The sequence below is a fragment of the Tupaia chinensis genome, unplaced genomic scaffold (genome assembly GCF_000334495.1).
Source record: "Tupaia chinensis unplaced genomic scaffold, TupChi_1.0 Scaffold000578_2, whole genome shotgun sequence".
In the NCBI taxonomy this organism is placed as follows: Eukaryota; Metazoa; Chordata; class Mammalia; order Scandentia; family Tupaiidae; genus Tupaia; species Tupaia belangeri.
In genome coordinates, this window is record NW_006160094.1 from 2,195,044 (window position 1) to 2,257,567 (window position 62,524).

Sequence of the window (62,524 nt, forward strand, 5' to 3'; positions counted from 1 at the left end):
GAAGATTTTATCGTATACTCAGGATGTATAAGAGAGCTATGTAATTATTTTATAGTAGTATATTGGGGAGCCAGAGGGGGGTCGCTTCCCAGTAAGGCTGCCACAGTTTCTGGAGCAAATAGCAAAGAGCCTTGCTGACATGCTAATTGACCCAAGCTTTGTTCCAAGGTCGGGGGGCGCACAACAGTGGTCTTGCCATCATGTTGATCCGACCGGAAACAGAGCTCAAAGGTCGGGGGGCTCAGACAGATCCTGGGGCCTCTCCGGGTCGGACTCCTCCAGCATAGCAACAAGAATGAGATAGAGAGACAGAAAGCAAGAAATCCCCTCCCACCCCCCCCCAGGGGAGATGGCCATGCTGCAATCCTTTCTCCTCCATCCCCCTCTCGGGGTTTTGGGCACATAGGCACACACACTTGGTTTGAGTTTTAAGCTACCAGGTATAGGACTTGAACCACAGTTGATTATGTGGGAGTCCAGCGACGGACATAACCATTACTCCACCTGCTGGTCCCAGCCCACTGAATTTTATAACACTAGAAATTGTTTCTCCTATCAATCTGCAATTTTACTTTTATTGATCAATTTCTCTCTGCTCCCCACCCCTCATTCTTCCTAGCTTTTAGCGATCGTTCTTCATCCTTCTGCCTCTACACAGCGCCTTTTTTTTTTTTTTTTTTTTTCCAGTTTCCACATTTGAGAGAGCACATGTGCTATTTCTCTTTCAGTGTCTGGCTTAGGAATTGAATTTCATTCAAATCATGGAATTTCATACTTTTTAATGGCTGAATAGTATTCCATTGCATATGTATACCACATTTTCTCTGCTGTTCGTCAGTTGATGGACACATAGTGGCTTCCATTTCTTGGCTATTGTGAATAGTGCTGCAGTAAACACTGGGGTTCAGATATGTCTACAGCGTATTGATTTGCTGTCCTTGGGCATCCTGGATCATATAGAAGTTCTGTGTTTATCTTAAGGACCCTCCACACTGCTTTCCATAAAGGCTGTAATAATTTGCATTCCCACAGAGTACAGTAATGCTCCTCTTGCCACATCATCACTAGCATTTGTCACTTTTCCCCTCTTTTTTGATAATACCCATTCAAACTGGGGTGCCCTAATATCTCATTGTGGTTTTGAACTGCGTTTTCTAATGATTCATGAGGTTGAGCATTTTTTCATAGGTTTTATGGTCTTGTATCTTTTTTTGAGAACTGTTTACTCAGGTCATCCACCTGCTTTTAACATGCAGTTATTCGTTCCTTTGTTATTTGCTTCTTTGAGTTCCTTGTCTATTCTGGTTATTCATCCCTTGTCAAGTGGATAGCATGAAAATATTTTCTCCCAGTCAGTGGCTTCTCTCTTTTCTCCATTGCTTTCTTTGCCGTGCAAAAGCTCTTTTTTTAGATAACCCCATTTACCTATTTTTGCTTTTGTTGCCTTTGAGACTTTTTGTTGCTCTTTGAGACTTTATTCACGAACTCTTTGCTGCTATCAATGTCCTGTTTTCCGTAAGTTTCTTCTAGTAGCTTTATAACTTCTTCCTTCTTTCCTTTCTTTTATTTCTTTATTTCTCTTGGGTCACTGGAAAAGTCCTTACTCATGTTTGCATAGAAAAACATAGAAAAACACGTCATGACTTTTCTGATGAACCAGTACTTGCCAGAGTGCATGTGTGCTTGCTGGACAGGGACAGAGAGAGGGAAAACGAGAAAGTGGGAAGAACCCCACACTCCGTCTCTCCCCACTAAGCATACATGCTCTCTAGCAAAACTAAATTTTTAAAAAAATTTTAAATATTGTATTATCTGCAAACAGGGAAAATTTAACTTCCTCCATCTTTTTTTTTTTCCTGCCTTACTGCTCTGGCTAGAATTTCTACTAGTGGGGATTAAGAACGGTTCAAATGGACATCCCTCCCTTGTTCCAGTTCTTAGAGAAAAGACTTTCAGTTCTTTTCCCAGTCAATGTTAACTCTACGTTTATCATACATGGCCTTTATTGTGCGGAGGTACATTTCTTCTCATCTAATTTGTTAAGAATTCTCATCACAAAGAGGGACCACCAGTTAGTGTAATGGCTATGTTGCTGGACTCCCATGTAGTCAACTGCGGTTCGCATACCTGCTTGCTTTGCTTCTGTAACTGGCTTTTTTGCTTTGAAGATAGAAAACCCTACCCCTATCTCTCCTGGAGCCCCTTTACTTTGTTCCTTTGACCTTGTAAAACATCTGTGCATTCTCAGCCTATATAAGCTTCTTTCTCCTTTCACTCGGGGCTGCAGGGTTTTGTGAAACAAGAGTCCCCCCGTATGCCGCCGGGGGGGACTCCAATAAATTTGGCTATGTCTGGATGTCCTCTTATTTCTCGCTGAGTAGACTATAACACTGGGAGTCCAGGACCTTAACCATAATGGCACTTGTTGGCCCCTGGCATGAATTTTAAGCCGCTGGGTCTAGGACTTGAACCACAGTCAACTATGTGGGAGTCCAGCACCATTACGCCATCTGCAGGTCCCAAGTTTAGTTATCTCTTGTTACCTGCTACCAAAGGAGACTTCAGATAGCTGTGCATGTTGTTGACCAATATATTCTGAAGGAGAAAGCATATTAAAATTCTATAATCTGGAACCAGCAGATAGTGTAATGGTTATGTTGCTGTGGTTGCCTGAAGTTTAAGTCCAGGACCCGGTGGTTTAAAAATCAAGCCGTGTGTGTGTGCATGAATGCCCAAGATCCTAGAGGAGATGGGAGAAAAAGGGATTGTGGCATGGCCATCCCTCCAAGGGGTTATTTCCCTCTCTCTGTATCTCTGTCTCTCTCCTCTCCAGCAAGTACAAGCACCCTATGGCAAAATCTCACACACAAAAAAGTGCTGGTCTGTAGAGACAAGAGGGTCCTCGGTGTAGACAGGTCTATGCACGGTGACTGTGGCAGGTGCTGAACTCGTGATAATAGGGAATCTGAACCAGCTGGACCTGGACACATGTACTCAAGCTGCAGTTGTACTGGGCCCATCATGTGGTATAGCAGGGGCCTGCTGATCCCGGGGGGCTCCCACCAAGGGTGCAGCCCTTGCTCTGGAGCTGCTGCATAGGCCACTCCCAGTACAAGTCATCCCTGGGGCCAACGCTGGAGGGCCCAGACCCAGTGCAAAGTGGGAGACAAGGGAACTGAAGCTGGAGGAGCCCCACAGGGAGCAGGGGTCATGCACTCAAACTGCCACAAGAACGGGGCTCTGGGCAAGTAGAAGACTGTGGGGCAGAGGCTGCAGGGCCCCCTGGGGCTCAGGAGCCAGGGACTGGAGTCACTGAAGGAGCCAGGCTCAGCAGAGGCTCCCATGATAGTCCACCCTTCCTCGGAGCAATTCTACTCAACTGGTGGGGTTTCACTTCAGTGGTGTCTCCGCTGTCAAACGGCCAGTTCTGTTCCTTGGAGTGTTCCTGCTCTTCCAGAATGTTTAATGCTGTGTGGGCTTAGGTGCTGGGTCCTGTCCTCCTCCTAGTCTTGCTGATGCGATGACTGTAGCTGCCCACATGTGCCTGGGGGGATTTCTGTGGATTTTCAGGGATTAAGGACACATGGGCTGTTGATCCTTGGGACAGGCCCCACTCAAGAAGGTGCTTTGTTTCCAAAATGGCACCTCTGCAGTAGCTTGTGTCTTGGTAGTTGGGGATTATCACAGCAAGATCCTGCCCCAGAGCTCTGAAGCTCCTCCTCATCCCCCAACCCCCCACACACACACTCCGTGGATCTCTGCCCCTGGCTGGGCCCAGGGACATGCGAGTAATGGTCTCCGGGACAGCTGTGCCACCCACAGTGGAATCAGAGGCTGCAGGGCTGGGGAAGAGGTTTTCCCATTTCCAGCGGACTGGGTTTCCTTCTGACTCCAGCATGCATGTCTCAGCCATCTGGGTGCTTTGGTTCCATTTCTAAGTTGTTTCAAGTCTTTATATCTCAGAAAACTTCAACTCTTGATTTTAAATTGTAGTCAAAATGTGTCTGAGGAATTGTTTTGTGCCTTGATTGAGAGATGAGTGCATGGTGCTTCCTGCTGGCCATCTTTTTCCGTCCTCACTCCTTTTTTGTGTATTGATGTTGTATTCTGAAAATGTGATTAATTAATTCAAAGAGGGCTGTGTGTATGTTTCAGTGTGTATGTGTGTAATCTTTAAGGTTTTCTCCGTATAAAATAATGTCATCTGTAAACAGATGCAATTTTACGTTTTCTCTTTCTATTTTCCCTGTCCATTTACTTATTTTCCTTGCCTTATTATTCTGGAGAGAAACAGAGAGAAGTGAGAAGTCACTCCCTAGGGAGAGGGTGGCCATACTGATGCTCCTCCTCTCAGGGTTCTGGGCGTGTAATTCAACTGCTCCCGCCTGGTGTTTAAGCCACTGGGTCTGGCCTTGACCACAGTCAGCCATGTGAGACCCGGCCACCTTAACCTCCATGAGACCTGCTGGCCCCCAGGTCTTCTCGTACTATGTAGAGTAGAAGTGGTCAACGTGGGGAACCTCTGCCTTATTCCTGACCTCTGTCTTTACCACTGAGTATATTCGTTGTGAACTTATCATATTTGAAAATTGTATTAATTATGCTAATAAAATTTTATATTTTATTGAGTTAATTTTGTTTTTCTAATAAGTTGAGCACTTTTATCATGAACAGGTGTTGAGTTCTGTGAAATGTATTTCATCAGTTGAGATAATCATACAGGGTTTCCTCCCTTCCGTCATTCTATTACTGTTCATCACACTGACTTTTACATTGGGAGCCACCTTTGCATTCCTAGAGTCAATCCCATTTGGTCACGGTGTATAATTCTGTTAATGTGCTGTTAGATTCATATCGCTAGTATTTTGATGAGAATGTTAACATCTATACTCATAAGGGATATTGCTCTAATTTTTTCCCCTGAGATATCGTTAGCTTCGGCATCAGCTTAATTTTAGCCTGAATTACAAACAATGATTTACAAAGTCTTCCCTCCACTTGTCTTTCCTGGTGAAATAGTGGAGTCAATTCTATAAATATCTGGTAAAATTCAATTACGAAACTGTTTGATCTTAGACTTTTTTTGTGGGGAAGTTTTGATTACTGATTCAATCTCTTAACTATCTGTTGAAATTTTTTTTTTGAGTCAATTTAGGTCATTGATATGTTCCTAAGAGTTTATTCATGTCATCTGGTTTATCATAAAAATGATCACAAAATTGTTCACAGTGTCCTTTATATGAATCCTTTTTATTTCTATGAGGTCAGTTCTAATGTTCCCACTTTGTGTTTTCTCTTATCCATGTAGAAGTTTTGTGGATATTTTCAGAGTATGAACTTTTGGTTTTATTGATTATATTTTTTATTGTCTTTTATTGATCTCTGCTCTAATCTTTTTTCCATCTGCTAGCTTTGGGCTTATTTTTGCTCTTATTTAGTTATTTGTTTAGTTCCCCTAAGTGTAAAGTTAGCTGATCGATTTGAGATGGTTTTTCTCATTTGATATAGGTGTTGACGGGTGTTGAACATTGTCTTTGTTGCATCCTGTAAGTTTTAGTATGTTGCTTTTTCATATTTACTAGTAGCCTGTAACTTCATCCTGTAAGTTTTAGTATGTTGCTTTTTCATTTTTATTAGTAGCTTGTAATTTTTCTTTGACTGATTGGTTATTTAAATGTCTGCTCTTTAATTTCTATGTATTTGTCAATTTCCCAGCTGTCCTTGTTTTTGATTTCTAGCTTCACTCAACTGTGGTTGGAGATGCTTTGCATGATTTCATCCTTTACATTATTGAGACTTTGCCACCTCACACACAGGGTATCTTGGATAACATTCCATGTACTCCTTTAAGAACATGTATAAGCTGCTGATATTGGGTCAAGGGTTCCATACATGTTAGCTCTGGTTGGTTTATAGTGGGAGTCCTTGATTTCCTCACTGATTTTAATGATTTTTTTCCTTTATTCATGGTAGAGTGCATGAAGAGAGTGAGCGAGCGAGAGAGACGTACTCTCCACAGGGTCTGGTCACTCTTCGACCCTTCGGCCTGTTGGGTCCTGGGCACTCCTGAATGTGCTGACTGGGCTCGGGGTTTTCCCGAGGCCGCCGTGTGGGATCCGCCTCTCTGGCCTCCCGTTACCACTGTGCCATGGAGCCGGTCCTGGTCTGTACAGACGTCCTACCTGTTGCTGAAAAGGGGGCGTTGAACGCTCCAACTGTTCCCATTGAGCTATCGTCTCTCCTTTCAGTCCTGTGGATGGCTGCTTCATGTATTTGAGGTCTGATATTCATGTCATTGCTTTGTCTTTGTGATGAATTGACTCCCTTCTTTTTTGATATGTACTGTCCTTTGTCTCTTGTAACACTTTTGTCTTTTTCTTTGCTCATCTTTTACTTACACTACTTTGTGGATATTGGTATAACCATTTCTGCCCTCTCTTGGTTGTTATTTGTATGGAATATCTGTTTCCATCCTTTCATCCAAACCTACTTGTGTCTTTGCATCTAAAGTGACTCTAGAGAGCATATTATGGATCATATAGGTATTTTGTTTTGACCCAATTTGACGATTTCTGCCTATTGACTGGGGAGCTTAATCCACTGACATCGGAATTACTGATAATGAAGGAGGCCTATCATTTTGCTTTTGGTTTCTGGACGTTTACATCTTTTAATCTTTCACTTCATGCATTACTGCCTCTTTTGTGTTTCAGTGAATCATTTTGGTTCTCTTCTCATTTCCCTTTGGAGACGATGGATAGATAGACACTGCTTCCCTGGGTATTACATTCAGCTTCTTAAATTTATTTATTTTGCACATCATTTTTATTTAATATATGAATACTGTTGACACGTACATTACCACACAGAGTGAGCAGTAGATTCAGAGAAAAGTATCTGGGTTCTAACACACAAAACCACTGGGAACCAGCAGTTAGTGTAATGGCTCTGTCACTGGACTCCCACGTAGTCGACCGCGGTTCACATCCCGGACCTGGTGGCTTAAAACTCAGGCCGGGCGAGTGTGCGTGCGTGCCCAAGATCCCGAGAGGAGAATGGAGAAGGGATTGCGGCGTGACCATCCCCTCTGGGGGGTGATTTCTCACTTTCTGTCTCTCTGTCTCTCTCTGTCTGGCGAGCGCACACGCCCTATAGTGAAAACCTCTCCAAAAAAAAAATGCCACTAACCAGGTGCGTGGGCTCAGGTAAAGCACTTACTTGAGCTCAGCTTCCTCATGTGTGAGGTGAGGCTGTTCAGGCCGTACAGACTGTACAGCACACAGGTTCCGACAGGCTCAGATGCAGAGACCTGCGACAGTGCTGTGAATACAGCCCAGAGGAATACAAATCCAACACAACACAGCAATTGAATTTCAAGTGGAGGAACACTTAGTCACGTCCTCAGATTGCACTGATGGACTGATGCAGTCAATGAGAAAGTGACAAAACAGCTCATCACAGAGAACAGCATACCATCCTTCTGAATGGGAGTTCTGCAATAGCCTGCCCTTGCAACAAATTGCTTCCCAAGCTCCATAAAGACGTCAGAGATCCACCTCGTCAGCTCTCTCACAGATGCTTAAAGGTCAGTCGTCTCATGTTGTTGACGCGCAAAATGCATTTAACAGTTACGATGGATGTAGTGCCTTAAACTACAGTCTCCCGGTGGGTGGAGTGAGCCCAGGCCACCAGAGCGCTGGGCAGCTGCATGGCAAAAGCTCCAGAACTACTCCCAGGCCCCGAGGGTGGACTCACATAGATATTGTATGTTTTTTAGGTTTTTGCCACAGGGTGTGTGCTCACTGGAGAGAGATGGAGACAGAGACAGAAAGAGGTTAAGTGAGAAACCACCCCGGGGGGAGGGCCACACCACAATCCCTTTTCCTCATTCTCCTCTCAGCATTTGGGCATGCACATACATGTGCTGGGTGTGATTTTCAGGTCACTGAGCCCAGGACTCAAACCTCGGTGAGCCATGTGGGAATCCAGTGCCTTAAAAAAATCATGCCACTTGCTGGCCCTGCTAGAGAACTCTTAGTTGAATATTTTTTTCTTATAGCACTTTACATGTGTCATCCTGGGCCAGCCAGTGGCATGTTGGTTAAAGTGGCTGGATCCTACAAGACCAACTGCATGGTTCGATTCCCAGACCTGGCAGCTTGAAAAACATGTTGGCACATGTACATGTGTGCCCCAAATCCTGAGAGAATGGAACAAAAGGGGTTGTGGGATCACCATCCCCTCAACTCTGGGTGTGTGTGTGTGTGATTTCTCACTTTCCCTCCCTATCTCTCTGGAGAGCACAGGCACCCTATAGTTAATTCTAACATTTTTTAAAAATAAGTAAATAAATAAATAGGTGGCCCCATGCCTTCTAGCCTCGGCGCTTTCTGATGCGGAACTGGCTGTGAACGTACCCAAGGGTCCCCTGCACATGAGTTACTTTCCTCTCACTGCTTTTGAGATGTTCTATCTTTTTACGGTTCAGTTATAAGGTTTCTCATTTTGAATCAGAGTTTACTTATTTGGATACTCACAAGTATTTCAGAGTCATGTATTTCATCAAATTTGGGAAGATTTTGGTTTTTACTACTTCTTTTTCAAATATGATGTCTTCCGTTTTTTTCTCTTCTTTCTGCAAATCTCATAAAGTGTATGTTGGTCCACGCATTGCATCCCATAATTCTTGTTGGCTTTGTTAGTTTTTCTTCAATCTTTTTTTTACAAAACCTCCTTCACAGACTCAATCATTTCAAGTAGAGGAGCTTCAAGTTCACTGATGCTTTTTTCTGCCTGCTCTAATCTGCTATTGGGCTCTTGTACAGAATTTTTTCATTTTAGCCATTGTCTGTTAGGTCTAGAATTTGGTTCTTTTTCATAATGTCCCTTTATTTGATATTCTCACTTTTTCACATATCATTTTCCTTAAGCCATTTGAATATTTAAAGTTGGTTTAAAGTCTTTGTATTGAGTCCAATGTCTGGACTTCCTCAGGAATGGGTTCTGTCAGTTTATTTTGCTCCTTCGATTGGCCCATAGTTTCCTGTTTCTTTGCCCTGTAATTTTTTTTTGTTAAAAACCAAACATGTGAAAATTATAATGTAACATTTGGAATGAGATTCTTCCTCTTCCCAAGGTTTCCCTGGGGTGTTTGATTGGTGAGGGCTATGTTAGTCTATTAATTTAGTGACTTTTCCAAATTATTTTGATTAAGACTGCTTTCCTTGTCATATCTGATCACTGAAGTCTTGATTGGTTTGCTTGTGTTCATGTAGTATTTTTTGTAAGATTTCCTTGAATACCAGGAGCTTAAAAAAATTTCCCCAGTCTTTGCTGACTGGCTATGCTGGGGCGTTCCTCCAGCACTTGACCAGGTTTGCACTGAGTTTACATTTCAGTGAGGCAAAGCGTGAGGGTCTTTTCAGGGCTTTCCTGAGCACGCATCTTGCCCTGGGTATGACTGTAGTTTTTTAAGTTCCCCTATTTATATGGGTGCCTCTAATTTCCCAACTTCATGAAGAACCTCTCCCCAGCTTTTGCTCCTTGTCCTCAGGTGGTCTATGTATATCAGACCGTAATTATTGACCCCAGGTGTGTGACTAGCTCAGCCATCAGTGCCCACATCCAAGCAATGCCTACTGTTTTTTCAGCTGGAGTTCCAAGTTAGGGGAACAGAAGTGAGTTCTTCAGGTAGCCCTTGGCAAGGTTAGAACGCACAAGGATAATAATTTGCAGTAAAGTTCACTCTACTCCCTTTCGAACCAAGGACCAGAGCCCTCCATTGGAAACAGGGGCAGCTGCTGCATCAAGACAGCCAGAGTGAGGAGAGAATGAGGCAGGAGCAAGCACTGCTGACACAGAGCTTCCTTACCAGGCTTATTAGCTTGACTTTTTCTTGATCAAGTTGGCTTGGGTATTGCCAGACTTTGTTTTCCAGTGTGAAAGACAGTGCTTGTTTATTGATATTTTCACGGAGAACAAGAACTTGGAGTTGTCCACTCCATTATTTTACTGATATTGCCATCTTAAATCTCACATTACTCATGCCCTTGTCTGTCCTTATAGCTGCAGCCTGCTTAGTTCTAAATGGATGCACATGGCATCATTCTTCTATGACTTGAATCTCATGCTCATCATTCTTCTTTTAGAGAGAGAGATTTTTGCTATAGGGCATATGTGCTCACTGGAGAGACAGAGATAAAGAGACAGAAAGCTAGGAATCACCCCTCGGGGGAACAGTCATGCTGCAATCCCTTCTCCATTATCCTTCTGGGATCTTGGGTATGCACACACATGCCCACACACCCAGTGTGTTTTAAGCCGCCAGGTCTGGGACTTGAATCGGGGCTGCCTGTGTGAGAATCCAGCAACATAGCCATTATGCCATCCCCTGGCCCTGCTCAGCATTGTTTCTGAGGTGCACCTATAAGGATGTGTGTAATTAAAACATTTATTATTTCACAACTTTCTACTGAACTAATATACCACAGTTCAATCATCCATTCTACTGCTGGTAGACATTTAAATGGTTTTCAGTACCTTGCTATTTTTTAAAAATGCCACTATGGGGAACCAGCAGTTAGAGTAATGGCTATGTCGCTGGTCTCCCACGTAGTCGACCGCAGTTCGTGTCCCGGACCTGGTGGCTTACAACTCACGCTGGGTGCGTGTGTGTGCGTGCCCAAGATCCCAAGAGGAGAATGGAGGAGAAGGGATTGCGGTGTCACTATCCCCCCGGGGGGTGATTTCTCGCTTTCTGTCTCTATGTCTCTCTCTGTCTGGCGAGCGCACGCGCCCTATAGCAAAAACCTCTCCAAAAAAAAAAAAAAAAATGCCACTATGAATGTTTATACATGAGCGTACTTACAACTGTATCTTTACCAATAATTAAAGTGTTAAGTTATAAGATATGCACATGTTCAGCTTTACTAGATAATCTCAAAATATTTTTCCAAAGTGGCTTTTCAAATGTTTCTAGAACACTTGGTTTTATATGGACCCGTGTTAGGGTTCTTTATTTGACACCACGGGTATATGAAGGACCTTCAAAAAGTTTATGAAAAATGAATATTATAAGAGACCTATGTATAGATTTCAAAAATTTTTACACCAAAATAAACTCATACTTAATCCTGTTTTTGCAAGAATTTTTGAGTCCCCTTGTATTGGCCTATCTCCATGCCATTACCATTGTGTCTTAATTACTGTCCCTGCATTACAAAACAATTTCTGACAGGTCAAGTATCCATGCATGGTCCCTTCTTCATCAGAAGTGTCTTGCATGCCGTGTGTCTGCACCCTACAACACGAAGGTGCGTGCGCCTGCTAGAGACAGGAGAAAGCACCCCTTGTGGTGAGTGGTCACGCTAGAATCCCCTCTCTCCTCTCTTCTCTCTCTCTCGCCTTTGGGATTTTTTTTTTTTTTTGCCTTTGGGATTTTGAGCACGCACACATGTCTGGTGTGTTTTTCTAGCCATTGTGTCTGGGACTCAAACTGTGCAGTCGGCCATGTGGGATCCGGCTGCCTTAACCATTACACCACAGAGCTGGTCTTCTTGGACATTCTTAGTCATTCCTTCCACTGTCTACTTTAGCATTGAAGATTTTATTTCAAATATCATGTTTTTAATTTCTAGAGCTTTATTTGCGTCTTGCCCAAGACTGCTTGGTTGCTTTCTATTAAACTTCTTTCAACACTATGTCCTAACCACCCTATCATTCTGACATGTGTTCTATGTTTGAAGAAGGAATATATATTTCTTCTAATAAATTTATCATACGTATTGTTGATGGATATATACTTCTGAACAGAAATAAACCAAAGCCAAATGAAAATCAAATTTCCTTATCAGAGAAGCAATAATCCCATCTATATCATAGATAAAATGATATGATTTCCAGCTATGGGTAATCGCTCTAAATCGATACTTGTAAAAAGCTAACCCTGTTTAACGTAGGGAAGAAATCGACCTTCTAGCACTGGAGAGGTGAGGATCTTTCCAATACTCCTTAGAGAGCCCAAAGATAGTCTTCCTAAGTCTGTATTTTACCACCCCACTCCCCTTATGTCCCTAGCACATCTTTTTAAAAATAAATGTTAAGAAAGTATGTTTTAGCTTCTCAAGCAAAATACCCACTAGCCAGAAAGGTTTTATCGTCAGCTTCTTTAACTTAGATTTCATGCACACAGCCGGCGAAATGTATCAGTACAGAGCCCAAGCATCCAAGGTAGGTATTTTAGGCATTTTTATTTAATAAATAACTTCAGTAAATAGCATTGTAAAAAGTGAACTGTTAAAATTAAAAGGCACTTAAAACAAGAACGTGACTAGTACAAAACAAGAGGGACAGCTCGGGAGGTGAGAAGTAAACACACAGTGGTTTGTTACGGCGCTAACCGGAAGTCAGACTTGCGTGGGCGGAGCTGCTGCAGAAGCCGAGCACAGCCTCCCGCGTTCATTAAACAGGCGCGCTTACAGCTAAAACTTCAAAGAAACAGTTCTGAGGAAAAAGAAAAGTCTGACCCCTAAACTGCAAACAACAAGACTAGGAGAGGTGATAAAAAGCACCAGGCATTAAACAAAATAAAAACAATAAGATAACATTAATTCAATCCCAAAGGTCCCCCATTCAGCAAATACTACAGAAATTAAGGCCTTTATGTAAATAGTGCTAAGTCAAGGACTTTTCAGCAAAATATTTCCCGGTTCTTTTAATCCAAGGCTTGAACTGATAGAAGGCGTAAAAGTTACTGAGATTATGTAACTCTTAGAATGGCACACAGGGTTTAAAGCTATTGGTTTTGCTTCCTAACATTCTCAATTTTCTCCATGGCCTCTGTAGACTCAATACTCTGAAGCTATTTTACACCAGCGATCCTCAACATGTTCCTCTTTCAGATATGTCATAGTCGTGTCTGACAGGCAAACTGCAAAATGACGGGCAGAAAACAATCCTAAGCTAGCTAGCAGGGCATTTACTTCGTATTCGGGATAACTGAAAACTGACATATCTGTGAAGCTAAATATCAGTCTAATACATGATTACTAGAAACTCCCGTCATGCTCACGGCTTTAACTACTGCCCTTTCCATCCCTCTAGAAATACCCCCTCATCACTGAAAGCTTGATTTCAACAGAATAGGAAGAAAAGGTCGAAAGGCACAATGTGACCTTAGCTGACAGGATCACCATCCCGTCTCAAGTCTTTTGTCAGTCCCTGGCATGGATTATAACATTATTTTCAAAATAATAAAAAAAAAAATTTTAACATTATACATATTGTACATTTACAAAGTTTGCACGAGTTGAATCATGGCGACTCTGCCCTAAGCTACCTCCTGTGACTACGGAAATGACTTCGCACTCGTTGTTGTCAAGTTGTCCCACGTGGCGATCATTTCCCCTCGTACTTCGGATTTACCACGGTTGTCACTGCACTCTTATAAATAGGATTTTCACCCTAAAAAAAAAAGTGAGAAAAATGATCAGGGACTAAAATCAGGTGAAGTCAAAACTGAGCAGTCGTTTTAAGAAGTCATTTCCTGGGGGGCCAGCAGGTGGCATGGTGGTTAAAGGCGATGGATTCCCACATGGCCGACCTCGGTCAGAGTCCTGGACCTGGCGGCTTGCTTTCTCACTTTTCCTTCCTCTCTCTTTCATTCTGATCAAACTAAAAAATGGTAATAATAATAACAAATGTAAATAAATAAATATTAAAAAAAGAAGTTATTTCCATTTCACCTGTCCAGATATCACAATATTTAAAAGGGTACTAGGAGTGGCTTATGCTCAAATGAAAACCGAGAGCTCTCTACGGGGCTGATGATGTCCCCATCACCTGGCACTGCAGCCTCGCCCTAGTCCTTCCTCCATCACAGGGCGAGGGACGCCCCCACAGCAAGGACTGCGTGGTGACCACGGGTTCTGTCCTTCGAACTGGCTGTGCCTGTCATGAGGAGGCAGTAGCGTTGCTCCTACCCCATCCTGATTCTCATCCCTTCACAGCGCGGAGGGCAAGATAATCACAACGGGAATCCTGGGCTTTCATCACAGCTTCAGGGAGGGGACGCCTGGGGCTCGCCCACGAACTTTGGGAGTCCTGAGTGAGGCGGTCAGGACGTCACTGAGGGCCCGCTGCCAACACCACGCCACACCGCCAGATATGCTCAGAATGTCCACTAAGGTAAGGGCCATTCTTCGGGAAGTCGCTGTGGTTCCTACAAAGCTTAACGGCAACCGTGCTACGCAGTCCTCACTCCAGTGAAGAGTACTGAAATTAAGCCCAGCAAGTGACACCAAGCCGAAAACTCGAGATCTTTTATGATCCCAAAATGCATGGGCACAGTGACATACTAGGTGGAAAAAGAACACAGAAGCTATAACACCATTTTTTTGGAAGTCCTTATGTTAAATGCTGTATTTAATGACCTGCTATACCACTTTTTTCTCCTGTTCTTAACAAAAGCAGGTTTGAAAGCCAATGTAAAAATGGGCAAAATAAAATAACCCTTTATCAGAGGAAAGTACAGGTACATATTAAATCAAAACATTTGTTAATGATCAGGGAAATAACCTTTTAGGCAAAAAATTAAGATTTTTAAAATACTGTTGTTTTATACATTATACAGTTACCTGCAAGTCACTTAAAAATATTTATAGAAAGCATCTAAAAGTAATTTTTGAAATTTTACTCACACATCCCTACAGAGTATATCTGGACCTCTTATTGCCCCAATTTCTGCCCTCGGTAAGGGTATGGTTTGGTGCATGACAACCATGAAAAAAAGGCGTCCTCATAGTACAAATAGAATTAAGTACACAGTATGGAAACAGCATAAGAAAAAAATCAACTTCATCTGAGATTAGGAACATTTTCACAGTGAAACTGACCACTGATAATTATTAAAAGGTAAAGAGAAATTTATGGAAGGTATAAGGAAAGTAGTGGCGTCCTTCTGAAGAAATGGAGTTCAGAAGTTGGCGAGTGTGCTGTGGGGGTGGCGTTCTGAGGTGTGGGGGAGAGAGACCAGCCGGGAAGGCAGGGCCAAGGCAGGGTGGCCTCATGTGCCCTAGGAGTCTGCATCCTGTCCCGCCAAGGGCGGGCCATGAGCCTAGCAGGGGTCCCAGCTGGGTCCTGAGAGACCCCACCACGCCCTCACCCTGTCTCCTCCAAACACAACCTGATCAGTTTTCGAGATGCATTGGGGAACTCAGGATCCCACAGACACGAGCTTCACATCGCCCGATGGTAAGATCACACAGGCACCAAACCCCGAGCTGCAGTCCCACTGGAGCTAACACGTGACTATGCAGACAGTACAGCAGACACCCTGACACAGGAGTCAGGAAAGGATTCTTGAAAAGCCACAGCCACCCCCCAAAAAGCCAGCGTGTGAGTAACTCAGACTCCTACTGCCATCCTCCTAGCTGTACGTGAGGCCAGAGCTACCCATCCCTCGAAATACGATGGGAAAATAGTCATCTAATTAAGTGTCTTTAAAATAAGGCACTAAGTAAATATAATATTTAATACTTAAGAATGTTAAGGGATGAACAAAAAATTTTAAAAAAGTCCTATATTACTGAGTCTAAAGTATAATTTATATGATAGGACTTACCTCTGCAGAAAAGTCTGCCTTGTCACACACAAAATATTTATATTTATTATTTTAAAGCCCATCCAAGTGGTTTAACATGCAATGTTAGAAGCCAAAGTAAACTCGCTATCTGTGTTAGACATCATTTTAAATGGGAGTAAATTAAATAATCCAGGTTAGTTTCCACTGTTTGCAGTGCAAAACCACTACCACCAAATCCACACCGTACTTAAACCAAGAGAACAGGGTTATCTGAAAGAAAGCCTTCTGAGCCAGTAAAATGTCCTCCTTACAGTGTCCCTGGAATGGCTAGTAGTGGTGGCTATAGAATCCATTATAGAAATAATCTACTAGAGGGACCAGAAGTTGGCGTAATGGCTATGTTGCTGGACTACCATGTAGTCGACCACAGTTCTAGTCCTGGACCTGGAGGCTTAAACTCACACCGAGTGCATGTGCCTGCGTGCCCAAGATCTTGAGAGGAGAATGGAGGAGGAGGGGTTGCACCATGGCCATATCCTTGGGGGGGTGATTTCTCGCTTTCTGTTTCTCTGTCTCTTTCTGGTGAGGGCATGAGCCCTATAGCAAAAGCCTCTCCAAAAAAAAAAAAAGAATCTATTATAGAAAAAAATTTTAAAAAAGTCCTATATTACTGAGTCTAAAGTATAATTTATATGATAGGACTTACCTCTGCAGAAAAGTCTGCCTTGTCACACACAAAATATTTATATTTATTATTTTAAAGCCCATCCAAGTGGTTTAACATGCAATGTTAGAAGCCAAAGTAAACTCGCTATCTGTGTTAGACATCATTTTAAATGGGAGTAAATTAAATAATCCAGGTTAGTTTCCACTGTTTGCAGTGCAAAACCACTACCACCAAATCCACACCGTACTTAAACCAAGAGAACAGGGTTATCTGAAAGAAAGCCTTCTGAGCCAGTAAAATGTCCTCCTTACAGTGTCCCTGGAATGGCTAGTAGTGGTGGCTATAGAATCCATTATAGAAATAATCTACTAGAGGGACCAGAAGTTGGCGTAATGGCTATGTTGCTGGACTACCATGTAGTCGACCACAGTTCTAGTCCTGGACCTGGAGGCTTAAACTCACACCGAGTGCATGTGCCTGCGTGCCCAAGATCTTGAGAGGAGAATGGAGGAGGAGGGGTTGCAACATGGCCATATCCTTGGGGGGGTGATTTCTCGCTTTCTGTTTCTCTGTCTCTTTCTGGTGAGGGCATGAGCCCTATGCAAAAGCCTCTCCAAAAAAAAAAAAAGAATCTATTATAGAATCTATTAGATATACCATGCATACCTGTGGGAAATTTAGGATCCACATTTAATTTGCATTAAAACAGGGCAAGGTAAACAAAACAATTTTTAAAACTCACTTAATAGTTATAAATGGATAGTTTGATATTTAAAAAAAATACCAACATAATAGTCTCATGTGCTGAAATAATTAGTGCCTGCCTGTTATCCAAATAAGTTAATGACATGATTGACTGGCAAATCCTGGTCCCATATCAGAAAAGTGGTTTATAATCCACTATTTGTTTAATTTCTTGATGTTCATTCATTAATTTCTAATTAAATTTTTCTCGAGAACATCTCTTAGAATAATCAGTAACTATTTGTTTGCCTGGACTTTACTAATACTAAAAAACAACTGTCCACCAATCTTTCAGTCTCTACCAGAGAGTGGAGACAGTTGGTATATTGAAGTGGAGAGATACAATGTCTTTCTTTCATAGCCTGACTTGCTTCACTCAGCAATAAATCTTCCATATTTGTCTACTTTCTATCAAATGACAGGGTCTCCTGTGGTTCTTTTTGGACACAAAAGCATTGAAAATAGTTATGAACACTGGAGACTGTGGAAGGAGAGAGGGGAAGAGAGTAGGGAAGGAAATCAGGGAGAAAAAAGAGAGAGAAGACATGGGTGGGACACAGAAATGGTTTATTACCTGTTGATGATAACGTGTATAGTATTCTCAACTGGACTGGTCTGAGGTGTATTTCTTTCATGCTGGTTAAATTCTCTTTACAAGCAAATAATGTATAGCAATTGAATGTATAAAAATAGTAATATAAACAAATAAATTGAAAAATATAAAATATTTGGGGAAAATAATAACACCTCAAATTACAATTAAAGATATCTGAAATCTTGCATGTTGATTTTTAAGTGATAAATAATTACATTGTTATAATATTGTTTTCTAAAATAAATAAAAATGATCTCTTTAACTGAAAAAAAAAAATACTTTCCTGCTGTTGCATTATGTATATATTCGGGTAAGCCAGTTCAAAAAGGACAAATGATCTGAATAGACATTTCTCAAAAGAAGACATACAAATTAGGAAAAATTAAATCGAAACCACAGTGAAGTGTCATTTCACTCCAGTTCAGATGGCTGTTATCAAAAACATCGGAAGCTGGTAAGGACGCAGAGAGAAGGGCACTCTACACTGCAGTGCAGCCATTATTGTAAACAGAACGTCAGTTCCTCCAAAACTAAAGGTGGCGCTGCCGTGAAGATCCAGCAGTCTCACCACTAAGCCACACTCAAAGGAAAGGAGATTAAGTTGTAGAGGTAACTACTCTCACGTTTACTGCGGCACCATTCACAACGCCAAGACACGGAATCAACCTGAGTGTCCGACAGCAGAAGAACAGATAAACACACGTGTGTGTGCATGCGCGCATGTGTGCGTGTTTGTGTGTGTGTACTTATTCTGGCTAAAGAAGTAACGTTTTTGTCAAAGATTAAGAGCATAAACACTGCTTCAATAATAGTTATTGATAACTGAATTCAATGCACATTTGGACTTATGGCAAAGCTAAAAATTTTACCTCTTAGTATGACAAACAGAAAATAATTCTCATAGGAGAAATAACTATATGAAATTGTCAGCATTTGACTGTTTCTGTCCTAAAGATAGGGGAAAAAAGCCCAGCAATTTCAAACATTCACTCTCTCTAAAGTACATAAAGCAGCAGCAGTATGCATCAAGTCTTGGAGTCACGCAAAATGACCTATCGGCCCATGTATGGACTTGACTGTAATTTTTTGCCATCAAACTTAACTTTAAAAAGTCTTGGGACCAGCAGTTGGCGTAATGGCTATGTTGCTGAACTCCCATGTAGATGACCGTGGTTTGAGTCCCGGACCCGGTGGCTTAAACTCATGCCAGGGGCGTGTGCGTGCGTGCCCAAGATCCCGAGAGGAGAGTGGAGGAGAAGAGATTGCGGCGTGGGTGATTTCTCGCTTTCTGTCTCTCTCTCTCTCTCTCTATCTCACTGGTGAGCACATGCACCCTATAGCCAAAAAACCTCTACAAAAAAATCTTTAAAAGTGCTTAGAAATAAAAAATTCTGGTAAGTCAAAATTTCTAACGTTACTAGGTCCCTTAACAGTGTGAAACCGTGTTGAGATTCACATTCCTCTTCGTGCTGTAAGTAAAGGAGCCTGGCCGTGGTGCGGAGCTCGGTGTAATGGAGTTCTAGTCTGACGTCTGCCCGGAGCAGCGCTGCTACTCTGAATAACCACGAATTGTGAAAAATGCTGTAGTTCTCTATGCAGGGTGACTCCCTCTTCCTAATAAGCAGGTGGTCTATGACTGCCGCTGGCACCACATGGTGGGTGAAAACTCGGACTCTGGAGCCCGAGCTCCCGGCCTCACTGTGCTCTCCCACGAAGAGCTCTCTGGACGCGGTCAAGTTACCTAACCCTTCTGCACCTCGCTTTTCTCTTATGTGAAAGAGGTGAATACAGAGTTCCCACTCTGTTCACTAAGAAAATTAAATACAGATGAGCTGCTTAGAACCACACTTGAGACACAAGTATTACAGATGTGTCCGTTGTAATTATCACCAACACTGCTGCTCTCTGCACAGTAGGTGAGAGGTGAGACAGGCTGGCCCCTCAGGTTCTGTTCTATTCAGTCACTTGGGACAGGAGGGGAGCGTTCTAGACCACCAGTGTGGAGAATGTGGTTCTCATCACAACCTTTTTATCTGAAGGTTTGAGGGATTTATCTAATTATATATTAAAATATACTAGACACATTTAATGAGAATTCAGACACTAACAGCTTGAAACCAGAAAAGGAAGAATTCTGACTATTGCTAATCAAGAGTGATAAATTTGTCATCCAGGTAAAATATACATTTGTCAAAACAAAAGAACAGGAAAAGTAAGCTTTACAACTAGAAAATTTTCTTCTTTTTTTGAGACTTTCTGCCTTAAGGTGCATATGCTCACCAGAGAGAGAGAGAGACAGAGGGAAAGTGAGAAATCACCCCTTGGAGGGGATAGCCATGCTGTAATCCCTTTTCCTCCATTCTCCTCTCAGGATATTGGGTATACACACACACGTGCCTGGCCTGAGTTTCAAGCCACTGGTTCTAGGACTTGAACTGTGGTCAGCCATGTGGGAGTCCAGCGACATGACCACTACATCATGTGCTGGCCCCACAACTATAAAATTTTCAACTAAGTTTTTATTTTAAACCAAAATAAGACTTTTATCTTTTTTTTCCACAAAGGTTTTTGCCATAGAGTACATGTACTCACTAGAGAGACAGAGACAGAGAGAGGAAAAATAAGAAATCAAGCCCCCCTGCCCTGGAAGGATGGCTTTGCTACAAACCCTTCTCCTCCATTCACCTCTCAGGATTTTAGGCATGTGCACAGACACACAGACACGCACACACTCAGGGTAACTTTTAAGCTGCTAGGTCCGGGAATCAAATGGTAGTTAGCTATGTGGGAATCCAGTGCCTTAACTACCACGCCACCTGCTGGCCCTGAGACTTTTATCTTTAAAGTTTGTTATTTTTAAAAAATTTAACCTTAGATTTAAAAACTAGAATAATTCATTAACGAAACTAACACAGGCACACACATCATCTTCCCTTACAATGTTTTCCATTTCTGTTTGGCTACCACATCATGTCATGTTTTCATTAAAAAGAAAAAAGAAAAAAGAAAAAAGAAAAAAATGGGGGGCCAGCAGGTGGCATGGTGTTTAAGGTACTGAATTCCCTCATGGCAGACTCAGAAGCTTGAAAATCACACTGGGCATGTGTGCATGTGTGCCCAAATCCTAAGAGGAGAATGGAGAAGGGATTGCAGCCTGGCCATCCCCCCTGGGGAGTAATTTCTCACTTTCCCTCTATTTTTGTCTCTCTCTGGTGAATGCACATGCCCTAAAGTAAATTAAGTAATAATAAACAAAATTAAATAAGTAATTCTTAAAAATGAAGATCCAAACTAAATAATCACTTGGCATTTTGTTTATATGTACACATATGAATCTCAAGATGGTTCTTACAATGCTAACGTAGGTGTATGCCATACAGACGTTCTATCTGCTTACATTTATTTCCCTATTCTGCAATTGGGATTTCACATTCAATTTCCACTATTCAACCTAAGAATTTACACCTAGTACTTTGTTATATAAGGACACTACCACCTAAGGCACAGGGCTGTCGTGGATTACAGCTGACGGACTGATGGCATGTACTGTAGCTGTCTTGCCTAAAAACCATCAACCCCACACAATCGGTACGGATGACCGACTCCCTGCTACAGACCTGAGAAACAGTCCCTGGGAAGTGACGGGAAGTGACTGGATGCTGCTGTGTTTACTAAGCGGAAGGGCCGGGATTCAACCCCAGGCCTGTCGAATTGCAAAGCACTGCGGTTGTTTCTATAGCATGGAATTCACTGCAAAGCCTTCTAAGCACTAACTAAATTAACACGCAGAAAGAAAAGCCTTAACAGAGCTATGTAAATAAAGCCAGACCTAAAAAAGCAACGGTGATAAGGGACACACGCAGTGCAGTCAGAAAGGAAAACTTCACATGCAGACAGAAAGTGCAAAGAGATACGAACGGCAGCTTAGAGACCAGCTTTACGTCCATAGTTTGGATTCTTGAAATTATTAATAGGACTCTTGTAAATCGGATTTTCTTGCTGAAGTAAAAGAAATAGTTTCTAATGATTTCATCAGAAAATTGACATTTATAGTGCTTAAACTCTATAAAAGAATATTTTTACTATTTCTACACTTCTGAACTTCATAGTTATTTTTAAAACCCAAGTAAACTGTAGCAAGATATAAATGACAAACATGCATTTACAATTTTAAAATACTGAAGATTGTCACAACCTCCTTGCATCAGAAGATGAATACAGGGGCTGACGTGAGCCGAAGAAGCTGCCCTTCCCTGACTTCACATTACAGGGCACCGGATACTAGCACAGACTTCTTACAAAGCAGTTTACAGAGATAGAGTTTGCATAGAGTAAAATGTATCTTTTTTAAAGTTTATTTTATTCATGATAGAGTGTGCATTTGCACAAGAAAGAGAGAAAGGAGAGAGGTGCCCTAGGTCTGCGATCTCCTTCCCCCAGCCCTCCGACCTGTCAGGGTCTGGGTCGTGTGTGCACATCTGGTGTGTTTACAAGCCAACCTGGGGACCTGAACCCGCAGTCAGCCACATGGCTTCCAGCACTGCAGTTCAGTTCGCCACTAACTTCGCCACCAGGTTGAGTCAAAATATGCCTTTTTAAAGTACAGAGTGCCCGGAGCTTTCGAATATATAAACACACCCAGAATCAGATCAGCCCAAGATCTTCCGTGCCCTCTGTGGTGGACCCTTTTCGGCTCCAGCCCCTGGCAACCACTGGTCTGATTTCTGCCCCCAGTGCTGCCTTCTGCAGATGTAACAGAAATGGAAACAGGCTGTAGAGGCCCTTGGAGGCCTTAGAGTCTAGCTGCTTTACAATGACTGTTTTTTGTTTCAAAAAAGGAGATGCTTTCTATCAAATAGCTTTCTCGCTACACAAGTAACATTATTTAGGATTCTATTTTATATTCGATGAAACAACCCAAGTGGGAGGGTCCCTGGTTCACATCCTGAGGCCTCCCTGTACATGCTAGGTATGCATGTGTGTGCATGTGTGTGCCCATGATCCTGACGGGCAGAGGCTGGAGTGGATCAGTTTTAAGACCCTGTTGAAGGTGCCTGTCTCTGTCCTTTTCCCTCTCTCATGGAAGAAATAAAAAACTATAAAAAAAAAAAAAGGGCAGAAGAACAGACTTAAGAAGTATAAGAAATAAAAATATTAGCTATAGTAACCAGAATATAGACTCTTAGGATATTTCATTTCAATGGATTATATTTAGGATGCTGTTTTTCACTAAATGCAAATTCTCCAAATAACACATTTTGGGAGAAGAGGATACTTAAAGCAATCTTAATAATCAGTTTTACAGTTAATAAGGCTCAGACGTATTCAATGACTTCACCAACCACCTCGCTCCTTAGATATTTTGCAACTTACCGTGTCCCATTTGGCGTTCATTTTCTCCTTTTCAAATTTAGCAAATTCCCTTCTGTCATGAATTATCATTAAAAGCTTCCAAATCAGCAGTAATGCAAGGCCAATGAGAACAATTCCAGCAACCACACCAGCTACAATCGGAATGATGTCTGGACCCGTGGGACAATCTGGAAAACAGGAAGGAGGTGATCAGCACGCAGGGACTAATATGGGCAAAGACCAGCCCGCCTACAAACAGCAGGGCAGCGTCTTATAGAAAACAGGCAGGAATAAAAACATAGTAAGAAATAAAAGAATAAAGAACAAAAACTTTAGTAAGAAAGTGAATGCACAAAGAACCCATAAATAGCTACTAGCACTGGGCAGCTTGGTGGCACCGAGATGGCGTGCTGCGTGGGTGATGCTGAATTCTGGTGGAAGGCCACAGGTTGGAGTCCCCGGTCAACTGGTTTATGCCAGGCACAGGCACGGGCCAGCTGGGAAGACTGGGGAGGATCACGGCAAGAGACTCTCATGCGTGCCTGTCTCTGTCTCTGATTCACATGAAAGATATAAATACACTTAAAAAATAAAAAACTACTAGAGACTAACAAGTGAGTCTGCAACATTACACGGTACGTGATCAATAAACGAAAGCCCCATGGATTTACATGTACATGAAAATTTATCTCTACATATTGGAGACTGAAGTTGAAACAACAGTATCACAATATATGTTACCAAAAATCATGAAAATAAGCATAAAGTTAACACGATATACACAAAATTTACACATTAAAAATCACTAAACACAGGCCAGCTGGTGACATGATGGCTGGGACGGCTGGATCCCACATGGCCAACCACGTGGTTTAAGTACGGATCCAGCAGTTTGAAAGTCACACCAGGTACACGTGCACATGTGCCCGAAATCCCAGGAGGATGATGGGGGCAAAGGATTTGTGGTGTGGCCATTCCCCCTTCTTCTCTGGGGGGGTACTTTTTCACTTTCCTCTTCTTTCTTCCCTCCCTCTCTCTCTCCTTCTCTCTCTCTGACAAGTACACACACCTCACAGTAAATTTTTTAAAACTAAAGTTTAATATTAAAACAAAAACAAAAACAAAAAACCCCTAACACTAGCAGCCTGGGTAGCTCAAGTGGTAGCATACTGATCTGCAGTGCTGGAAGCCACATGGCTGACTGTCGGTTTGGGTCCCAAGTCAACTTGAAACACTCAGAGTGCATGAGAATGCCTGTCACTCTCTCTCTCACGGAAGAAATAAACTTAAAAAAGAAAAACAAAAAATGGAACACTGAGAAAATAATTCAAAATAGATAAGAATAAATGGAGAGTTAGCCCATGTTTATAAACTAGAAGGCTTGACACTAAGAATATGTTAATTCTTCTCAATTTCATCCATAAACTCAATGTAATCTCAATCAAAATCCCAGTAGGACTTTTATAAAAATCAGCAAGCCAATTCTAAAATTTGCATGGGAGGCAAAAAAAACACTAGCTAAGTATTTTAAAAACATGTTTGGAAAAGAATGTTGGAAGACTCACACTACCTGCTTTTAAACCTAAGCTATGAGACAGTGTTATATCTATCAAAAGACAGGCGTGCATGTTAATGTGACGGAATATCAAGTCAGAAACACACCTGCACGTGTAAAGTCACATGATTTTCACACAAGGTAAGAAAGGACAGTCTTTTCAACAGCATAGGAACTACTGGACATTCAGATGCAAAAGAAGTGAGCTTCACTCAACATACCAAGATTAACTTGAAACACTTTATAGACAAAAATGCAAAACCAGAAACCATAAAACTTCCAGAAGAAAACATGGGAAAAAAATACAATCTTGGTTAGGAAAAAAAGAGTTCTTGATACAACCGTAAATGGGAGGCACATTAAAAACAAAAACAAAAACAAAAACAAAAAAAACAACCTTGGGGCCAGCAGGTAATATGGTGGTTAAAGGCACTGGACTCCCAACGGCCTGACCACAATTCGAGTCTCGGCCCCGGCAGCTGCTTTATCACCGCCCTCCCCCCCGCCCCCGCACTCACTATGTCCCTCTCTGGTCAAATTAAAATAAAAAAATAAGTAAAAAGAAGTAAAATAATTCTTTTTAAAAAATCTTAAATTGCAGTTCATCAGAATTAAAACTTCTGAGGCCAGCCCAGTAGCCTAATGGTTAAGGTAGCCGGATCCCACATGGCCAACCATGGTTCAAATCCCTAAAGGTTTGAAAAATGATGCCAGGTGCGTGTGTTCGCCAAATCCCGACAGGACGGAGAAATGGAGGAGGAGTTGTAGCATGACTGTGCCCCACCGGGAGGTGGTTTCTCCCTCTCCCTCCAACCAGCGCACATGCCCTCTGGCAATTAAAAAAAAAAAGAAAGAAAGCGTGGACTGAGAGGTGGCACAGTGGTTAAGGTACATGTGCCCAGGAAGAGTTACGTCACTGGGTCTGGGACTCAAACTGCAGTCAGCCATGTGGAAGGCCAGCCATGTAACTGCTATGCCATCTGCTGGCCCTTCAAATAACACTGTTAAGAATGAAAAGACAAGGAGGCACAGACTAGGAGGCAACATCTGCAAAACACCAACTGATAATGCAAAACAGTGCAGAGAATTTAAAAACATGTAGCAGCTTCCTGGAAACTCGCTTACCATATGTTCCAAAATTCCATTCTTGGTATTTACCCAAGAGCGATGAAAGTTTCTGTTCACACGGAAACCTGTACACACAGAAACCTGTACACTGACGTACAAAATTCCAAAGGATCTACACAAAGGCTACTAGAAAAAGTAGGAATGAAAAAATGTTTCTCTTCTGAGCAGCTGAACAATTCTGACACTTCATATCCTTGAACAAATTTTCTATTCCAGCCTAAATCAAGCTCAAATGGCACTATCATCTTACAACAATGATCATCCCTAAATATCAGGTATTGTATAAAGTGTCTCACATGGAATAAACTCCAGACTCCACTCAGAAAACTTAAAACTCGATATCTGTTTTCTTCATTTTTTTTTCTTTTTTGTCACAGGGCATGAACACTCACCAGAGAGAGACAGAGAGAAAGGGAGAAATCACTACTAGGGCGAATGGCCATGCCACAATCCCTTCTCCATTCTTCTCCTGGGATTTTGAACATGCCCGGACACATACCTGCAGTGAATTTCAAGCCGTGTGGCCTGGGACTCGAACCACAGTCAGCCATGTGGGAATCCTGCACCTTAACCACTTATGCTGCCCACTGGTCCTTCCCATTTTCCATACACAGTTCATTTTAATACTGTTGTACACTTTGAGAGATGAGAAACTTCCCAACTTGAATCTAAAATAATCCAGCCGGAGACAGTTTCTAGATGTTAGGGAACCCGACGATAGACCTCAACAGTAGGAAGAAGAAATAAAACAAAATGGACCAACTTTTTAAACAACCCGACGCCTACCTGGAGTCTCCACCACATGAACGATGGCCTCGTTGTTGCTGTTCACGGAGTACGTGAAATAGAACCAGCAGTCGTCCACGTCCTTCTCCTTGCAGTGGGACAGCGGGTCCACCTGGCCGGGCTGGGGCAGCTTCTCCTGCTTCTCCACCTTGGTGATGTTGAAGTGGGAGCACTCCTGGGCACACGTGTCCTTCTTTTCTCCTTTATTGAAGGCTTTGCACTGAACGCACTCTCTGTTAAGACACAAATGATCACATTGGAGATGTGTGATTTGAGGTTATTATCCATGTAAAGATGATTTTGTGGTCTAAACATTTAACAGACTTAACCTCACGTGGCCAATGAAAGAGGGTTTGGGTGAGTGGAAAGGTACATTTCTGGATGGGATTCCTAAATAAAATTATCAATGGATTATAGTTCAAATTAGAATCACAATAAAAAGAAAAGGTGGGCAAGTAAAACCAGCCTGGTCTCAAAACTGTTCAGTCTGACACAAGGACTAGCTGGAGGCACAGTGGTGACGCAGTACGTCAAACCCTGGCCCTGACAGGAAGGTGCCTCCTTGCACATGCCAGAGCACACGTGTGTGCCCATAACCTGGGCTCGCCGAGGCTGGAGGACTGTCATATGCCAGAGCACACGTGTGTGCGCCTGTGAGTCTGGGCTCGCTGAGGTTGGAGGAGGACCGCCATCCGCCAGAACACATGTGTGTGCCCGTGATCTGGGCTCACTGAGGCTGTTGGACCGCCATCCGCCAGAGCACATGTGTGTGCCCGTGACCTGGGCTTGCCGAGACTGGAGGAGGACCACCACATGCCAGAGCACACGTGTGCAGTGTGCACGCCTGACCTGGGCTCGCTGAGGCTGGAGGTGGACTGCTACTTTGCCGGGGTATCTCTCTCTCTCGTGCAAGAAATAAAAATTAACTTAATTAATATATATGTGTACATGTGTAGACATACATATTACATATTTACACACGTATACATCATAAAGCCATCATTTAAGCAGTGTGCTATGGTACAGTAATAACTTTTCAGGGGAAAAGCCTTCCATTTTGCTTACTTGAGTCTATGTCAAAAGGCAGTAATTATGCAATCAGTAATATCAATCCAGTGTTACCACAGACGTTTAATTACACAGCCGGTTCAGAGCAGAATAACAGTACACGGCTCTCCGACACACTTCATTATCATGTAACACACACTAGCTATTGAGAAAGAACTGCCAAAACTTAGAGTGGGCTTCACACCGCAGATCCTTCCAGTAATTCAGTACGCTCTGCTCTGGCCGAGTGATAGGGAACACACCCTCAGGTCAGCAGAGACTGAACTATCGGGTCATCGGAAAAGTCGCCATGCAGTTTAGCAAAGAAACACACAGAAATACGTCATGACTCTTCTGACGACCCAGTGCTTCAGGACCTACGCAACACTTACTTGTGCTCAGCACAGACGCCGAGGCAGGTCTGACACATCTCGCACGTCTGCCCTTGGAACTTGGGGTCCGTGCACTTGCAGACGCCGCACTCGCACACGCCCCGGCCGTTGCAGATCTGTCCGTTGGCAGCCATGCACGAGGAGGTATCCAGTGAGCAGTCGCACGCACTGCCCGTGTAGTTGGGGTTGCACTCACACACACGGCACTTGCAAACACCATTTCCTGTGATCAAAAAAATACCACCTCTCAAAATAATGGTGCAAATGTAAAATGACAGCGTTGATTTAAAGTAAAAGAAGGAACGACGTAAGAGAACCTCGGGGTGGATGACCCTCGGAGGTGCCCCTCACGACTCACTCAGCACATGAACGCCTCAGGCGTTTGGATGTGTACTGGGGATCACAGTTCATCACCCCTGCAGCCCTTTGCTCACCTCCGCAGATCAAGCCGTTGGACCGATCGCAGTTGAAGTTATCGCACTCGCAGAATTTGCCGGAGTAGATCTCGTTCGTGTTGTCCCTCTTCCTGCAGACGCACTGCCCGCAGACGCACTCGCCGTTGTTGCTGCAGATCTCCGAGCTGTTCTCCTTCCTGCAGTAGGCGTCCATGTCTTCGCTGTTGACCTCGTCCGTGCTGCACTCGCAGTGCCTGCCGACACGCCCCTCGTTGCACCTAGAGAGACCCCAAAACTGCCGTCAGATGCACAAACGCGATTTAGAATAACGAGCCGTGGGAGGGAGAACAAAACCACGACCAAGTTCTCCAGACTACGTTGTCACACGTGTCTGAGCGGTGCATGAGCAGCTGCGTGCACACGCTTCACGTATCCACACACAGCACACACACGGTTTTTATCCACAGAAAACTGCACAGGACTTGGGGGAAAAAACACTTTCTTCAGGAAAGTAACCATTTTTGTCCCAATGAAAATCAACTGTAGCCATAAACAGATAAACAAAACATCTGGGAAAACAAAATAAGCTTATTTTTAAAGAAAACAGCTACATTTTCAGATAACATGCTTTCACGTTTGCTATTACAAGTGAAGTACTTCTAGTTTTAAAGCACCGGTTCAATTGTTAACCTAAGAAAGTACAATAACCACACCAAAAAAGGCAAGAAAGGAGAAAAAATGTATTGAGCGCATTATTGGAAAATATAACTGACATCCTGTTTAAAAGTAATTTTACTGGGATCAGCAGATGGCAGAATGGCTATGTCACTGGTCTCCCACACAGTCAACTGCAGTTTGAGTCCCAGACCTGGTGGCTTAGAACTCACGCTAGGTGCGTGTGTGTGAGTGCCCAAGATCCTGAGAGGAGCATGGAGGACAAAGGACTACAGCGTGGCCGTCCCTGGGGGTGATTTCTGGCTTTCTGTCTCTCTGTCTCTCCAGTATGTGCCCTATTGCAAACATCTCTTTTAAGAAAAGAAAATAACTTTATCCTACGGGTGTGGACATTCCGATACGCCATATATTTTTAGAACATCTAACGCTCATGGACACTGGGCCCATCGATTCTGTATCTGCTAAATATGAAGAGTTCGGAGGAAAGGCAGAGGATTTGCAGATAGTCCTTCTGGTTAAACGACTAAACAGGACGTGTACAGCACAGAAAGTAAAAGCGTGAAGTGTTACGTGGAATAGAGAGTAACTGATGGCCATCTACAGTCATGTGTTAATAACCCTTCTAACGCAGTCATTTGGGACTGACATTCAGATCACCATGCTCCCCCCGCCCCATTCTTTTAAGGAGAAAGCTGCCATCAGAGGATATTCTATTTTTATTTTTAATTCAAAAACTAACAACGCTGAGACAATAAAATTAAAATAACTTGACTAGAGTTTTGTTACTATGGTTGAGTATCCTGAATCCAAATATCCAAAATCCAAAATGCTCCAAAATTCAGAACCTGTTCGAGCACTGACATGATGCCACAAGTGGAAAATTCCACACCAGACCTCATCTATGATGGGTAGCAGTCAAATTCTGCACTACAAAAGTACTAAATTAAATTACCTAAGGCTGTGTGTATGTGTATGAAACAAATTTCATGTTTAGACTTGGGTCCCATCCCCAAGACAGCTCATTATGTACACGAAAATATTCCAAAATCCAAAAAGATCTAAAATCCAAAACACTTCCAACCCTAAGCATTTTGAATAAAGGATATGCAGCCTGTAGAGTTAATAGGTTCTATGCTCTAAAAATACCATTTTATTTTTTTAATTTTATAACACATGATTATTTGTTAAAAATTATTACAACAATGGGGACCAGCAGTTAGTGTAATGGCTATGTCGCTGAGCACCCATGTGGTTGACCGCAGTTCGAGTCCTGGACCCAGTGGCTTAAACTCACACCGGGCGCGTGTGCATATGTGCCCAAGATCCCGAGAGGAGAATGGAGGAGAAGGGATTGCGGCACGGCTATCCCCCCTGGGGGGGGATTTCTCACTTTCTGTCTCTGTCTTTCTGGCAAGCACACGCGCCCTATAGCAAAAACCTCTCAAAAAAAAAAAATTATTATAACAATGCAAAAACAAAAGGTGAATATCCTTTATTGCTTCCTAATTCCATTTTCTAGATAAAAATCATTATTATCAATTTCATATTTTTCTAACACATTACAGACTGAGTCAGCCAGGTGGCATGGTGGTTAAGGTAGCTGGGTCCCACATGGCCAGTTGTGCAGTTGGGGTTCTAAACCCGGCAGCCTGAAACACACCAGGCTCACGTGCGTGCGTGCCCAACACCCAAAGAGAAAATGGAGATGGGACTATGATGTGGCCAGACCACCCCACCAGGGGTGATTTGTCACTTTCTCTCTCCAGCCAGTACACACACCGCTAGAGCAAAACTAAAGAAACAAACAAACAAAAATCAGATTGCTAACAGTCTGCTGAATGTTTTCTTACATGGCTGTAAGGCTTTCTTTCCTTAGCAAGGACAGAGCCTTGTGAAGGAAGAAAGGCAGGAAACACTATAAATAACACACACAAGATCATGAAACTGCTCTGGTGGGGAACAATGGTGGTTGGGAAAAGTAAGTTATTTGATAAAAGGCACAAAGTTATTTGGTGGAGATTCTCTAGATTTCCCAAAATACAGCCTGCCTGTAACTGTCTAAACCAATGGTGCCTATCCCACCCTGGCCCAGGAGTCCCACGTACCTGCAAGCTCCACACTCAAATGTCCCGTTCCCTTCGTGACACTTCGGACTTTCGGGGATGCCTTCACTCTGGCACTCACACTCACAGATGAACTGAAGGACAATTTCCACTTCTTCAGTGAAGCCCAGAGGCTTAATTTTAATGGTTTCAGAATTCTTATTTGGACATTTATTTGAAGTTATGCTAATTTCAAATTGAACCTTGAAATGCAAAAACAAGATTAAGTTAACAACTAACTAAGCAATTCAAATCTACTAAAAAAATGCATTTCAAAAAGCAGTGCCAGCCCTGGGAACCAGCAGTTAGCATAATGGCTATGTCGCTGGACTCCCATGTAGTCAACCGCGGTTTGCGTCCCGGACCCGGTAGCTTAAAACTCATGCCGGGAGCGTGTGCGTGCGTGCCCAGGATCCTAAGAGGAGAATGGAGGAGAAGGGATTGTGGCGTGACCATCCCCCCTGGGGGGTGTGATTTCTCGCTTTCTGTCTCTATGTCTCTTTCTGTCTGTCTGGCGAGCGCAGGCGCCCTACAGTGAAAATCTCTCCCAAAAAAAAAAAAAAAAAAAAAGGCAGTGCCAGCCCTGAGTTACAGGGAAATGTGCTGCTCAAGAGAAGCTGGAGGGACCAGCAGGTGGCGTAATGGCTATGTCGCTGGACTCCCATGTACTCGACCGTGGTCCAAGTCCTGGACCCTGTGGCTTAAACTCTCGCCGGGCATGTGTGAGTGCATGCACAAGATCCCAAGAGGAGAATGGAGGAGAAGGGACTGCGGTATGGCCATCTCCCCTGGGGGGTGATTTCTCACTTTCTGTCTCTCTGTCACTCTTTCTTTCTGGCAAGAGCACACACCCTATAGCGAAAAAAAACTCTCAAAATAAATAAATAAATAAATAAAATAAGAGAAGCTGGATCCCACATGGTGACAGTGGTCTGAACCCCTGACCCAGTGAGTCTGAAATACACAGGCCTAAGCAGGAGCACCCAAGATCTAACAGGCTGGAGGTCTGGGGGAGGGAGGCTGTGTGCACCCAAACCCTGTGGGGATGCTTGTGTCTCTGTCCTCCCCTCACTGTCAGGTGCTTGTACACGCACGCTATGATGGGTAAAGAAAAAACACTATTTGTTTCTTTTAACGTTTCTCAAATTATAAACTAAATTTGCTTATTAATAAGAACTTTCTTCTTTTCTACACAAAGTGCTTACACAACATACCTCATCTCCAATGGAAATATTGGAACATTTTCTTCCATTTTCCCCTGTTCCATTTACCCCATTCTTGCAGTAAGATTTGTAATTTATTGTTACTCCTTCGGGTAGCTTGCTGTTTTCCAAAATGACTTCTGAGGAAAGGGACTAAAAGAAAGACTAATTATACCTTGGAAAGTCAAACAAAATGATACTTGAGTGCAAAAAACCAGTGAGTAAAATGAACCCTTAAGAAATAAAACATTCTAGGGGCCAGCAGGTGGCGTGGTGGTTTAAGGGTGCTGGACTCCCACATGGCCAACTGTGGTTTGGGACCTGGACCTGGAGGCTTGCTTTCTCACTTTCCCTTTCTTTCTCTCATCAAATTAAAAAATAACAAATAAAATTAAATAAAAAAAAATTTTTTAAAAAGAAAAAACACTCAAGGTATTTTGAAGCCAAATCCAATTAAGTATCTACAGAAAACACAGGACACAGAGAAGAAGGCTCTAATTAATAAGATTCAATCTTTAAAATAATGTATATAATTAAGAAGAGCATTTGTTTTAATTCTTGAGGTAACATTAATGAGCACACAGAGCAGGGGCTCGAGATTAACCACGAGTCCTGAGAACACAGAACAGGGTTCTCTTTTCCCACTGGCAAAATGGCTCTCCCCTGACCCTACATCACCCTGCTCCCTAGGACCTAGTTCGCTGGGGTAAAGTAATCTACAATAGTCCAGGATAAATTTACTGAGGACTCACTAGAGCTGTGACCAAAACAGTGAAACCCCAAACTCCCGAGGAGGAGGGCTCGAAACCAGTGCTTGTTCCAAGTCCCAGCCCCGTGAGGACAGGGGGGAGCACAGCAGGGGCCAGCAGCAAGCACCTCCAAAGCAGGACTGAGGGAAAGAAATACTCTGTCCAGACAACTGTGAGGGGCAGAGAACCAGAATCTCAAAAATCTTTGTTAGAGAGCTGCAGGTCAGGTCTTTCGGGAATTCCATGGCATAAGGCAAAAACACCTAAAAAGTTCAACCAACGAAAGGCTGGGGGTGGAAGTGAAGCAGGAGGTGGTCACCATGTTACATACACCTGCACGCCGGGGCCAGTAAGAGGCACAGCAGTTACACACTGGAATCCCACAGGGCCGACCCTGGTTCAAGTTTCAGGGGTGAAATGATGTGGGGTGACAGCGAGCCCGAGATCCCAGGAGGAGAAGGGTTGCAGCGTGGTCACCCCTCCTGGGGAATGATTGCTCACTTTCCCTCTCACTGTCTCTGTCTCTCTCTCTCTCAAGTGAGTGCATGTACCCTAAGGCAAAAACAAAACAAAACAAAACAAATGCCTATACATCATTTAACATGATCATTAACTGGGCCAGCAGGTGGTGTGGAGGTTAAGAGACTGGATTCCACATGGCGGACTTCAAGACTCAGAACTGGTGGCTTGAAAATCACACCAGGCGCATGTGCATGCATGCCCAAACACGAGGAGACTAGAGAAGGAAGAGCTGCTGGCCATCCGCCCAGGGGTTGATTTCTCACTTCCCCTCTTTCTATCTGCTGAGTACACATGTGTCATGTAACAAAATACATGAATAAACAATGAAAAAATAAAATTTAAAAACAGTGATTAACCAATGCTTCATAGGCATTATGAATGGTACCCCAAATGATAATTCCCTTTTAATTTCAATTTCCTTCCACATGTAGGGGAAAAATAATCCTATAAATCCCTTTTAAAAGCGGCAAGTCATATACGCAATATTTACACTTTAACATACTTTACTGTATATACACATATATATGTGTGTGTATGTGTGTATGTATATATATGTGTATATACACGCAGGAGAGTGTGTACCTCTTAAAAATACCAAACTGTCTCATCTGAATAGAGGGCAAGAAAAGAATTCACAAAAAGCGTTTCCAGCACCATTCGTCAAACAAGAGGAAACTGAGGAATCCCACAAAGCTCAACGCAAGTTATGTTTCACGTGATGTAATCGGAGAGCTTGACTTGGAGGGCTCAGGGACATACAGAGACTTAGACATTTTACCCATATGCACTCACCACATTTTCGCTTTCCTTAGGCTACACTTTCATAAGACAATATAAAGCGTTTCCTCCAGACACAGAATCTATTAATAACTAATTTTTATTTTCCTGTAGGCTTACTGAATTGCTCATGGAGGAAGTTTTACTTTCTTTGTGCAAAGTATTCTCGACAGAACTGTCCAAAACTCATCTCATTTCAAAGCGACTCACGTTGTATGCATCAATGATCAACTGAATCACATTGCTCGAGTTTGCAGATAACGTTCCTACTGCTGACTTGGGGATCAGATTTTTCAGCTCCTGCAAATCAACAACAGACCACGTAAATTAAATTCTATTCATTCTACAAGTTATCATCTTCTGAGCAACTAACATTCATCTTTACAAACCAGTCCCCAACATATTTTTTAATTAACCTTAGGAGTCAAACCGGAAGAAAAAACAGAAACACAATTAGTTGTATAATTTGTGATTAAAAACTAATATTGTGGGCCAGGAGGTGGCGTGGAGCTAAAGACAGCAGGATCCCACACGTCAGGCTGTGTGGTTAGAGTTCTGACCCAACAGCTTACGTGCACTGGGCGTGAGCGTATGAAGCCTGAAGTCCAAGGGGAGAAAGGAGAAGCGAGACTGAGGCCTGGCCACCTCCCCTCTTGAGGGTGCTTTCTCACCTGAGCGCGCGCACATGCGTGCACTCGCGCGCTCTCTCTCTCTCCACTCTGTGTTTCTTTTTGAGTGCATGTGCCTTATGGCAAAAAAAAAATTAAAAAATTAAAAAAGAAAACCCTAATATTCTAAAATTCAGTTTATTTACATGATGTCATTTTCCTACATTTCAGTTCAAACATATACATTTTTACTCCAGTGACTAAAACAAAAAACTAGAAACTTTTGATCTTTATATCTCATACATCTTTACCTTGTAAACGGGCTGGAATTCTTCAGTAACTGCAAAAATGGTCTGAATGTTATTTTCACTGAGTTTCTGGACAAGGTGAGCAATTGAGGGATAGTCCTGGAAAATTAAGTAACATAATTTAGTATGTAAAGACACCCTTCCTATCCATCCCAACTTTTCCATTCTTTTTGAAAATAGCAATCTGCATGTGTAACTGAATCCAGTTACTTACAGGAGACTGCTTTCAAGTGAGAGCATCACATACGAATGCTAAAGTGAGTATAGTGAGTGTGGGTTTCAAATCCCCTTCTCCCGTTTTTATGTATTAAAAAGGGTCATAATGAAAAGGCTTTAAGCAGGAAGATTATCTACGTATATCCAATACAGGGACACTAAAATGAAAGAACTGACACTGTAGGTAAGGCCCTGTTATCACTAAAGAAAGAGACCGAGTTCCCAGTGTTTGGATTTCTTCTCCAATTTGAATAATCTGTCCATCTTTATTTTCGATAAAGGTAGGATACCTTCTTTAAAAAGATAGGGCTGGCAGATGGTGTGGTGGCTAAAGATGCTGGACTCCCATATGGCTGACCATGGTTCGAGTCGAGGACCTGGTAGCTCGCTTTCTCACTCTCCCTCTCTCTGTCTTTCTCTTATTCAATTGGAAAAAAAAAAGAATAAAGTTGGACAAAATAATTCTTTTCAAAAAAATCATCTAAATAAAATAAAGAGTGTGAGATTAGACAACTTTTAGGAACAATATCCATGTTGCTATCACGTGTTGTATGTACAGGAGAGTAGACACTGCCTGATGGCCCCCGTCCCACCCCAGTGAGCCTCATGTCAGGGAAGGAGGCCAACGTGAGGCCATATTCGGACCAAAGGCAACACCAGCTGTCCCGAACACTAAGCCGGGGCCGGCGCTCACCACAAAGTCCCCAGCCCCACAAGGCCCACAACGCAGTCCCAGTACTCTAGTATTAAACACAGTCAACACACACGTGCACTCAGGACGGAGCTGGGCACTTACGTAATAATGGCTCATGGTGTAGACGTCATTCTCCAGGTGACACCGTCCGTCGTTGGGTAAAACAATGCCACCCAGCTTGCCATCTCCCGCGAAGTGAAAGCCGGCGTCAGTGGAGAACACCAGCAGCCGTGTGACATTCCTCCACCCAATCAGTGACTAGAAAGAAGGTGGCTTTCAGTTTAAGAGCACGGTGCACTCTGATTCCCCATAAATTTCAACTTTTCAGTGGGCTACCACTGGCCTTTTAACCTAATTAGGCATTTTCCCTCTTCACCATCTTGCTGATAAACACGCAGAGCCCGTGGAATGGGATTCCTTCACCCACTGTGCATCAATCAGTCTTGCCTGATTGCCCACATTCCTCATTCCAAAAACTATTTTTTGGGGCCAGCAGGTGGTGTGTGGTGTTTAAGGTGCTGAACTCTCAAACGACTGATGGTGGTTTGAGTCCCAGACCCAGCAGCTTGAAAATCACTCCAGGCATGTGTGCGTGTATGCCCAAAATCCTGAGAGAAGGGGGTCTGCAGGTGGTGTGGTGGTTAAGTTGGCTAGACTCCCACATGGCCAACTGCAGTTCAAATCCTGGACCTGGTGGCTTGAAACTCACACTGGACGTGTTTATGTGCATGCCCAAAATCCCAAGAGGAAAATGGAAGAGAAAAAACTGCGGCATGGCCATCCTCCATGGGGGTGATTTCTTGCTTTCTGTCTCTCTGTCTCCCTTGGTCTCTCCGGTGAGCACATGCACCCTATAGCAAACATTTCTCAAAAAAAAAAAAGAATAAGATCCTGAGAAGAGAATGGAAAAGGGACTGTGGCATGGCCAGACCCCATGGAGGGGTAATTTCTCACTTTCTCTCTCTCTGTCTCTCTCTGGGGAGTGCATACGCCCTACAGAATAAAAGAAAACTTTTCTTTCTGACTTGCTAAGGCACAGTAAAAAAAAAAAAAAGCTGTCAGTACTCCACGTGAGCACTCTGGTTCCTGGTGACGTCTCTGATCACCTGATCACACGGATCCCACCTCCAGCACACAGCCACAACGTGGGGACACTTGAGCCTCTTCTAAAACGCAGAATGCCTGCTCACGCACAGCGACGCTGCCCCGCTGTTTTCATGGTTATAACGCCGGCTTTTAAAACCCTATATGAGAGGCAGACCCGTGGCCTAGTGGTTAAGGGAGTTATACCCACACAGCCAACCATGGTTTGAATCCCAGCCCCAGAGGCTTGAAAAATATGCCAGGCCTGTGTGTGCATGACCGTAATCTCAAGAGGAGAAAGGAAAGAGAAGGGTTTGGGGCATGATATCACTTCCTCTGGGGGTGCTTTCTCCCTCTCAATCTCTCTCTCTCTGTAGCTCTGGTTAGCACATGCGCCCTCTGGCAAAAAAACAAAAATACCCAAAGTCCCTCACTTACAATAGGGACACAGTTACCAAATATACCTTTATAAAAGTACTTGTAGTTGGAAGGAATTTAAGGGATTAATACCTGTCTTCTCTGGGGTAATCAAATGAGATGGCAATGAAGGTAATTTTTCTACGAACTGACAGTAAAACTGCATGTAAAATTTGCACAGATAATAACAGTCACACATTCACACACAGGAAGCAAACGTACTTACTCCACACACTGCAACCTGCATGATGGCGTCGAAGCCACCTTCCGGAGAATCCAAGTTCCCAGATATGCGCTGTTTCCCGACGAGCTCATTGAACACTTCTCCTTTGTCAGTAAGGCTGAGCACGTTTTTGTAGCTAAAGGGGCTGGTGCAGTTCTGTTCACTCGTGCAAGGGTTCCTGAGCTTGGCTGGCGTCGTGCTAATGTAGGGCATCACGGTTTTCTCCACAAATGAGCCAAATCCTGGGGGGAAATGCACAAGGATAGATGGACAGACGACAGATAACGCGGGCAGAGAGACAAACTCGCATTAAAAAGCCGCCGAGAGTGCTACCCCACGTGAGTGGCCACAGCTGAACGTCCGTGCTGCCCCTAAATTCTTAGGGTGAAAACTTAACCCCTGATGTGATGGTGTTCAGCTGCAGGGCCTTTGGGGAATGGTCAGATCGTGAGGACGGAGCCCTCACGAGTGAGATGACTGCCCTTGGTAAAAGAGAACCCCGAGAGCGGCTGTCCCCTTCCTACCACGTGAGGACACAGTGAGAAGACGCCATTGGGTCCGTGGAAAAGTAATGATGTATGTTTCCGGTTTTCTATGCAAAAATGCATCATGACTTTTCTGACAAACCCAATAGGAACTGTACAATCTCACTAAACATGAAATGTGCCTCGATCTTGAGTCTTCCCAGGCTCCGGACCTGTGAGAAACCGATTTCCGCTGTTTACAAGCCCCCTGGTCTACAGCACTTTATGACAGCAGCCTACATGGCTGATACAAGCGGATTTTTTTCCTTCTGTCTACCCACTTTACAAGAAGGGACCAGCAGGTGGCATGGTGTTTAAGGTGCTGGACTCCCACATGGCTGACCACGGTTTGAGTCTCGGACCCAGTGGCTTGAAGCTCACACCAGAGCGTGTGTGTGTGCCCAAAATTCCTAAAAGAGAATGGAGAAGGAGGGACTCTAGCGTGGCCATCTCCTGGGGAGGGGGACAGATTTCTTTCTCTCTTCCCCCCTATTTCTCCCCTTTCCCCCAGTCTGGCAAGCCCACATATACTACAGAAAACCTAAAACAAACAAAAAAGAACAAAATGAACACACAAAAAACCCAAAACCTGAGGTCTGAAGGGAGGGTAGGCTGCATGGGTGGGTGTGTCACACTACTCAGAAATGAGACAGAGTCTGGGTGTTCTACACGGCGGTATCATCAACCAACTGTGGAACGAATACTTTCTGTAAACATGAGCCCACGCTTCATTACCGGTGACACACACTCTGTGTCCAAGTGTGTCCTTGCATACAGTGACAGAGGAGCAAGGTGGCAGAAAGGACACTACACCGTGCCAGGGCTACCAGTTTCCTCTCCGAATGGAAAGGCCCAACACCAGCGAGTGTGTAGTGAACCAAAAAGGAGGAAAGCAGGACCCACGAGGCTCACACCCATGAAAGTCAGTTCCCCAGCGTCCCTACCAATTCGGAAGTCCGAAGTGATCCTCCTCATTTCATTCATTAGGTCTGTGCCGAGACTCTTTACGTTCTCCAGGTCGTCTTTCATGGAGTAGGAGAGGTCCATCAGGTAGTAGAGGTCAATGGGGTAGTCCTCGGCTCGCTTGAATTTTAACGTGAACGTCTGCGGCTCCCCTGTGAACAGATACTGGAAACTGACACAAGCTTGCTGGCAAATCGAAGGCAAATGAGAACAACCAAACACATCTGACTTACGTGGTAAACACCATAACAAGAAAGTTTTGCATTAACCTGGGAGTTCTCTAAGTAATTTACTGGGTACATACTCAATTTCATTCAATCAACGGTTAAGACACCAGGCCTTAGGGATACAAAGATGAAAAGGAGAACATCCCCAATCCACAACAGGACGATCTATAACTGAGAGAGGAAGACACACAGCACCCTATAAACTAGACTGGGGAGGGCAAGGCAGGGCACAGGACAGGGTCACCTGTCCTTGTGAGACTGAGGTTACAAGTGGGAGCGGTGTTCTGCGTGATGGGACGCAGCTAGAGACAAGAGAGTAACATAATCTAAATTTATTTGAGAGGATTTGGCAAAAAGCTTTGAAGATGAATTATAGACATAAAGAGACTTAATAAAAAGCTGTGGGGGTCAGGTAGACATAGTGGTTAAAGCGCTAGACTTCCACAAGGCCAACCACCGTTTGAGACCCAGATCTAGTGGCTTAAAAAATCACACCAAGTGCATGTGTGCGCACACCCCAAATCTCAAAAGGCGGATGGAGGAAAAGGGACCGTGAAGTGGCCAACCCCCTGGTGGTGATTTCTCACTTTCCCTCACTCTCTGGTGTACACACACGCCTTATAGCAAAAACCTAAAAGAAAAACAAAACAAAACAAAAAACTGAATGGAAAATGAGAAAGATCTAAACTAAAATGAGGATAATTAGTACAAAAGGAGTTAGGTATAATCCACTTGGTAAATACAGCAAAGAGAGAATGTTTGAATGAAAAAGCATTGCATTTTTAAGTAAGTAGTTTTCTGTATGGATTTCCAGCCGGCAGTTGGAGAAATCGGTTAGGAGATGAAGAGAAAAGTCAGTGGTGCTGCAGGATCCAAACAGCTCTTACAGCCACAAGAGAAAAAGCAGCAATGAAGTGGATTACAAAGAAGAAGGGAAAGGAGAAGAGGAAAAACCACCGAAAGAGCCCGGAAAGCAACAGGAGATAAGAAGGGACAATGAGGACTGATATCATGCAAACATCTCAAGAAGTACAAGTATAAAAAGGTTTAAAGCAAAATCAAACGAGACTCCAGACAGCCCACATGGGGAGCTGGATCCCACACAGCCCACCACAGTCTGAATCCTGGCCTGGTGTCTTGAAAACCAGGCTGAGGGCAGATGCTTGCAGGCCCAAAATCCTGATGGGATACAAAAATGGAGAAGGAAAGGTTGTGGCATTACCACACCCCACCAGAGTATTTTCTCTTTCTCTCTCTCTGGGAATTAATAAAAAGGCTCCAAGAGTCTCTGGTAGGTCTGATGGCTCGAGGTGACAGGGCAGCTCTGTAGGCACAGGTCAGCAGGAGGGGCCTGACTGCAGCAAGTGGAAGACTGGACGGGAGCGAAGGCACCCACCATCCCTCTGGGAAGAAGGGAAGGTAGCAAGAAGGACAGGGAGAGGGACAGGGCTTACGTTTTTATTTCTAGATGTGGGACTACCACCGCTACTCATAAAATCTTAATATTTTAGGAACATTAAACAAACACAAGGAAAAACATAGGTTAAAACTTTCCCATTATGTAATTTATATCAGAGATGGAACAATGTTACTTTTAAAAGCCATTAAATCAAACTAATACTTTCTGAATCCTTCACAGAACATACTTTGGACATTTGGCAATATTTCATATTATTCCAAATAAATGTGTCATAAAAATCATTGTGCATATATTTCTAATATTTAACCTATTCCACATTTTGTTCATGTGCCAATCCCCATGCCAAAATGAGCCCTCGACAGAAACTGAGAGCAGGTTTGACTAAAGCGGGTCCCCAGAGCCTCAGGGAGCAGCACAGGTGCTCAGAGCTGACGCCTGTACCTGATCGTAACTGCAAAACCAACTGCTGGGGCTGGATCTGGGTGATATCTTCAGGCTGGAGCTTCTCTGCTGTTCCTTTGCTACGGTTGGTTACATTTTTATTTTTCTTTATATGTTTGGAGCCTCTGGGGTTTTCTATGTCATCTGGATGGCACCCCTTCTTTTTTAAGGCTTCTAAGTCATCGCAGCGCGCAGAAGTAGGCATGCCTTCTTGCAAGAATGTCTAAATGACGCACAAAATACAGGCACAGAGAAAAGGTGTAGTGGTCAAACTCCTTTACCTAGTGGTAATTGCAAACGCACCACTAATTAGCACAAATCAAATGACACCTAAAGTACTCCATTTCTAGCATCTAAAAAATACTCCTTTCAATCCAAAGCATAAGTGCTCTCATATAAAAACAAAGGGACCAGCAGTTGGTGTAATGGCTATGTCGCTGGACTCCCATGTAGTCAACCATAGTTCGAGTCCTGGACCTGGTGGCTTAAACTCATGCCAGGCACATGTGTATGCGTGCCCAAGATCCCGAGAGGAGAATGGAGGAGAAGGGATTGCGGTATGACCATTCCTTCTGGATGGTAATTTCTTGCTTTCTGACTCTCTTTCTCTCTGTCTTTCTGATGAGCACATGTGTCCTATAGCAAAGACCTCTCCAAAAAAAGGGAAAAAATCTAAAATATGTCTATCTTCATATACATAATATCATCACTTCAACACTATTGCTGTTTTTTAAATGATGTATTCAAAATCTGCTATGTGTGAGACTCAGAGCATAATTCTCGGCGTGTACCACCCACACTTCCGGTGCTCGGCAGCACATGTGCCCTGGGGCACCGTGCTGACCGGCGTAGGCTAGACCACCACAGCAGTCTGTGAACACTGGCTGGGGTGAACGCCCCTCGCGACAGCTTCCCCAGGACGGCGCCGGGCACCACCAAGGACGAGAGAATGAACGGCGAGGACGGAGCGACCCCACTTACTGCGTTTGTGCACCACCCGCAGTTGGGCCCTGCTTGGATACACTCTCCACATGACTTTGCGTTTACTTTTAAACATCTATTTTCATCTGTTGGGCGAAAGAAAGAAGAGACCATTTTACCTGATGTTTCAGAGAAGATGAAAAATCAGGATGACAAATAATGCAATGTATACATGTAAGTACTACGACAAGTTACCAAGCCCATCCATGCCGATCCAGAGACTTGACGTCGTCGGCGCTGGAGGCCACAGAAGCCGTCATCTTTGTCTTCCATAAGAGCGAGGTACCTTTAATCTACAAATACTTTTATCCTTTCTTTCCAAAGGCATCATTTCAGAATCTACCGTTTTAGATGGTCGTAAGTCATGAGTTCTCTGTCATCTGGGCAAAGTCATTTCTTTCCTCTGATTCGTATTGCCAGTCCCCACAGTCCACCCTGCCAGAACACCCTCAGGGTTTTCCCTCCATTTTTAGATTTTTGGTACATTCAGTAACAGAAAGGTGCATATTCACTCAACCTGCAATCTCATGGTTTTTCAGGCTCTGTGTTCCAAATACATTTTACGGTTCTCTGAATCCACCTAAGGACCGGCATGCCTTTCATGTGAAAAGCATTTGTAAGGACTGTCTTCCACACGTATTTCTGCCCCTGAACCTAAGACATGCTCATTACAGAAAACCGGGCAAGCACATCAAAGCATAACAAAGTAAAAATGGCCCATAATCTATTCACTAAGAGATAACCCCGGTTAAAGGGTATTTTGTATTTTCGTAGTTTATACAGATTGATCAAGAGACGGCACGGAAACAAGCATATATAGAAACATTATTAAAATGAAACTGGTTGGGAACCAGCAGTTAGCGTAATGGCTATGTCACTGGACTCCCATGTAGTCGACTGCGGTTCGCGTCCTGGACCTGGTGGCTTAAAACTCACGCCGGGCGCGTGTGCGTGCGTGCCCAAGATCCCGAGAGGAGAATGGAGGAAAAGGGATTGCGGCGTGACCATCCCCCCTGGGGGGTGATTTCTCGCTTTCTGTCTCTGTGTCTCTCTCTGTCTGTCTGTCTGGCGAGCACACGCATCCTATAGTGAAAACCTCTCCAAAAAAAAAAAAAAAAATGAAATTGGTGATATAGTTTACATGTAAAGTTTTGTAAATCGCTTTTATATCTTACTCTAAGTGTTTCATTCACATCATGACAAATAATTCAAAATGTGGTTTTAAATGATTATGCATTTCATTATACAAACTTTTAATGTTGGACCAATCTAGATTGTTCCCAGCTGTGTCTGTATGTGTGACATGCTTGTTCACATGTACGTGTACACAGATACCGTATGTGTGTGTAAAACACCATATATACACGTGCTCTAATGAGCACCCCTACGTAGAACTCTCAGTACACAACTGGTCATTTCCTTATAGCACATTTTTTAAAAAATTACCAAGTTCAAGTATATATCAACATTTAAAAATTCTTAATACACACTCATTTCTATCTAGAAGTAATATACTAATTTATACTCCAAAAATGGTATAAAAACACTATGTCGCCATACCTCCATCAACACCAAGTACCTTAATATCAAAAATGTCACTTATGCAACAAGTAGAATATCAATTCAATTATTATTTGTGTCATGTTTTTCTCATATTATCACTGACTGTTTTGGGTGAATTTTCTATCTTTTGCACGTTTTCCTCTTATCACTTGCGTTCACAGATTTGTCCTGGATTTCTGCACACAGTACTAAACTTACATCTCTGTTTAGCTTCTCAGCTTGCTTATGGTGTTTTGGCATAGAGATATCAGGGGTTTGCTGTTGTTTTATGTAACTCGAACTTATCAAAATTTTCTTTATGGTTTCTTCCTTTTTTCTTTTTTCTCACATGTAGTAAATCCTTCCCGCCTGAGACCAAATCACTCCAGTGGTTCTGTGTCGTACATTCTGTCGATATCTGGAGAACTGGGTATCATTACTCCAGATGAGGCATCGTGGTTTATAAAGGGTCAAATACATTTTCACTGCTCTTCTAGATGATGGCAACATTTGGCAAGACTTCTTGATCACAGAGCAAGAACATCTTCTATTGGGTCTTGGGAAAAGTCCTGACATATTTTTTCCACGTTTTGTAAAAACGTGCCCTGACTTTCCCGACGACCCAATGGAAAGTCAATTAATCCTGGTTTCAGGTTTTAGACCGTGATGGGTAATCTGCCATTCCATCTATTGTTCACCTGGATCTAAATACACTGCATGCCTGTGTGGCCTCTGTACTCACCTAACACAGTCTTTCAATCTCTCGAAAGATCCTTTAGAAGTCTGTGCTACGTGTGTCGTTTTAGAATGTCACCAGCCAGCTTGGGTGGCCAGGGTGACGGCATTATGATCATGAAGAATCCTGTAGGCCCTTTCCTCTGAGTGAGAGGGGCCACAACCAGGCTCGTGGAAGGAGCAGCACGACCTGACCTAGCTATGGGGTCCAGCTGGTTAGGGAGTGATACAACATACTGAAAGGAAGAGACAAGGAGGAACACTGTACCTGTCTGGCCGAACACACAGCACACTGAAACGATTAGTCCCAGCCAGAAAGCCAGCTGCAAATTCATCTGAAAGATAAAGCACACATCATTATATTAACAATAAAGAAATAAGAAAATGCATCCGATATACCACAGTCCACTCACCTTACCTTCTCTTGATTTTGTAAACGCAACACCTCTCAAGCTACTTTTCCCCAAGCCCTCCCCACACGCCTATGGTCCATCTCTCCTCCTCAGCGGTGACCAGGCTAAGGTGTAATAGCTTCGACATGGATCCTCAGAATCCATTCCTGCCTTCTCTCAATCAAATATATTTTAACGCTTAATTAATGGTGCTCAAAAAAGAATGACTATGGGGATCAGCAGTTAGTGTAACGGCCATGTGGCTGGACTCCCATGTAGTCGACCGCGGTTCAAGTCCCAGACGCAGTGGCTTAAACTCACGCCGGGCACGTGTGCATGCGTGCCCAAGATCCCGAGAGGAGAATGGAGGAGAAGGGATTGCAGTGTGGCCATCCCCACTGGGGGGTGATTTCTTGCTTTCTGTCTCTCTCTCTCTGTCTTTCTAGCGAGCACACACGCCCTATAGCAAAGACCTTTCCAAAAACAGAAAAAAAAAAAAGAAAAAAAAGAATGACTGTGAGGGTTCCCTTTATATCGTAAAAGCAATCCGTGGGCTTCGGCCACGGAACCTCTAACTCCATTGTCTGCTGTTATAAATGCGCACGTGCAGACGCCTCGTGACCTCAGCGTCAATGTCGGTTTGCAAGAACTTTTCAGACACCTGATGGAGTCGCACTGCCTACAACTCTTTACAGACTATTTCTCCTCAGGGTAACTTGCATGAGGCAACATCTCAGTTTCAGAATTTGATCTCCTGTTATTATTTCCCCTTTCTAAAAATAACCAACTTCTGTGCATGGAATTAGTAAAACATTCAGTTTAATTCCCTACGTTTTCCAGATCTACAAGCAAGACCAAAAAACAAAACAAGACAAGGTATAAAAAGACCCTCTAAGATTCTTGTGTCTTCCAGGATCTCTAAAGAAAAAAATCAGGTAATATTCTGTATATTAAGGAGACTACCCTAATCTCTAATCCTTAGATTAGATGTAACTATTTCCTCTGAATCAAAGCTTTCACAACGGTGGTGTGATGGTTAAGGCACTGGACTCCCACATGGCTGACCCCCGTTCGAGTCTTGGACCTGCCAGCTTGCTTTCTCATCTTCCCTCTCTCCCTCTGTATCTCTCTGCTAAGTGCACGTGCCTGAGAGCAAATTTAAATAATAATAATAAATGAAGTTAAATAAATAATTCTTAATTAATGTTTTAAAAAAGCTTTCACAGCGATATCATCTCTACCTTATCAGACTTAGGCAGCGAGCTCTGGCCACCACAGGTCCTTGACTCTGTCCCTTAACCACATCCTACTCCTCCTGGCTAACAGCCAGTCTGACAATCATACAAACATCTGCCCCCACCAGAAATACCCAAAAGGCAGATACCCAAAAATTTATGTTTAGCCTCATCCAGTTACCAAAATATGTATTAGTTAAGGCGTTATAAGGTTAATAAGCAAGAAAAGGAAAAAAGATGGCTAGCAGAAGTCTGGAAGAAAGCACTGGTAACTCTGTAAACTGCTCCAACTGGAGGGGAAATAGTGTGTTAACCCATACCGAAACTATTTAGAAATGTTTCTACCCTCTCATGTAGTAATTCAGCTACTGAGAGTTCACCCTGAGGAGATCATGTAAAATGTAAAAGGAGACACACGTACACATAATCCACGCAACAGCAGGCAAACACGCAAACATGGTACCCGACAAGGCCGACGTTCCGACCACCAGGCAGTCACTTCAACAATCGGCACGCAACATGAAAGGGTTGACGGGACAATTTGGGATGTCAAGTAACACTAAGCTGAGAGGAACATAAAAATAACGGTCCATAAAAACATCCAGTAACCACAGAGACCTGGAAATGACAGAGTTTTATATACATTATACAAAGACAATGGGGTTTTTGTGTTTCTCTGTTAGTCTTGTCTTCTTTTTGCTTTCTTTATGTAAATGATTACAGCCCAGTTTAACTTTGTAGAATGTTTTCTCTTGGTACATTTCCTGAAAAAAGTTGACCGGATTCCATATGAACAGTGAACATTTCTGTAAAGACCTGCATCTCCGAGGGTTCACATTCTGGGAGGCTGCTCTGAGCTGGGGGCTGGCGTGTCCCCTGCTTGTGAGGCCAGCCCAGAGAAAGAGACCAGAGTAACTGGCACAGTCACCCGCACTGCCATCTGCTCAGGCCAGCAGCTTCTATTCTGCCCGGAGCTCGGTTTAGCTTCCGTATCACTTGTGACTGCATCCCAGAGACCCACGAAAGCGGAGTGTGACAAAGTTCCCCACCCAGCAACTCACCCTCTCAGGCCTGCCTACGAGGCTTGCTGTGCAGGAAGTGCAAACACGCTCTGGTCTAAGGGCTCTGAGGTCACCAGGACGCAGAACGCGCAGCCTCCCGAGGACACCCGTGGTGATGAACGGGGCTCCCGGCAGACTCGCAGGCAGACCCGCACCAGGGAACAGAACAAATACTTGTTCCATATATGGACACGCAGGCGTCTTCGGGACGCTACTCCAGCTCCTTTACCGCCCACCAGGCCTCCTCGAGAAACCTCTCCAGTGTCACACAGTTCAGAGCATCCCCACAGAGAGGAAGGTGCCAGGTGACAGCGACGTCTCCTCAAATTCTGAGGCCACGCAGCTTTCAACTACGACTTTAAATGGCTCGGTCCTCTTCTCCCACAAACCCTGGCAGGCCAAGGCCCAGCCCTCGGAAGCCCTCCAGCCTTGGACGCCCTCCAAACCCAGCAGCAAACGGGGCTGCAGTGAGGAAGAGCTGCTGCGAGAACGGGACACCGGCAGGAAACAGCTGAGACAGCTGCCACCCCTCCTGACTGGCCATGCCCTGGCAAGAAACTGAAAGGTGCTGCCATTGGCTGGTGACTCCTGCAGAGGGCCAGAGAGGCAACAGAAACGACTGTGGTTGAGAATGAAGGAGAGCCGAGCAGCAGCAGAGAGCTGGAGAGTGAGTGATTGCAGGAAAGACTCGGACGCCCCCTGGGTCCTGAGTCCTCGGTCCTGAGTCCCGGGCCCTACCCGGTGAGGGACTGAACTGCCCTCTGCCTGCATGGAGGATGTGGAACAAGAGGTACCAGAGTCTTACACTTCAAAACCTTCTAAGGCAGTCCAGGCTGAGCATCCTTAAGCTGAAAATCCAAAATCCAAAATGCTCCCAAATCCAAAACTTTCTGAGTGCCAAGAAGATGCCACAAGTGGAAAATGACTGATGTCATGTGACAAGTCACAGCCAATACGATGACAAAAATATTGTATATGATTACCTTCAAGCTATGTGTAAAAGGTGCATACAAAACAAAGTTTAGATTTGGCTCCCAGCCCTATGGTATCTTACGTATGAGAGCGCTTCCAACAAACTTTGTGAAAAGATATATACGAATCTGGTACCAAAGGTTTTTTAAATCAATGCATAGTTATTTCATAATATGCAATTTCCATCAACCTTTGGAAGATTCCTCATATAATGCGAATATTCCAAAATGCAAAGAGGAAAGGAAAAGTGACGGCCCCAGGCCTCCTTGGCCTCGGACAGTGACGGCCCTTGACCACGGGGAGAAGACCACCGGATGAGAGGGGTGCCTCTCCCTGAGGAAGAGCAGGGGCAGTAAGGAAGCCCAGGGAGTTCCCGCACGACGCTTTGCTAGACCAGGCCACAGGGAAAGCGCAGGAAGACGGGTGTGGCGGGGGCTGAAGGAAGAGAAGATTACAGGGCACCGTCGGGGGCCCACAGGCAGTGGACACCCTGATTTGTGACACGCATTTCACTCGTAACCACCTGTAATTATCTGACTTCCCTCATGGATCCCAGGCTCCAAGAAAACGGCGTCTCGGGTGTCTTTTCCGCAGCAAGGTCAGTGCTCAAAAACCTGCTGCTCTGTCGCCGATATAGATGCTAACAAGTTTTTCCTCACTCTCCCGAATCAGGAAAAAGTGCGAACTGTGTTCTACCCCGAAGCTCAGGAAAGCAGTTTCTCCAAATCAAAGTGCAGACCTTCTCTAAACAGAAAGGAGTTAGTGCAGACGCCTGACTGCTGCGACTGTGATACTTTTCAGTAAACACAAGTCCATAAAGCTACACAAGTTTCATGCTGGCTCTCACACATTGTGAAACCCAAATCAATTCACCAGCGCGGCGCAGACACACAAATAACAACCTCTCGGTTTCACGGTGGTCAAGCAGGCAATCCAGAGGTGGGCTGTTTTACTACTTACTAACACAAATTTAAAAAGGATTCTTGCAGAAAGGCTTAGCTCTCTGGGAAGTGGCCTAGCCAGCGTGGCACAGGTGGCAGGGCACCACTGCACAATCCCGCAGTCCTAGGAAGAGGCCCAGGTTGGGTCCTGGGTGACCTGGACATGTTGGGCACACCCACAATCCTGGCCGGCTAAGGCTGGAGGGAGGACTGCAGTGTGGCAAGACCCTCACCTCGCAGGGGCTGGTCTCGCCTTCTACCTCATAAAATTTTTAAAAAAATTAAAAAGTTGGGGCCAGCAGGTGGCGTGGTGGTGAAGGTGCTGAACTGCCACATGGCTAACTATGGTTTGAGTCCCGGTTGTAGCAGCTTGCTTTCTCGTTTTCTCTCTCTCTCTCTCTCTCTTTCTCTCTCTCTGGTGAGCACACATGCACTATAGCAAATTTAAAATAATAATAATATGAGACCAGCAGGTGGCATAATGGTTATGGCTCTGGGCTCCCATGTGGTTGACTGCGGTTCAAGCCCAGGACCCAGCAGCTTGAAACTCAGGCCAGAGGCAGAAGCCTGGCTGGAACAGTCACCTGTTATTCCGTCAGACTTTTCACGGAGACGGCCCGTGCAAAACGCCAAACTCACGCCAGGCTCGTGTGCGTGCATGCCCAAAATTCCGAGAGGAGACTGGAGGAGGAAATGCAGCCTGGTTGTCCCACCAGGGGTGATCTCTCACTTTCTGTCTCTTGGTCTCTGGCGCTCGCTTGGTTGCTATAGTACACACCCTCGAGCAAAAATTTCTCACAAAAGAAATAAGTAATAAATAAAATTAAATAATTATTAAACAAAACAAAACTCTGAAACCTCCCACAGGTCAGGCTCCATTCTGAAATCACTGAGTTATGCCGGTGGTTCGCGAGGCGAGGCGAGGCAGGAGGGCCGCGGGGCAGGGAGGCTGCGGGGCTGACAGAACCAAACAGCAAAGCGGAGGGCAGGTCGAAGGGCAGGTCACAGGGGGAATGAGAGCAGGGGACCATGGAAACGAGGAGGTGGAAAGAGCTGGAAAAGAAGGCAGAGTTCTGAGACAAGCACTGGTGTGTAGGCAGGTGACTCAGGTGACCCCAGGAAGAGAGGTGCTTTGAAGAGAATAAGCCAGGAGAGAGAAAAACCAATACAAAGATAGTATGTCTACCACGGTGGGTGCCGGGAGCTTGCTCGTGCTGAGAACTTTCCAGAAGTATACAGAAAGTCTGTCCAGGAGTGGGCCACCAGGGTATGGCATATTCATCCATGCCAGCCCCACAGAGGCAAAAGGCTGCCCCAAGGAGTGTGACCCCCACTTCTCACAGCCCAAAGATGGCAGGGCCTGCAGAGAAGGCTGCTGCCAGCCTCTCACCGTGACAGAAGGACTGGAGGGCTTCCTGGAGAAGGCAGAGGACTGAGGTGCTTGAGGGCACATGCAGTGAGCCAGAAGTGATCAAACTGTCCCCAGCAGCAGGGGCTAGAATCAGAAGGGAGGCTGAGGGGATGTAAGAAGGACCCAAGGGTCCCTAACCCGGTGACCAGAGCCACTGGAGTGGAGTCAAGAGAGCAGCCAGGCCAGGGTGTGAAAAGTACCTCGACCCACGAGGCCCCAGCAACGCAGGAACTACGGAGAAAAAGGGGCCACGGCAGGGGAGCCCGCAGCAAGTGCGCACAGGTGAAAACAGATGAGGCTCACAGTGGAGCCGTGTGTGGCTCTCACTCAGCCACCGCAGGTGCGTGCTGCTGCTGCCTCAGGAAGGCATTCCGCCACATCCTCGGGATTGAACACAATGTCTTAATGTTGGATAAATGAGGACATGAGTGATAAAGACAGTGGGGGCTGCTCTGAGGTATCAAAAAACAGAACCATGAGCTCCAGGGCCAGCAATCAGCAGCAGCCATGACAGCGCAGCAATACCACCAGAGGGAGGCGTGGTGACAGAGCCAGAACGCCCCAGGCCAACGAGGGCACGCTCCTTAATCCGTAGGTCGGTTCCCTCATCTTTAAAGTGGAGACAGCAGTCCTTACCCGATAAGGGCCGTGTGCAGCTGAGATAGGCTGGCAAACACAAGCTATGGGAAGCAGTGTCTGCACACTGCCAGGAGCACCTGCTGCTTGTTTTGTTGTTGAAATTATGAAACATTACAGCAGGAGCTCAAAAACAACCTGCGAGGGCCAGAGGGTGGCTCACCAGGAAAATGCAATCATCTCCAAGGCTGAGCCGCATGGGAAGGTGCCCAGTTCCAGTCCAGAGACCTCCCTGAGCATGCTGGGCACACATGTGACCATGCTCCGCAGTGGCTGGAGGCTGGGGATGTATGTCAACAGCACCAGGGTTCTCCTGGGGTGCTGTCATGTGCTCTCTGTCTCTGTCTTACTTATGGAAGAAACAAACTTAATAAAAACCGACTGAATTAAGAAGTAACTGCTCAACCATTCTGCTTTAACAATATTTTTTAATTGCTAGAGGGCATGTGCACTAACCGGAGAGAGACAGAGAGACAGAGAGAGGAAGAGGAAGGAAGCACCCCCCAATATGTTTTTAGGTTCCACATCGAAGTGGGATCATTCTACTTAAGGTGCTTTCAAACAGCTGGAGTCCTAATCACTTTGCATGTAAAATAATGCTAGGTCGTTGAGAAGGTCAAGACGCATTTTCCTGTTATTCTGTGCAAAAAAAAAGTCAGTGACTTTCCCAACAACCAATAAAAGCAGCAAAACTTCAATACTCGTACTACCATATGAGACATAATACAGCTATCTCCAAACGTTAACATCCACACCATCATAAGATCGGGTGAGAGGTAACATACCTAACACTGATAGAATAAGGAAGAAAACTGAGGCTCCCCACATCCTGAGGAAGCAGACCCAGAAAAGGCCATAAGAAGAAGGAAGGATCTGCCCTGGAAAGCCACCTTGGGAGCAGAAACTGGGTCAGAATTCTGCGCTGTATCACTGAAAGCCCTGATTTCACTCGGGCACTGCAGCCCACCGTGTCTCCTGAGAAAAAGATCTACTTGTTCCCTCAGAGCAGGACGACTTACCTACCAGACACGGACAGAGTACAATATCTTGTTGATGGCTTAAAGTAATTTGTAACAAAAACGTATTTCCTTTACGTTAAACGGTTAGACTTTGTAGGACCAGCAGGTGGCATGGTGGTTAAGGCACTAGATCCCACATGACAGACTGTGTGCAGTTCAAATCCTGGACCCAGCAGTTTGAAGAACACACCAGGTGTGTGAGTGCATGCCCAGAAGCCCAAGAGGAGAATGGAGGAGAAGGGATGGCTGCACGGCCAATCCCTTTAAGGGATGATTGGGGTGATTTCTCACTTTCTCTCACTTTTTCACTATCACTTTCTCTCTCTCTCTGAGCACATGTGCTCTATGACAAAAAACCTTAATTTAAAAAATAAATAAACAAAAGACTTTGGGCCAGCGGGTAGCATGGACGTTAAGGCGGCTGGACCCTGCATGGCTGGCTGCGTGGTTCAAGTTCCAGATTCAGAGGCTTGAAAAACACACCTAGCACAAATTACTTTTGTTACAAATTATTGTACATTAAGTCATCAAATACCTAGACAAGAATGGAGAAGGGACTGCAGTGTAGCCATCCCCCTGTGGAGTGTTGGGGGAGGCAAGTATTTCTCACTTTCCCTCTGTCCCTCCCTCTCTCCAGTAAGTGCACATGCCCTGTAGCAAAAGAAAAAATTAGACCTTTATTCAATACTTTCAAATAACTATAATAATGATAAAATTAACATTGTCTGTCTCCCCCAAGTAACCCCAGAAGGTCAGGAATTAGATCTCTGTTTTACAGATAAAAGAAACAAACCACAGAGAGGTTAAATAACCCAAGTGGATCCAAACTGGCCCCAGTGAGACTGAAACCAGACCACCCAAACCCAGAAGCTCAGACCTGACCCTGTGCCTCCTTAAACACTGACTTTCTGAAGGCCTACTTACTCACCACTTTACAAGGAAGAACATCCTTGCTTACTCATTACTTTACAAGGAAGAACATCCTTGCTGAGTCAATCAACACACTGAAACAGAAGGATGGAGAAAGAAAAGATACCTAAGAAAGGGCAGGAACGAGAAGAGGATGAGAAATCCAACATGTATAACATCTCCTTGCAAAGTCCTTTCCCCCATGCCCGCCCATGTGAAGGGTAGTGAAAGAGAACTCCTAAAATACAATCCTCCCACACAGAAGAAAGCAGGCTACTTAAGGAGCACCAACCTTGGCGGCTAGTGGTGTGTGGTTATAACAGGCAGCTGGGTCCCCCAGGGCCAACTTCACACTCAAGTCCAGACCTGGTTGGTAGGAGCAGACTTGCACGCCCAAAATGCAAAGAGGAGAATGGAGGAGACTGTGGTCTGGTCATACCCTAGAGAGGAGGATGCTTTCTCACTTTCTCTCTGTCTCTCTGGTGAGTGCACCATCCTATAGCAAGTTTAATAACAAATAAACAAAACACCCAAAGATAACACTGGCCTGCGACTAATGAGCTCCAGCACAAAGGTCTGGCTGCTCCAAAGCTACAAGCTGACAAAACTGAAAGAGCACTGCTCACTGCAGGGCTAGCCAGATTTAAGAAAACGACTGAGGGTGAAATCGGTCACTAAACCAAGTGCTCTACCTCCCTCTGGAGAATGAAAACAGGAGCTCAATCCTCATCACCACTCTGTTCACAAGCCCAAGAAAAAGATGAAGAATGGATCTGCTGTGTGTTTGTAAATGAAAACCCTAAAAGACAGATGCGCTGGGCATGTGGGAAGGCTGAGCTTACCACCTGGGGAAAACTTTCACAGGACAGAAAGTGAAAGAAAGTGAAAAATGGAAGAAAAATTTAGAGGAGCTCATGCTCTTCAAGGAATTTAAAGAATTTAAAACGTATTGTATCTTATAGAGATCAAAAACTGTCAGACTAGAAAAAGCTAAGGAAGAAAATTTAGGTCAGACTCCTACAGAACTCATAAACAAGAGGAACAGAATCAAAAGAACAGTAAAAGCAGATGTGACAAAAATCGCACAGAATTAAAAATAATTCAAGTAAATCAGAGATGTGATAATAATGGGGCTGGCAGGTGGCATGGTGGTTAAGGGCACTGGAATCCCACATGGCAAAATGCTGTTCAAGACCTGGACCTGGCAGCTTCCTTTCCCACTGTCTCTGTCTCTCTCTCTCTGTCCCTCTCTAGTGAAATTAAAATAAATAAATAAAATAAAGTTAAATAAAAAAGTTCTTTAGAACTGTGATAATAAAAGTGAATGGGGATACAAGTATACAACTGGTATACCACCGCCACTACTGCCACCACCAAAAAAAAGGACAGCCATAGGTAAAAAGTAATTATTTAAGAATTAAATGTGGGGGGCCAGCAGGTGGTGTGATGACTGAAGTCTGGACTCCCAAGGCTGACCATGGTTTAAGTCCCAAACCAGCAGCTTGTTTTTTCAGTCTCACTCTCTCTGGTCAAAATGGAAGAATAATGATAATAAATAAAATTTAAAATAAAATAATCTTTAAAAAATAATTAAATGGGGACCAGCAGTTAGTGTAATGGCTATGTCACTGGACTCCCACGTAGTCGACCACGGTTCGCCTCCCGGACCCGGCGGCTTAAAACTCACGCCGGGCACGTGTGCGCATGTGCCAAAGATCCCGAGAGGAGAATGGAGGAGAAGGAATTGCGGCGTGGCCATCCCCGCTGGGGGGGTGATTTCTCGCTTTCTGTCTCTCTGTCTGTCTGACAAGCGCACGTGCCCTATAGCAAAAAAACTCTTCAAAAAAAATAAAATAAGGGAACCAGCAGTTAGCGTAATGGCTATGTCGCTGGACTCCCACGTAGTCGACCGCGGTTTGTGTCCCGGACCTGGTGGCTTAAAACTCACGCCGGGCACATGTGCGTGCGTGCCCAAGATCCCGAGAGGAGAATGGAGGAGAAGGGATTGCGGCGTGACCATCCCCCCTGGGGGGTGATTTCTCGCTTTCTGTCTCTATGTCTCTCTCTGTCTGTCTGGCAAGCGCACGCGCCATACAGTGAAAATCTCTCCAAAAAAAAAAATTAAATGCAAAAATGGTAGGGGAGGCATAAAATAAACTTAAAGACTGCAGAAAAGAAAACCTAAAATACAAGCAGAAATAGAAATACTTTGAACAGGGGCCAGCAGGTGGTGTGGTGGTTAAAGGTGCTGGACTCCCACATGGCCAGTCACGGTTCGAGTCCTGGACCTGGCGGCTTGCTTTCTCACTTTTCCTCTCTCTCACTCTGTCCCTCTCTGGTCAAATTAAAAAATAAAGTTAAATAAAATATTTAACAGCAAAAAAAAAAAAGAAACACTTTAAACAAAGCTAATAAGCTGATTCAAAATGAGCAAGAAAAATTGTTCAACTTAATTGTTCCAACTTCTCCTTTGATTCAAAAGGTAAGACAATGCCTGGCAGTTGATTTTTTTCAGATCGGCCCAGTCGGCTGGCTGTTCCTATTTTTTTTTTTATAGAGAGATTTTTGCTACAGGGTGCATGCGCTTTGCCTTTAGCTATGAAGAGAAAAAAGTTATCAACCGTTTTGCTTGAGAAAGCTTATTTTGGGGCAAATCTACAAAGATGTTTGTGGGTGAAATTATTAGCAAAAGAAGTCAGCATCCTGGCTAACGGTATCAATAAGCTCTTGAAAGCAACATTTGTTTCACAAAAGCTGAATTAAGGAACACTACGAGTTATCTTCCATTTTATCCACTTTTTGGGTAGCTCACTCCAGAATTCTTTTGTTGATCAAATTAATTTTGACCGTATCTTCAGTCTCTGCCCTATAGGGGAGTGGTGTGTGTCCCTTGCCAGAGAGAGACAGAGAAAGGGTACGTGAGAAATCACCCCCCCAAGGAGGATGGTCAAGCTGCAAGCCCTTCTCCAGTCTCCTCCCAGGATTTTGGGCATACACAGAAGTGCCCAGCCTACTTTTCAAGGGGCAGGGTCTGGGACTCAAACCAGAGTCAGCCATGTGGGACCCAGAGACTTTACCACTGCCAACTACTGGCCCATGCTAAGTATATTTTAAATATATAGTAAATGCTTTAAAACCAAATGAGACTCAGGGAGAAAGCAATTAACTTTTTCATTTTACTCATCAGTAAGCTGGGAATAGTATTTACCTCAGAGTTGTAGGAAGAAGAAAATATGATCATGAATATGAAATCTGTCAGTCACAAATACCTGTCCAGTGATTTTTAGCTTATAATTCATTTGATGATTAGATTTTCTTCTTGCTCTCTAACTGGTCTTCTGGTCATGGGCTTCTAAAAGAAGAACCTGAGAAACTAATAAATGCTCCTCAATCTTCTTTAACCTGTTTCTTTTATAAGCAACAGCTTAGGACCCATCACACTTTTGTTACATTTCCCTAATATAACATAATACTGAATTTGCTTTTCAAACTAAAATCTCATTCTCTAATACTCAAATGTGAATTGTTACAGCCACTTTAAAAGCACTGACATGGAGACCAGCAGTTAGCGTAATGGCTATGTTGCTGGACTCCCATGGAGTCAACCACGGTTCGCGTCCCGGACCCGGTGGCTTAAAATTCACGCTGGGCGTGTGTGCGTGCGTGCCCAAGATCCCTAGAGAAGAATGGAGGAGAAGGGATTGCGGCGTGGCCATCTCCCCTGGGGGGTGATTTCTCACTTTCTGTCTCTCTGTCTCTCTCTCTCTGTCTGTCTGCTGAGCGCATGCACCCTAAAGCAAAAACCTCTTAAAAAAAAAAATGCACTGACATCATAACATGAAATCAAAGTTACATAAACTGTTAAATATTAGATGTAGGGGAAAGAAGAAAGAGTAAGTAAAATACTGTTCCTAATTTTACAAAGAGTATGAAAGCTTACAAATGTTTCATTCGAACAACATCTATATACTGAAATGTGACTTCTATACATCAACTGGCATACTCAAAATATTTTCATCCCTCCACTGAAACCACTCCCTACCAAAACACAAAGCTAATTTCTCTATTTCTCTGGATCCTTTTGGCCTTCATTAGTTCTTCATTTCTTCATTTCTTCCTAGCCACAATAAACAGAACGATCTTTTCTCTGTGGTCACACAGACTTGCTAGGAGAGGGGAGGCTCAGGGTGTCAACCCAGCACCTTCCTACATGGGTCCAGATGCAGCACCACCGCCCGCCACCTGGCCCCATCTGCCACCTGGCCCCATCTGCCACCTGTGTGTGTGTATATATATACACACACACACACACACACACGCACACACACATATTGTTGTTGTTTTGTTTTGTTTTTGTCACAGGGCATGTGCACTTGCTGAAAAACAGAGGAGCAGTGAAAGGGAGAGTGAGAAATCACCCCCCAGGGCGATGGCCATGCCACAATTCCTTCTCCTGGGATTGTGAGCATGCATGTACACACACCTGGCCTGGTTTTCACACCGCCAAGTCTGGGATTCGAATCACAGTAGGCCACGCGGGAGTCCAGTGCCTTTGCCACCATGCCAACTGCTGACCCACTGCAGGTATTCTTACAACAGTGAGGACGGCGCCCACCCTGGGAGAAAGAACTGCACTCTCAGTGCTCAGACCAGCGCCAACTGTCCTGCAGCTCACAGGACAGAACAAGGACACCCAGAGAGCACCCCACAGCACAGAGAGGAACAGCTGACAGAGAAATGCAGGGGCACAGCCTGTACTGAGGCCAGGGGTCCCACACCCCAACCAAGAAGCCTTTGCAACATCAAGCTGCTTCTCTAACGAAATTACCACACAGGGATGTGAACCTTAAGTCTTTCTGTTTTCACCTCAAACACACCCAATCACCGGAAAAACCCACGAATACCCAGGTCACTCCCTGAAATGCCACTCGGAGACCAGAAGTTCAGAGAAGAAATGAGCAGGGAAAAAAGTCCCTCGAGAGCCCTCTTCCTCACCCACTCCTGGACAAAGAAGGGGCTCTCTGCGCCTTTCACTCCACACTGCCCTCAGTACTTTCAACCACAGCCCACGGAGTGGGCACCACTCACAGAGAACCCCCAATCTGAATCTCCCAACGAGCCTTCCCTCTTAGTCCCCATCTGTGTCCTCAGCTGCACTGGACACATGTCTACTGATGCCCCGAGGTCACCTGCCGAATAACTCAGCATAAAAAACTCATCATTTCCCCTGCCCCCACCCACCAGCACCACCCCCCTGTGGCCAGATCCCTGCCTTGGGGAACAGCACCACCCAATGAGGAACAGCTTCTTCCATTTCTTGGCTCACACACACCAAGTCTCATCCATCCTCCTCCCCCACCAGCCCAGTCCATGCACACCCTCAAACCATGTCCTATACCAGGGATCGACAAAGTTTTCAGATCACTCACCTTTACCACTAAAAAAAGGTTGAGAAGACATGGACTCAAAATGTGTACACATTTATTTATACATTAAAATTCGTGAACTTCCACAGTAACATAGTAAGATATTATAAATCATAATAAAAGATTAATCTTCAAAGTGATTAAGAAAAAAAAGAATATATACACACACACATATATGCTTAAAACTTCCTACATTCCAGTGAGTTATTTTACACAGCCCTAGAAGCTAGCAGCCAGGAACCGGCCCTATAAAGACTGTGTAAGAGATTGATCTGCTCAGTAAGAAACACATAGGCAGGACCACCAGTTAGCGTAATGGCTGTTTTGCTGGACTCCCACATAGTCGACCACGGTTCGCGTCCCGGACCCGGTGGCTTAAAACTCACGCCGGGTGCATGTGCGTGTGTGCCCAAGAGAAGAACAGAGGAGAAGGGACTGCGGCGTGGCCATCCCCCCTGTGGTGTGATTTCTTGCTTTCTCTCAGTCTTTCTCTGTCTGTCTGGTGAGCGCACATGCCCTATAGCAAAAACCTCTCCAAAAAAAAAAAGAAGAAAGAAGAGAGAAACACATACACAATCATCCCTTGGTATTCTGAGAGGTGGTTCCAGGCCCCTGGCAGATACCAAAATCCAAGACACTCAAGTCCCATGTATAAAGACACCATAGTACTTGGATATAACCTAACACATCCTCCCACACACCTTACATCATACAAATGTGATATACACAACTATTACTTGGGGGAGGGAATTATTACATTAAAAAACCTGCACCTATCCAATACAGCCAGTGTAAGCATAACTACAGTACAGGGCACACCATGGCAAGGGCACACAGAACACAGGTACGCCAGCAACAATGTAACGCCGCCCAGCTCGCTGCCCAGCTCGCCGCCCTCTGTTCAGCTGAACTTGGGTCTGAGCTCAGAAACCTCACATACTGCATGTATGTGTGTATGTGGGTTTCAGTATATAGGTGTATATATTCGAACCAGTTTCTTTTCTCACACACACACACATTTCGGATAGGGTGATACACACATGTTAAGTGTTTTGCTAAACATAGTTAACCTCAGCTTCTAAAGCCACAAGCCAAAAATAGAGTTGATCTAAAAAGCACATATTATTTTATAATATAACTTCATGAGAGAAATAGCCAATTTTGAAACAGTAAGTTTACAGGGACCAGCAGTTGGCATAAAACAGTAAGTTCAGAGTATAATTTGACTCGTTTTGTCCATGGCTCCAGAAGAGAGAGATACATTTTGTTAACCTACCTATGGAGGCTGTCTAAGGCTGCTAATGTGAGTTTTACCGACTACACCTCCTCCGGGCAAGGTGCATATCCTTTCAGTTTCTATCAGTGCAGCGCTAGAGACTGCTTCTATCCGTACTTCAGGATCTGCAAGACTAGGAACGCTTCCTCGCTCTTACTCCGGACCCCACGACTCCCTGTTCTCTGCAACCACAGCCACAGAGGAGGGCAGCAGAAACCACAGAATACATAACCCGTCAGGATAAACACTGCTGGCACAACCACGCCCATTTTCACACGACAGTCTTCCAGGATTCCACCTAACTGTCCATGTAGAGTGGAGAGATCTAGAATTTTTTATTTTTTTAAGATTTTATTTAACTTTTTATTTTTATTTACTTATTTACATTTGACCAGTTTTATGTATTTATTTATTTAAATTTGACCAGATAGAAACAGAGGAAGAGTGAGAGAGAGAAGGAGAAAGTGAAAAAGGAAGCCACCAGGTCCAGGACTCAACCACAATTGACCATGTAGGAGTCCTGCACCTCCAACCACCACGCCGCCTACCGGCCCAAGAAATCTAGAATCTAAGAACAGTCCACATGTATCTGCTCAGATTCTGCTTTTGAAACATTCCGAAATTTAAATTCTCAACTCAAAAGTTCTGTGAAACCTTTTTTATCACTTCTAAGACGCTTCATCTCAACGCTCTAGCATCCAGTTCAGAGCAAGCCAGTGCACTGACAGAACAGTCATGAAAAATAGCCTCCTCAGATGGGAGTCACTACTCGGTCCCACTGTAAGCCACAAACTACTTAAGAAAAAGCCCAACACCAGCGGAATCCATGATGTGGCATTCTCCTGAAAACCAGCACTGCTTAAGTGGTGCCTGATTTGCTTGCATTACTACGAAGTGACCGGAGGTCCCCAGTGCTGCTCCTGGAATTAGGGGTGTGTCAGCGCCAAGGCAGGACTCTGCTTTCTTTCAGTGACAGGAGCTTAGAGCAAGTTTAAATACTGACCATGGTGTTCAGGTAGCAAAGCTGCCTGTGAAAGTTACTAGATCAGGGATTTTCCGAATGCTTGATTCCATACTTTCCATGTACAGAATACTGAAGGGATTAAAAATAACCTTACTATAGAACTTTACAGTCTTTTTAAAAAAAAATCACCTAAAACTGGAGGCCTGTGAAGAAAACAGAGGAGTCAGGTTGGAGTTTACCTGCCGTCTGTTTATAGAACTAAAGCATTAACTACATTCTTTCAGAGACAGTAGCTCTGCTGCCCAGGCTGGCCTCCACTCAGCTTCCTGCCTCAGCCTCCCAGTAGCTGGAAGCACAGGCCCACTACACCCCCCAGCCTCCTGGTCTTTTCCATTTGTATTCTAGTAACCCCTCTCTCATTTAACCCTCAGTTTGTTTTGTTTTGTTTTTTTTGGAGAGGTTTACAGACACAGACAGACAGAAAGCGAGAAACACCCCCCAAGGGGGATGGCCATGCCTCAACCCCTTCTCCTCCATTCTTCTCTGGGGATCTTGGGCACACATGCACATGCGCCCAGCATGAGTTTTAAGCCACCGGGTCCGGGACTTGAACCATGGTCGACTACATGGGAGTCCAGCAACATAGCCATTACACTAACTGCTGGTACCACAACCCTCAGTTTTTAGGTAAATAAAACCACCTTCTCCCCAATGGGCTGTAAGCAACAAACCTGTTTCATGTTTTCTAGCCACCTCATCATCTTCAGTCATGTGCTTAATACTGATCAATGAACCAAAATTATTTAAAAACATGAGCAAAGTAGTTTATATACAATCTACTGTAAAGGCCGGATGCAATTTAAGATAGATCTCTCATCCAAACGCAATAGCACTTGCTATTTTTATACTATCAAGAAACAATTTTAAAAAAGTAATTCTACCCACCAAAATATCTATGGGGAATGCAGACCCAAAGAAACCTTACCAATGAAATTATTGATTATATTCTGAGGTATTTAAAAAGTCATCTTAGTGTAGGAAGGAGGACCGAAAAGCAGTGTTTATTGAGCATGTACTCTGTGCTAGGTGTTCAGGGTACATCCCATCTCCACTGCAGGGGCAGCTCCCTTACATACCTGCGAAGGGGGATCTGGGGGACTCCAGGGTCTCCTGGGTGATCACAGGCAAATTACACTCCCTGTGCCCCAGTTTCCTCGTGTGTAAAACAGTACACGATGGGCTCCAGAATTAAATAATACACGCGAAAAGCCTGGAGCTATGCATGGCTCTCACTGTCACTATCAATAATTATTCTGATCATTAGATATTCTTGTTCCTATTTTATAGATGAGGAAACGGAAGCTTAGGTAATTTACTAACGATCGTGCCAATTAATGCTAGGTTCTAACTCAAAAGCAAAGATGCGAAATACAAATTGCACAACGATACTGGGCCCAGGGTGAGCCCCAAGTCTCGCGGCGACGTGGGGACGCTCGGAGCGGGTCAGCCCTGGCCCGGCCGCCCGGCCTGCCGCCTCCCTCCGCCGCGCTTCTAGGTCGCGCCCTGAGCGCGCCGGCCCCAGTCCACCGCGCCTTCCCCGGCGGCCCGCCGTGCCCGCGGGCCCGGGCCGGC

At 44.3% G+C, this 62,524-nt stretch overlaps 1 protein-coding gene across 1 annotated transcript; it reads right to left on the reverse strand.

Annotated features, from left to right (window-relative positions):
* Window positions 1–12,228: 12,228 nt before the first annotated feature.
* On the reverse strand, window positions 12,229–44,985 carry ITGB1 (integrin subunit beta 1). Its single transcript, XM_006158286.2, has 15 exons — window positions 44,919–44,985; window positions 42,374–42,459; window positions 41,393–41,615; window positions 39,286–39,456; window positions 37,821–38,059; window positions 36,197–36,352; window positions 35,188–35,283; window positions 34,479–34,568; window positions 32,233–32,373; window positions 31,022–31,221; window positions 28,281–28,519; window positions 27,847–28,069; window positions 26,408–26,640; window positions 22,960–23,126; window positions 12,229–13,461 (listed from the first exon to the last, which is right to left on the reverse strand). Exons 1-15 carry the CDS (start codon window positions 44,983–44,985, stop codon window positions 13,396–13,398), a joined length of 2,397 nt encoding a protein of 798 aa, XP_006158348.1. The 3' UTR covers window positions 12,229–13,395.
* Window positions 44,986–62,524: the final 17,539 nt, after the last annotated feature.

What these genes read in the sequence shown, in the direction of transcription:
- ITGB1 (XM_006158286.2), bottom strand. Translation starts at nt 44,985, where the DNA reads ATGAATTTGCAGCTGGCTTTCTGGCTGGGACTAATCGTTTCAGTGTGC. An exon ending in CACTTCGGACTTCCGAATTG is followed by an intron (nt 38,060 to 39,285) that starts GTAGGGACGCTG and finishes ATTTCCCCCCAG; the next exon opens with GATTTGGCTCATTTGTGGAG. An exon ending in TTTGAGTGTGGAGCTTGCAG is followed by an intron (nt 28,520 to 31,021) that starts GTACGTGGGACT and finishes GGGTCTCTCTAG; the next exon opens with GTGCAACGAGGGGCGTGTCG.